The sequence below is a fragment of the Cuculus canorus genome, chromosome 5 (assembly GCF_017976375.1).
Source record: "Cuculus canorus isolate bCucCan1 chromosome 5, bCucCan1.pri, whole genome shotgun sequence".
In the NCBI taxonomy this organism is placed as follows: domain Eukaryota; kingdom Metazoa; phylum Chordata; class Aves; order Cuculiformes; family Cuculidae; genus Cuculus; species Cuculus canorus.
Genome location: NC_071405.1, coordinates 6504764 through 6565711, shown reverse-complemented (window position 1 = coordinate 6565711; position 60948 = coordinate 6504764). Strand labels below are relative to the sequence as shown.

At 44.9% G+C, this 60948-nt stretch overlaps 1 long non-coding RNA gene across 2 annotated transcripts; it reads right to left on the bottom strand.

Moving 5' to 3' along the window:
- Positions 1–18577: 18577 nt before the first annotated feature.
- Positions 18578–52891, bottom strand: LOC128852418 (uncharacterized). Of its 2 annotated transcripts, XR_008450249.1 has the most exons (4): positions 51039–52891; positions 29406–29471; positions 21636–21926; positions 18578–21554 (listed from the first exon to the last, which is right to left on the bottom strand). It is a non-coding gene; the product is annotated as an uncharacterized LOC128852418 (long non-coding RNA). The 2 variants fall into 2 exon arrangements; XR_008450248.1 differs by having other exon boundaries at positions 18578–21926.
- Between the last annotated feature and the right edge of the window lie 8057 nt (positions 52892–60948).

Here is a 60948-nt window from a genome sequence, read left to right as displayed (position 1 = left end):
TGCCGCATGCCTCATCCCGTGCTCCCACGGCCGCTATGCCGTGCTTCAGCCATCCTCCCCCTCAAAGGGGCCAGGTGCAAATGCTGTGCATGGTAATGCCCTAGAGAAGACGCTGTCTTCCTCCCAGTGAGTTTTCCTGGCTGTTGGCACACCGCAGCAGTGCTGTATTGATTTGCTTAAAGGCAACGGCCACGTCCCTCATAATTTATTGAAAACCAGCCGGGTAGTTTTTGCTGACTCCCACGCCTTATGCAGCTTGCGTTAATAGTGAGTGGGTGCCAGCAACGAGTCATTTTTGAGAATACAATCCCTCTTACAGAGCATCTTCCAAGAAAAAAATAATACTCAGGAAGAATGTACCTCAAGACAACAAGCATTTTAGTGTTGGTTTGTTTGCTTTTTCCCAACAGCCTGCCTTTAAGGCACATAATTTCTGGCATCAGGTTTCCTCACGTAGAGACCATTTAAGTACTTAAGGTGCTCTCTATGTACTCAGCCAAATGTTTTGCCAAGAAACCTAGAATTTCTTTGCTTTAAAGGCATAAAGTCTTCCATCTGAGTCTTAATTATAGGGTTGAATACACAATGAAACTGCAGCTAAGCCCCTACATGTATGGAATGTAACACCACTTCACTGCGCCTTACCTGAAAGACAGCTTGTAAAAAAGCCACAGATGAGTAATAAACTGAAATGACACTAAGAAAAGGGAAAAGATTTTTTTTTTAAACCCTCCAGTATAATAATTAGCCTTTTTCAGATTACGCTCCTCCTGATAAAACACAAAGAGCTCTGTCAGGAAGTGACTCCATCTGAGAACCGACTTCCAGAAAATGTGGTTTTAGTGGTCTAGACCATCTGCTCATGGCCAGAAGAGTGGATGTGAGCCTACCTGCAGTCGGACCACTCCAACCTGGCTCTCCTAAATTGTGCTCCTGGGCTGGATGTCCTAGGGGAGGCAGCAGAAGTCCCAAACGTGTCCTGGGAGAAGGAAGCTCCAAAGCCATTGCTGCTGGGACGTGTCCTTGGTGCTATTAAAGATCTGTGATGTTGGAGTCAAAGGGGAATTTGCCCAGGTTTCTGCAGGCTTGAGGTCAAGCCCATCTGCAAGGCACAGTTTGCACTTGGGCAGGGGCCAAGGTGGCTCTAGGGTTGTGGCAAACCTGGTTGCTCCTTAGTGGATGCCCTGGGGCTCTCCAGAGCACAGCAAAGCCATGAACAGTGGTTTTATGGCTATGCTTGGGCTAACTCAGACCTCATCCACATTGTACCCATCCAACTGGCTCCTCACTGCAGCATTTTCATTGCTGGGGTTGAGCCACAGGGTTTTGGTGTCATAAAACAGTGAGGATAAAAGGATCTTCCTGCCTCCGGGGAAGAGGGAGGGGTGTATGGACTGTCCTTCTCAGGAAGGAATGGGGACAGGATGAGCTGGGACAGTACATGGGGGGAAAGCCCTGAGAAGGCAGCAGGCTTTGGCTTTCCCCTTGTCATGGGTGACGTGCTACACGGAGCAAAGAGCTGAACAGCAGAGTGAAACTCCCCAGATCAAACCCTAGCATGGCCAGGTCCGCTGCTCGGGGACAGAGGCAGGAGAATAACAAACAAACAATGAGACCAAGTTAGTGTTGCCATTACTTTGAAAGCAACATGCACTGCATTTCTTCACAGGGAAGAAGCCTCATCAAAGCATACCTGAGAGGAGGGAGCATGCTTCACCCAGAGCACATAATCTTCATTTTTAACCTGTACTTTTTTTTTTCCATTGAAAGATCAAATTAGCTGTTTTCGGTCCATACTTAAGTGGTTTTTTTTTTTTTCCTTTTTTTCCAAATGGCAAATTCCTGCAAATTCAAACAAGTTCTATCACCTGGCAGAATTAATTTTTAGTCAGGACATGCCTGTCATTCCAAACAAATTAGATATCTGAAGGAGTGGGTTTAGCTGCATTTCTGTGCACTAACCAAACCAAGCAGTTACGATCCACACGGGGCCAAAATCGACGTTCTTCAGGCGACAGCAACCCCTATGCATACCAGCACCTCGCTGAATCGAAGAGTAAACACCCATTGTACCCAGGCATACGCCGCTTTCGATCTCTGAACCGATGTTTAATGACCTTGTCAGGGAATGTGTGTACTGTACTCTTACATTTTTAAGAAAGCATAATAGTACTTTTGTCTTCTGTTTTTTCCTGTGTGGCAAGTTGCAGCTAGTCTTCAAACTTAGCTTAAAAACTTCACTTATAACTTCTGGACAGTTCTCTTGCCAGTTCTGTGCTTTTATTATTATTTTTTTTGCTTTTCAGCTGAGTATACCAGCAGATATCACACTTTTTTTTTTCTTTTTAGTGCAGTAATTGTAGTTTGCAAACCAGTGTATGCCTGTGTATGTGTGTATCACGCTCTCCCGTTGAACAACCTCACAGCAAGAGCATAACTTCTGCCTGAAGACCCAAAATAAGCAGCAACACTCTGATCAAATGACCCTGGTGTTTAAAGTCTCCTTATTCAGCTGGGAAGTTCACTGGGTAGCTGCCTTTTGGCATGTGCCAAAGTCCTGCTAAGTGAAAGACTCTAGGAGCATTTGCGTTAAGCTTTTATAAACACTGAGAACTGAGAAAAAGCAGGATTCACCACCAAGGTGAGACTTTCTCTGCCCACAACCCAAGGTTTTCAGGAGAACTGAGGGCTCTTTTTGCCCATGTTTGTCTTGGTGTGGGCATGGGCGTGCAAAGCGCATCTACAGTTCATCAAATTAGCAGCTACAGAACTGGTAAGCTGCCGTTTCCAGCATCTAAACCTGCATTTCAACCACAGAAAGGGACCCTTCATTACAGATAAGATAATAAACAGTGTGCATACACCCAGAAAGCTGATACAGGATCTTCATATAAACTTCTTGGGGCCTGTCATTGTTGTTTGGAGGTTCAAGAGGATGCTTGGAATTAGAATGTAATAGGAACTATTCATCTGGAGCAATTAGAAAAAACTTGGGACTTCTAATGACTCTTTCAGTGCGGCTGTGGATTTTTCATAATTCACTGTGTTCTTTTTAACCAATTTTAATTACTGCAGAACAATATTTGCAGCACAAGAGTAGGATTCATCTCACCATGTTTTAGACATTTATAAGACTGCTATCTTACCACAGGTCCCTTCACAGATGTAATGTGTTTTAGGAAAAGATGCATCTAATTGATTATGGGCCTCTGTTTTAGCATGAGATGAATCCCACCTGAAGCTACTGGATCTAAAGAGTCAATGGCAGGCTAGACGATAACCAGCTGAATGGAGTTACCTGGAACTGGAGAGATGAATTTCACCCTATATATAGTTTAAGTGCTGAACAGGTCTACCATCCAACTGCTTTTGCTGCAAAATTTGTAGGAAAATTAGTCCAAGAGCTGGAGGAATCTAGCTTTAGGCAAGGAACAGTATCATCTCTTGGCAGGAAGGAAAGGCACTGGGAAGTGAATAATTAGGAAAGTGTATGAATATTATAACCCTAATAGGTCCTGAGGTGCCTGTTAACTCTGCTAATAGCTGGATGGAATAGAAGACACACAATGGGCCTTCCTGAAGAAGATGAGTATGAGGAGGCAGGGAGTCTTTGATAAGCTCATTTTACTTCATGACCTCAAATGCCTCTTGGGAGTGAGCACCGGCAGTAAGATGAAGGGAGGAGACCCAAAGCTTTTGATCTCAGTCATGGAAGGGTGTTCTTCCAAAACCACCTGAGAGCATATTCAAGCATGCTGATGTGAGGGGGAACCCTGGAAAACCTCCTAAAGGTTATGAGATTTGGTGCAATGAAGTTGCAAAGAATCAAGCTGAGATGTTTTACCAGGCAGCAGACTTGCTTGCTTTTGCTCCTGTTGCCTGAAAGAAAGCCATGCAGGAGGCAGTGAGGAAGCAGAAAGGTGGAATGAAGGACCCCTTGCTCTCCGTGTTGCTCCACTATATCATAGAATCATAGAATCACAAGGTTGGAAAGGACCCACGGGACCATCAAGTCCAACCATTCACAGTATCACAGAATCACAGAATCACAAGGTTGGAAAGGACCCATTGGATCATCGAGTCCAACCATTCCTAACACTCCCTAAACCATGTCCCTAAGCACTTCATCCACCCGTTCCTTAAACACCTCCAGGGAAGGCGACTCGACCCCCTCCCTGGGCAGTCTATTCCAGTGCCCAATGACTCTTACTGTGAAGAATTTTTTTCTGATATCCAACCTGAACCTCCCCTGACGGAGCTTCAGGCCATTCCCTCTAGTCCTGTCCCCTGTCACTTGGGAGAAGAGGCCAGCTCCCTCCTCTCCACAACCTCCTTTCAGGTAGTTGTAGAGAGTAATAAGGTCTCCCCTCAGCCTCCTCTTCTCCAGGCTAAACAACCCCAGCTCTCTCAGCCGCTCCTCGTAAGACTTGTTCTCCAGCCCCCTCACCAGCTTTGTTGCTCTTCTCTGGACACACTCCAGAGCCTCAACATCCTTCTTGTGGTGAGGGGTCCAGAACTGAACACAGTACTCAAGGTGCGGTCTCACCAGTGCCGAGTACAGAGGGAGAATCACCTCCCTGGACCTGCTGGTCACACCGTTTCTGATCCAAGCCAAGACGCCATTGGCCTTCTTGGCCACCTGGGCACACTGCTGGCTCACGTTCAGTCGCTGTCAACCATTACCCCCAGGTCCTTCTCCTCCGTGCATCTCTCCAGCCACTCTTCCCCCAGTCTGTAGCACTGCACAGGGTTGTTGTGCCCCAAGTGCAGTTCCCGGCATTTGGCCTTGTTGAACCTCATGCCATTGGCCTCAGCCCAGCGGTCCAGCCTGTTCAGATCCCTTTGCAGAGCCTCCCTACCCTCCAGCAGATCCACACTTCCACCCGGCTTAGTGTCATCTGCAAACTATGCCACAATCATGGGTGTTAAGGACAATAGGGCACACGCTGGTAAGTGACGAGATGAAGGATGGAAAAACACAAATGAGCGGGTGGAAATGAGGCCCTGAGGGGGCTATTTACCATACAGCATGCTGGGAAGGAGACTGAATTTCATCACACATGTAACAGCTGAGAGCTTCATTACCAAAAACCCTACTCTTCGCTCAGGATCAGGAGTTGCTGGCACTACATACCCATGCTGTCACATACTGCAAGCATCCTGAGAACCAGCACTCTGGCATACCCTCCCAAGGCCATCATACCATGCTCCAGGGATGGACACACAGCTGGTTTGCAAGATAACCAGGAGATGTTACTGTGGGCAGAGTGTGTCCCTTTCCCCAGGTGGGATACAGGCGGTTCAGCAGTCTCTGCATCCAGCTCTGTGCATCTGGCACCCACCACAGAACTTCCCACATGTTCATGTACCATCCTCCAGCGACCATGAAATGCCACACCACGCAATCTGCACTTGTGTGTGGGCAAACACTTTAAGACCTGCCTACAGACGGAGCTTTAGAATTTTATGAATACAGTGGGCTCCTAAGTCTTTCCATAGTGCTGTAGGAGACTATTACATACAATGTCAGGCCAGCAGCTTTGGTCCTGCACAGATGCCCCACATGAAGATAATGCTTTCTTATCCCAAAGCCCTTACAATTGAAACATAAGAGCAGGGGTAACAGGTGGACACAGACAGCCAGGCTGGAGGGAAGCATGCGGCAAAAAAAGAAACCAAGAAATGCACGCAGTGCTGATGAAGCCTCACATCCCTTTCACTGAGATTGCCTTTGCCCATTTCTTTCAAAGTATTGCAGAAAAAAAATTCAGATGCTTCATTCTGAGTTGTGCAAATAATGCTGAAGATAAAAATGGATCAGCCATAACCGTATGCTCTAGCATGGGCAAACGCTGGCAACTCATAAGGGCTTCAGTCCTGAACAGGAGATCCCATATTAGATATTTTTGTTTAAATGACACCTCTGCCCTTACAGCTTTTCTTCCCAGCTGTCCAGTGGAGGACTCTGTTCTATATCCGTTTGTTTACCTACTCTGCTGTAGGAACCGTTCCTATGACAGCTCCTATTAGAGGGAGCACCTGCAAGTCCAAAACCTCACGCTCCTTGGTTCAGAAATTAATTGTTGATCTCAGTGGGCTGAAGCCTGAAATGTTTTTAAAAGGGGTTAAAAAAGCAAGAGTTTCCAAAAATCGGTAACGGCTGCCTGTGGGGAGTTGCATCTAGTAGATGGCAGCTTCAGATAACAATTTCCAAAATTTCCCTCTGCCAGCATGCTACGCTATGGATTTGAAATAAGGGTCTGTAGTTGCCTTCCTTTGTTGATTACGTATCTGATGATAAGTTTCCAGGACCCCTGGGCTTGCTGTAGCAGGCACTATGCAAACATATAGAAAGGACAGGATGGGCTTTCTATTCTATTTTGTTCATTATTCTTTTTTTTCTTATTCTGCTTACAAATAACAGTTGAGAAAAAGTTTCTTGTAGTTTCACACAACTCAGAATCAGAGGGCAAGGTCAAACCTAGAGAAACTAATCTCCTACTCAGCCGCTCCTTCTGCGTTGCTGAAATTAAGCTGAGGTCCCATATGAAGTTCAAATTCTGGCAGTGTTACGTACTAAACATCCAACAGCAAACACTGTAAAAGCGATCAAAGTGTATGTTGACTGTATCAAGGAGGCCAACTTGGAGTACAGCATCTAGACTGGAAACACTCTGTTTAGTCCTGTTTTTTTTCTGGCAGAGGACTGTTCTTGGGCTATGCTTGCTAGAAGAATGGCCTTGGTGTCCGAAAAGGTTATTCCTGTCTATCCCTCAAGCGACATTCTTGTAATTTTCTAGACTACAAAATCAGAAAACAGACCTTTCTAATGGGTTATGTTATTTTGCTTGATCTGTGGCAAGATACCACATCTCCACAGCAGGATGATAGAATCATCTCCACAGCAGGATGACCAGTGACTGCTGCACACATTAGCACACTGCTAGTACGTTTCTAGCAAGGACATCACAAGATAAGCTATATCTAGAACAAGAACAAACCCACTACAGACCTTACAGTCAGGTAAAAGCAGGGTAAGAGTGCTATCATTGTCTCATTCCTCCTGCTAGTTAGATGAATACAGACTATTAGTGACTGCCTTGCCCTGCTGCCTCCCCCAGACTTTCCTCTCTGGGCTAATAAAATCTCCTTAACGGGAGCTCTCTGTGCTCCCTGATTTGAAGGCTCTCTCCCACCACCTTGCTCATCACTCTCCGTGACTTACTGGCCCATGGAGGTAGTAAAAGACAAATAAAAATAGCACTTGTTTAAAATTCCGGTTTCTGCCTTTTGGCTCTATCCCAGCAGGATTCGTGACACAACTCCTGAGATCAGTGTCTGCAGTTGAGCAGCCGTGCCCAGGGCTGACCTTCTGCACTTCATGCTGGTGGGTGATGGCAGGCTGAAGAGCAAATGAAACCTCTGCAAACAAACTCTCCTGTCTTCAAAGCACAAATCTAGGCATGTTATTTAATATTTGGCTCTTCAAGCGATACAGCTGATTCTCAGAAGCATGAAACACCTCGATAGGGGCTTGTCCCAGAGGCCAGAACCTGAGTTCCCCTCATCCCTACTCCCCCCTAAAAAAGCCAACTTGGGAAAAAGAGGCTCGGCTCACTTATCAGCGACAGAACCACATATCTGGATGCATATGGTGGCCCAGCAGGCTGCTAAAGCAAACACTGGCAGCAGTACCCCTTGACTCTCCTTGTAACACAATACAGAGCAGCTCCCAGGGCTGATGCATTGCAGTGCCGTCACCTGAGGAACCAGTGGATTCTGATGGTAAACTAATCCTTGAGGGGACGCTGGGGGCCAAGGGGGAGAGGGCTGTGCTAGGAAGGGTAATCCCCATCTCTTTTAAAACTTAAAAGATGTATTCCACTCCTCTGACACCGAATTGCGCTTTACTTTCTGAAGAATGCTTGGAAGCTAGGAAATTTTAGATATGCAAGCTGCCTAGGTCTTTGCTACGTGCCACCTGAAAGACTTGTCTGAATCCTTCTGCAGAGGCAGAGAGTGAGCATGTGGATGAACATGCACACCGTGGTCCCAAGTACCTGGCCTCAAAAGGGCAAACCACCTCCCAGAGGGCCCTGGAGATGGCAAGGCACCTAAAATCACATCTTCTGCCCATGGACTGCTTTGCTCAGATAGATCTGTATTTTCATTTTCCAACATTCTATTGGCAACTGCTCCTTGAGGTGCTTTCCCATCAGGTCTGGGACTTGAAAGCCTATGCAGTAAGCAGCTCTGGAGATCTTGCAGTCCACGGATGACAGCCAGGGCTCAGATGGGACCAGAATTGTTCATACATCCTGGGTAGATGCCCTTCTTCAGCCTTTCACAGGCTGCTACCTCACTGGGGTTATATTTAGCGAGGCATCTGCGGTGACAGTCATTTTTTCAGTATTTAGGAAATGCTAGTGCAGTCTTCTGGTTGGCTGCCAGGTGCTACTGGGAAACATGTGTTGGAATTATTTTTGGCACTCCCACCACCAGAGTGCCCATCAATCACGCCTGTGGGGCTGCTTCAAGTCTGTCTGGACCATGGCAGCCTCGCAAAGCCCTCCTGCCTCCCTGGGGTGGGGGGCACAAAAGGAGGCTCAAGGGAGGCATGCAGATCATTCTTTTAAGGAATTCCTATCATGCCAGGCTTGGCTGAGCCCACCCGACCCCTCTGCAGGGACTGGGGAAAGGGGTAATGCTTAAAAGGAATGGGTCCAGGGTGGGGGAACACTCTGGCTTTGTGATGAAAGCTTCTTCTGATATGGTTTCCAGGAGAAGAAACCAAGCAAAACAGTCTCTGTCCCCATCAGACTGGCTCGTGGCAGGGGTTTCAGCAATCGGGGTGCTGCTATACTTCATTTTGGTTTCTCCCAAAATGCAGCTCTGTATTTGCTTTTTCTGCAGGGGACTCTTACTATTTAGAAAGCAAACTACACTAAGTAACTCTGGTAACTAAGCAAGGCATTGGAGGCCAGCAGAGAGCAGAGGGTTTTATAAGTGTTGTTATTACCAAATGACACACACTGTTAAAGCCTTTACATTCTTTTAAATGGGATTTTTTTGTTTCTAATGTACTTTCGCCACAGCAGCACTGGAGAAGCGTGGCTCAAACAAACACTTCTGCCAGGTCTTGACACCCTTTCTTCTGGATTGCGACAGCCTTTCCCCAGTGGTGTTTGCTGGATCCAGACCTGCCTCTGCACCTCAGTTCCTACCAATTCTCACTGGGGCTTTTTCTTTGGGCTCTTGGTTCTCCCCAATTTTCATTCACAGGCTCTCCCCTTCCTCACAGCTACGCTTCCCTTCCCTTTCTCCTCTTCCATGCACATCTCCTTAGAGCAGGCTGACCATGTGCCAAGGTCAGCCTGGGAATGTATCTCCAGGAGGGCTTTTGCTGTGCTCAACTCTGAGCAAGGTAGAGCTTGCCCATGGGCTCAGTGTTGCTGATGAACCCCTGCAGGCTGGGGTGAGGGGTGAGTGCTCGGTCCCAGACATGGGCAGCCCATCTTCTGGGGAAGGGCTGCAGTGGTGATGACAGCCCCACCAGCATCGCTCCCAGCTCTCTGATGCAAACCCCTGAGGGAACGGATTGCATTCAAGAAAACTTATTTCAGGAAAACCCACACCCAGGAAAAAGGAGAGGGTTTCCCAGTTGGCTGAAAACAACAAAGCCTGTTCCCCAGCCTGGCAACCCCAGCAGTGACCACAGCCATGGTCCCAAGCCTTTGCTCCGGTGTGGCCACTGAGGTTTCTTTCTTTCTCTAACCAAGATTTTCTTCCTCTGTTGTGCCTCAATAGTCTTCCAATGGCATTTTAATCTACACATGTTGATCTGCTGCTGGTTTTCTTTTTTTTTTCATTGGAATACATACATATATCAAGCTGCTGGTAACTGTAAAAATGTCTTGTAAATAACATTATTAACAGATACAAAGTGATAGCTGTGAATTACAAATTATTAACAGAGGAAATCTGGACACTGCTCAGAACAACTGATAAGAGATGGAGTTTTGCAGTAAGTGTGTGAGGTAGAAAAAGACATGAAATTTCCCAAATATGTTGCTGGTGATGGATGGATTCATGACTGTGTTGTGTCTCCTCTTTCAGTTTCTGCTGTATGTGGGCTTAGAGAAGAATCTTTTTATTAAATCGCTTGCAGAAGTGTTTAGGTTTCCCTGACAGTGGTGATTTGTAGATCTGCCTTATATATTATGGCAAAAGGAGATAGGGAGTGGTTGATTTGGTTGCTGAGAGTAGGGAGGTCCAATGTGTGCCAAGAAAGACATTAGATGCAAATCCCCTGCAGCTGATGTTTTTGCAGCTCAAGTGGGTTTGCAGAGGTCTCTTTAGCTATGTATTGTGTATGCGATTGTCACAAGCCAAACACAATGTGCTACTCTTGGCAGAAATCACTGAACCGCCAAGTTGCTTTCTCTAAAGCATCCATGCCAATGTTGGAGTACTGTCCTCATTGCCTTTCCACACCTAACACTGATACCCTCATCTCCTTTTTACTTTGATCTTGAGGACAAATGCCACCTGACACCTGCTCTCCACGAAACGCTCCTTCTCCAGGCAGACAGAGGTGCCTTGCACAGTCAGGGACAGTAAGACCTCTTCACCACACCGGGACAGCATGATGGTCCATCCCTCTGCTTGCAGGTTAAAGCAGTGGTTCAAAGTAGAAGTTACCACCCAATGCAGTGTGGGAAGGCATTTGGAGCCATCCAGCCCACTCTCCATAACCATGTGAGCATCACCCAGCTCTCAAGCACTGCCTCTCCATGCCGCAGCCATGCAGCGCAGCCAAGGCTGTGGTCATCCTCAACAAGTAAAACACATTTGCAACGGAAGGTCAGAAACCCCGATGTGTCAGAGTAGGGAAGAAAGAGGAAACAAGTTGTCACCTCTGTCTAGGACCCATACAATAAGAAGACTTTTATGTGTGGAAATGTTTTTTCTGAGACATATCCCATTACCAAACCTCAGATTGCCCAAGTCCCTCCCTAGTTATCATTCCTCATGGGCTTTTCACTATACTAGCAAGAAAATAGTTTCTTATCAGTCTCTTGCTGCCCCTCCCCAAATGCAGACTCTTGGTGATAGCCAGGTTTCTTCCCAGGATTTCCAGAAATAGGTGGCAAGGGCTCTGTAGTTCATGTGTGTTCTCACAGAGGGATCTGCAGCATGCTGACAGCATCCCCAGACCCCACAGGATGGCCTTGGTCACCTTCAAGCTGTACATTCAGCACGTAGTGCACTCTGGACACAGAATCACAGAATCACAAGGTTGGAAAGGACCCATTGGATCATTGAGTCCAACCATTCCTAACACTCCCTAAACCATGTCCCTCAGCACTTCATCCACCCGTTCCTTAAACACCTCCAGGGAAGGCGACTCGACCACCTCCCACACCTTGGATGAGCTGTGCACAAATAGTGAAGGAGATTTGTATCTGGTCAGGAAGTTCTACACACGCTGAAGGCATCAGCTTGCCTGAGCAGTGCTTGCTCCTGGAGGCTGACAAATTTGGTATGGCTGCTCTACCCTCCCTGCACTGTGCAGTTTCTCTGCCCGTGTCTTACCCAGCCAGACTCCTGCGTGTCCCCAGTTACAGCAAGCCTACTGCCTTGCCTGAGCTGCAGATCACCAGCAGACCCCGCTGCAGGACCTTTGAAGTGAATTTTTAAACATCTAAGAGGCTTATCCTATTCTTGCAAAAGGTGCATTTGCTAACCTAGGAGGGATGCTGAGGAAATAATGCCTTCAATGTATGGAAAGAACAGAGATGTTCAAAAGCCTGTTAACTTTATCAGCCTTGTCCTTTGAGGACAGCAATAGTGAAGGACCATTGCAGCTGCTAACTACCCACCAAGGACTCTGGAGACCAGGCTTCTCCTGGATTCCCACAGAGCTCAAGCTGGTGGCTGAGACCCATCAGAGCTTGGGCACTTCATGATGCTCCTAGATGGGAATTTTGCCCCAGGAAACCTGGGAGCTCTACAGCAAGAAGTCCTGCTCAGTTGAGTTTTCCCTTGTCTAGAACATATGAGATGGCTCTGGGCAGCCCGTGTGGGCCTGGGCGCTGTCTCCCTGCTCCCACCCAGCACTATGCCATGGCAGCCACCGCTCTTACATCTGCCCCCAGAACCTGTTGCAGGATGCATCCAGAGAAAATCAGCTTCAAGCAAAGGAAACTGTATCTTGAGCATTACTAAAGGGCCTTTTCTCCTGAAGCAGGAGCTCCCAAGGTTCCATAGCTAACCCAGAGAGGGCTGGCTGCAATTACGATGTATTGCTGGTGCGTAGCTCATTCACCAGCGAATTCAGTTCCTGGGAACGCTCGTGGTGGGTTGAATTAAGAATGGCGTTGCTCCTTCCCAGAATGAGAAGTATTTTTTTTAAATTTTATTTTTAGGTTTTAGACATTTCCCACACAAAAGTCTGAGGTTGAAATGTCATTTGGGAAGTGAGCATGACTGACTTTTTATTGGAGTAATAGAAATTGAAATATGGAAATTAAACAAAATATTATGTCTAACGGTGTCTTTAGTTTTGTGTTTAAAGCAAAGTGTTCGGAAGGTCCTTTCTCATCCAGGCGCCCAGCTTAATCGTACAGTCCTGAGGAGGAAGGAGGGACACAAGGATATGGCAGCCTCCAAACACCCTTCTCTCAGCCCCAGGGGGAGCATTGCCCTTTGCATCATCCGTGTGCAACGCATACATGAGGCTTATCAAAGCTCATCTTGCAGCTAAGAAACTGTATCACAAATTTTCCCCTAAGAGGATTTTCACGTGGCTGACAAATCCCTCAACGCGAAGTCTATTATCAAAAATATTCAGCAAAAATATCAGGGAGGAATTTCTCTGCCTTCTTGTACATGATCTCTTTCGAAACATGACTACACAGTAAAGGTAAAACTTGTGTAATTGCACAAGTTTCCCCACTGAGGGAACCTTCCCATAGACTTCAGTGGGATTTTTCACATGGGTAAAAATCCAATATTCATCCACAATGGTGAAAGAGGCAATTCTTGTGGTTAGTTGCCCTGGTTCTATAAGGAAAACTATTTTTTTTTTTAACATTAAATGGTTTTAATGTGAGATCTACTGAGCTGATTTCAGGAAAAATTCTCCTTGTGTCTATGTTTGTATGTTGTGTGTAACCCTGGTGACTGACTTCTCTGGAGCCTATACATATGAAGACTTCAATCAAGATTAGTTAAAATGTAATAAATCTAAGCAGGCAGACACGGTCTGCCCTGACTATTAATAGTAGGAGTGGGGAACTCAACAACTGCTGGTTGCTCAAAGGGCTTAAATGGATAAAATGAAACAGAAGGTGTATGTTTTATTATAGGGTGTCACAGTGTTATCAGATGCGTGGAAATCATCCTTGCAATGCTACTTCACCACTAAACCTTGCATGCGGGCTGAATGAAGAGGATTATTTCCAATATCCTTTTGCTCATGCTGCTGTCACAGCTTTTCCATATTTGACTTCGGGGGAAAAAAAGAGTTTGCAAAATGAAGAGTCATGGCAACACTGAGTAACAGCACCAAATCAAATCAGTTATGCTCTGCTCTTGTTGGTACATCAGGTTTCCAACATAGTAGGAAAACTCAAGATCCTTTGCAGGGGTCCATTGGTATTTGGGTTTATATACATTTCAAAGGCAGGAAGGTGTGGATAAAGCACTTTACGGCAGACTAGCGTGTAGCACTTAGGAATCTAAGAGTGTAGGCCACTTGGTCCAGTATGCCAGAGGAAAAGTTCATTTAGACCTGTATTTTATTTTCACCTCTTTATGCTATCAGACTCCAGTTTGGATACTGCTTCTTAATTCTTGTCCACCTTCAGACTCTTTTGGGCATTGGAATTGCCATTTGTGTGGTACAAGCACTATTTCTCAACATACACTTGTTTAACAGCTACCCCCCTGTGCCTAATTTTGGTGTCAATTGGAGGTATCATAACGTTAATATAATCTTGAAATATAATATAATTAATATAATATAATATAATATAATATAATATAATACAATATAATCTTGAGATATTTTTAAATATACTTCTAATATGGCTCCCTGTGCAGGTATATAGCTGGGTTTAGTAGGTTTTCTCCAGATATTACCAGAATTACTAGAAATTAAACATAGAAAATAAAACCTAATTGTCATTACTTTCTCTTGCCTCTTCCAGCAAAATGACAAAATATATTAGAACATTGGAAGTGGGACACGTTCGTTTAACTACAGCTATACCACTTCGAGTAATAGCTGTTAGTGACTTCCAAAAGTCTATTTTTCTTCCAGCTTCCAAATTCATTGCACAAGGATGTATTGCAAGTCGTAAGATTGATGGCGGATATTGTTTTCTGTTGGCACAACATGAAATCATGTCCATCTTGCTCACGTTTTCCGTATGGGCCTAGGAGCCCACTTTCTCCTTAGTCTTCCAGGCTTCAATATAGATTGACAAATTGAACCTTTGGTCCAGTTGGCCTTTCAGATGGTGCAACTCCTTGATTTTCTACAGGGAGGTTCATCTTCAAAGGCTATTTGTTCACCCTGTAGGCTCCATTATAAATGCTCACTGCCACAACAGAGCACTCCTGGTCTGTGCTAAAGGACTACTTAGCAATAAGGAGATGTAGCAACTGAGGCCTAGATGAACCACGAGGTACCAGTGGTACAGGTATTTCTCTGAGTTACTAATGTCTGTGTGGTGTGTTGCAGAGCAACCCTTACTAGGGCTGTTACATTCCCGTTTATCACGGTCCTTTACTTCTGGATCAGAATGAGTTCTCACATAAAGCATTTGAGACTCCATCCACCTACGACCACTGCCCAGACCTGTCCACTATGCAAGGTGATGCAAGGATTAGCAGCTCCCCCTTGAGTCTTCCATCACCCAAGGATCTTAAAAAAGAGTATATTGGGCTATAGATGCACGGGCAGAGACGGCCACAAGGTGCATCTTCCCAAGAAGGAGAAGCCTGGAGCTGGCCCAAATGCACTGATACCCAAAACAAGACAGGGACCTTTCTGGGACACCACATTCATAAACTGTGTCCATGCTACGTCATATTTAGGACTAGATCTCATTTGGGCCTCGTGTGGTGACCCCTAGACACTTCTGTTTTTTTCCAGCTCAACCAACCTGCTGTCACCAGTCAGAGTGGTTGAAATGGAGGTTGTACATTGCGTATTGAAGGTGTCCCTGCCAACGGCAGGGGGTTGGAACTGGATGATCTTTATGGTCCCTTCCAACTCAAACCATTCTATCATTCTATGATTCTATAATTCTATGTCCTGTCAAGAAGCTGTGGGAGAACGCAAACCTGTGATGCCATAGTCCAAGCTACAAAAATAGAGGATATCAGGAATAAGCAGTTCACAGAATCACAGAATCACAAGGTTGGAAAGGACCCATTGGATCATCGAGTCCAACCATTCCTAACACTCCCTAAACCATGTCCCTCAGCACTTCATCCACCCGTTCCTTAAACACCTCCAGGGAAGGTGACTCCACCCCCTCCCTGGGCAGCTGTTCCAGTACCCAATGACTCTTACTGTGAAGAACTTTTTTCTGATATCCAACCTGAACCTCCCCTGACGGAGCTTCAGGCCATTCCCTCTTGTCCTGTCCCCTGTCACTTGGGAGAAGAGCCCAGCTCCCTCCTCTCCACAACCTCCTTTCAGGTAGTTGGAGAGAGTAATAAGGTCTCCCCTCAGCCTCCTCTTCTCCAGGCTAAACAACCCCAGCTCTCTCAGCCGCTCCTCGTAAGACTTGTTCTCCATATTCCTCATTGCGGAAAGGTCAGTACCAGCTGCACCATGCCACTGTGTCCTGCGCAGTCAGGAAACACATAACAGGATGACCCTAGAAAGGGAAAAATGGATTGTCTCTTCCACAGACAGACAGGGATGTCCTATAGCGCCTGCACTGTGTTGGCTGACTGTCTTCTCTCCGGCCATCTGGAAGCAGGAAAAGCAGCACATAACGTGTGTGAAGGCAGATGATAACAGCTGAAGCTGGAAAACAGAAGCAGAGAAAGACAGAAGAAGCTGTTTGTGCTGCCAGAATCTGTTCTACTAGATACAAGGATTTCATTTATTTAGCAATAAGGGTCAGAGACTGAAAAAACTACAAATGAGCCCCAAAATAATGAAAATAGACCTCTCAGAATTTTTGAGTTTTGTCTTGAAAAAAAGCAGTCATTTAAAATAGCAATACAGATCTATTAAAATCCTTGAAAATACAATTTTTCCTTTATTTTTTGCTTTTTACTCTTTATTCCAAGCCCCCTTGTTCCTCAGTTGTCACTCAATGTCACATAGATTTTATGACATCTCAGACTGCATTTTCTTTTCAGCTTTTTTACAATCATCTGTTTGCCCGTGTCTCATTTCTCTTTCAGTCATGCTGGGTGCAAATCATCTGACACAATTTTAGCCATTTGAGAGTTAGCTACTTATTTGAGCTGGATTCTGGGCTCATTTTACAGTGGGCAGAGAGACACCCAGCTGGCAGTTTATCCCACGCTCTCTAGGAAGGGGCAAAAGGCTTAGCTTAGCTTTCACTAAACATCTGAATCTAAGACAGTGAAGAAAGAAAGTGACAAGTTCTGTCATCTGTGACTTTGCAGGAACTGTCTAGCACTGGACTTAAAAGGACAAAAGCAAGAATAAAAGAAAGACAAGGTGCAATTTAATAATAATTAAAAATAGGTAAACCCAAAATTCTCCACTTTTCAGAAAAGGAAATTTTTTTTTTGAGGAATTTTATATTTAGAAAAATCTGAAACCTTTCAGAGAATTTCTAAATTTAGGGTAGAAAAGGCATTTTAAGCAAAAAAAAAAAAAAGCAATTCAGACTTAATGAAATTGTAGACATTATTTCTCTAAATTTCTCCAGGATGTACTTGGATACTTTATGAAAGGTGAGAGAATGTTTTATGCAAGAACGGCCTCTAAGCAGTTATGAGAGAATTTGTCATAGATCACAGAGCAGATGTGTTCTGTAATGTGGCAGATGTACCCTCACAGGCTGCTTTGCTGCAATGACAAGACACGAGGATCAGAAATGCACGTAATCTGCAAGCCTGGTGCATTGGGTACAAAAAAAGCGATTAAGCCAAACTAGATATTAAATTTATCAGAAAATTATCTACAACTTGAAGAAAATTCTGTATTATCTTTTTTTCAAGGAAAAGCAAATCTGTATAACTACATGTGATACTTAAGTGCCTTTATCTTCCCTTCCCTCTCAGCCCCACACCATCGCTTGACATCTCTTAATTTCTTCCTGTTTGTCTCGATTTAATGTGATTTTCTGGCTGATTTTCTTTCTTGAATTTTTTTATTCTCTTTTTTTTTTAACATGGTATTAATTGTCTATACCTCCACATAGGCATAAATTACTTATCAAAACTGGTAAAAACTCAGTTGTGCTCAGGGCATCCTGCTGCAAGGGTCTGCTGTGACCATGAGATGTGGTCATTTGATCTGGGTGTTCAAGCTGGGGCTTCAGGCATCTTTCTGCTTTCTCCTGATCAGATCTGACCTGCAATATCCTCAAAATCTGGAGGAGGGTCCCTTTGAGGGGTGCTCTGTATAATGCCACCTCGCAGAGATTGGCTTCCCAGCTGAGCCCCAGCGTTACCGTGCAATAGCACTGGATGAGAGTAGCCTTCTTTCTTCTCATTTTAGTAGTAATTTATTCAATTGGAAATTACCCCGGCTGGAAAATCAGTATGTCCTTGGCTTATAAGGGCAAATGAATGATCAGCCCCTTCTGCAAACAAGAGGTTTAATTTACTCCCTGATTGCCGTGAACTACGGTGATATTAACTGCACCAGTGTTCTGTAAAACCACGGCTGAGGTCAGGCTTTAACGTTTGCGAGCTCCCATCCAACAAGCAGGTCTTTTGTCAGTGAATTTGTTGGTAATTCTGTCAAAAGGAAGTATTTTTTATTTCTGAAAGCATTATTCTTATGATGTACCTGGATCATCATTATTCCAGGTTCATTGCCCCTGTGAAAAGAGGAATTCTGCAAATGGGGAAACAGGCATAGAGAGGCTGTGTGGCCCAAGCCAAAGCCAACAGGGAATTTTCCCCTGGTTGTTTTGCTCTGACATAAGGGTTTGCCAGACCTGATAGTCCAACAGCAATTATAATTCCCAGGCTGTGCTTTGACGACCGTTTCTCCTGCACAGGATTTCCCTTGTTGCTGATGCTGGAGTTCAAGATCCCATGTTGGTGACCAAATGATGCAGGCAGCACTTTGGCAAAGCATGTTGGATCCTCCATGACTTCCTTGGTATTCCCAGTTGCCTCCAGCCACCTTTTCCCTGCCCACTAAGTAACCCCAGGTCTATTTCCTCACCCTTAAGCTGGTAAATCAATGTGCTTCTGTCTCCAAGTGCCTTTGTGCTAAATTCACTGGTGTTCATAAACATATGAAGGCAACTATAAAAGTGCAAAAAAAATGAATATATGTTAATGTATTCTGTGACCATAAAACCAGAAAAGGGACAAAGAAAACCAGTGATTTTATTTCTGTAGAAAGGATGATGTAAGAAACACTACCAAATATAGTTACAGGACATGGCCAATGACTCTGTTTCTGGTCTTTACCTCCATATTGACCTGTTCATAAAAAATTATTTTTAAAACCTTATTCACTTCCCAAGCTGCAAATAATCTGCAGCATCAGTGATTCCAGTCTTATTTATTTGCATCGATGTGACTCTATTTTTCAAATAAAAAGCACAGTGCCACACATTTTGTCTACAGCTGAAATTACGTGCAAGTTGTTAGCTGTTAAATTCACCCAAAAGGAGTGGTTCAAGGTACAGCAGCATCAGCCTGGAGCACGCGTCACAGCGCGACAGAACCCTGTGAAAATGAAAATAACAAATGCAAATCTACCCTCTGTGTCGTTTGTGCCACCGTATCACCAGTTGAGCGAGTCTCTAGGATTTAAACATTAAGAGCACAGCCCTGCTTGATTTGCTCCCAGGTTGGTTCTTCAGCTCAACGCACAGAAATTACTCTGTCAAATAACTCCTGTGTAATTTGAACTCCTCTACAAGATTAATCCCTTATTTTTTTTTTAGAGGACAACCTGATGGAAAGAGCTGCAGTCAGCAGGTGGGCTTGTGGCAAAGAAAAGAGAGCAAGGATCAATTATAGCCTTGAACATGGCTGTTCAACTATGTATCAGATAACCACCAATTCTCTTAAAATCTGTCACAACCCAGCAGTTGCTACGCGAGGGTGAGTGTGAGGCTGCTTGGTTCATGTTCGTAATCAGGCCAGGTGGATGATGCCTTTTAAGGAGAAGCAGCAGGAGGAATGCACTGGGACCCGGGACAATCAGACCTTGCCATTTTTGCCAGAACAAAGTGTATCTGATGGTTTGGGACGTCTAGTTTTGTCTGCGAGGGATTTTCACAGAGGGATCGCAGAGAAGCAGAGCCCCGTCAATCAAATTGTGATTACGCTGAGTAACACGGCAATGGCCTTTTAAATTTGCCCTTATGGACTGGCCTGGGTTAAAGCTTTCATGGCATGAATATCTGGAGGGCGAATAATAGGTCTGATCCAGAAAGATTTGCTTTCTCCTGGACTCTGCCTCCCTCTGAATATTCCCAGATTTTCCACTGTATCATTTTTATATGTGTATTTCTGAGAAGCAGGAGTGACTTTCCTCCTCCTGCTGGCACAGTTGCAGGGACGTCCTCATTTCAACGCAGCCCCTAGGGGAGGGCACTGAAGGTGGTGGTTGATTTAATTGGTCCAACAAGATTGTTGCTGGTAAATGCTTAAAATTACTCCCTTGTGTGAAGGGATACACGCGAAGCTGTTTGATGAGAGAAACAACATGCTGGTTCCTCTCTTCTTCTCCTGCTCCATTGAACCTGGTCAAACATCTGGCTGATCCAGCTGCAACTCTTATCTCATCAAGTCTACATGTTCACCAAGGCAAGCCAAACTTACTGCTTTACAACATCTCCTGCGGTCTCACCTGAGAGCAGTTTTACTTGTGCTGCTAAAACAGCCAATGGAAAAGAAGCCTGAGACCATGAGCTAGAGACCCACCAACATTATCAGGTACAGTAATGGGTCATGGGCATATCAAGCTCATTGATCAGCTCATGTATATCCACAGTCTTTGCAACACACTCAGACCTCATCCAGCTTGTTGTGATGTGCAGTTACCAGGACTGTCCAAGATTTTTCACTGGGCTATCAAGAAATCTTGGTCAGCACTCAAGGAGTGCAAGGGCGGATTTGATTGGAGGTCAGGAGACACATCCTCAGCAATATAAGGTCTCCTCTGGATGGGTCGGGAGCACCACACCTGGCGTAGGTGTACCAGTTGGACCTCCTCTATGGTATTGCAAACCCAGATGATCCTGTAGAAAAATAAAGAGAAAGCTGCAGGTAGTTGAGTGAATGAAGAAAGTTGAAAAAGAGGTGAAGAAAAGACAGGGCAAAGGGCCACATCCTTATAAGGTGCTCACAGACAAAGCTGTTCCCACAGTAGTGTGTTTTTCAAGTGCACTGCAGACCAGAGGTGATTCATCGCTGTACTTCAGCAAACCTTTTTAAATCATGGAACAAGACTGTAAAGAAGATGAAATTCTGCTCAGAGGTCAGTAAAGAACTAAGGCAAAACAAACGCAACAAAAGGAAAACATATTTTAATGCCAAGAGACCAGTAAATCCTTAAGTGTCCAGAAAGGAAGCTGTGTTTTCAGAAGTGGCTCAAAAGCTTGAGATAATGCGAGCTCGGGAACTTGTGTTTAACACTATATAAGGGGACAGCTGAAGTCAGGGACTGCTCTCAGCTGTTCTCTTCATTTTCCCCATCCAAGAGCAGTGCCTCTGCTGCAAAGACTGAGCAGGACATCTGTCTGCCTCAGCCATTGTGTTTTTAACTCCACATGAGCCAAGATCCTTAGGTTCCTCCTTTTGAAGATGAGGTGTATGTTCTTACATCTCTTAATTGTGTATAGAAATACTTACCAAGAACCAGACATGGAGTTACAGGGCAGTGACTCACAGTTGTCTATTATTTACTAAATATTTTTATGGTGTACTAAGCACTTCTTATGTTCTTCAGTGCCCTCCGAGAGGAATCGTTGCAAACACATTTTGAGAGATGGCGTCTGTCCCAAAGCATTTGTAGTCCGGACCAACAAGACAGGCAAATTATGGAAGGATAAACAGTGGGGCAGATAAGTTTTTTGCCCGAAGTCATAGCATTAAAACTGGACCTGCTGTCCTGATGCCCTCTTACCTGCTACTTTGTCCACTCAGTTCTGATGCTCTGTTATTCCTGGCTATGGAAAAAGTTAACTGAAAAATATCGCAGAAGAGAATATTGCTGATGAATGACAGGGGCTCTTACTTGGTGCTTATTTATAGGAGTAGTCATTACAGAGGAACTCTGCTCCATGAAAACAGGTTGGTTGTCTTTGATACCATTTTTATTCTCTCTCTTCCGCCACTGAGAAATGGTAGTTTACCTGCAGGGGATGGGAGATTAATTGCAACCGTGCTTGATGCGTATCCTATCGCTGTCCCATAGGTGTGAGTGATATACCTACAGTATTTCATCTTATCTGCAGCAGAGTAGAGAATGGTGTCAAAGGGATGTCCTCTGAGCAGGGGATGATGAACAAATCCCCTGGCTGCTTTTCACAGTTGCCAGCTTTACAATCATATCCTTAGTTCTACCGGTGGTTGATTTTGGGGTGACCACCCATGACGTCCTGTGAACTTGGGGTTCTTCACACCCCTATCATGTTTCCATCTCCTCTCTCATCTTGCAGAGGTGTCATTCAGATGTTTCCCATTACCAGAGGTGACGGCAATGTATTCTCACAGCACCATGAGACCTGCAGACAGAAAGGAAAGAGGAAAGGATTATATCTGCCACCTAGAAACTTCGAAAGAGGCACTGGAAAAAACTGGAGCCATACGCTAAGTCTTAACACCTGCTCTCTGCTTTATTTATAATTGGAATATTTGTCCTTGAAGCAGCTCAGTTATACCCCTGAGCTGGAAAAGCAGTGAGAATCTCTGAGGGCACTGTAAGAGCCAGAGAGATTTAGGAAACAAAAATGTGTGCGTCTTAGGCTTTTGTGGTTCCCATGACACCTTGCTGGGTGTTGGAAAGATATTCAACTTTTAAGAACAACAGAGGATCCAGATAAAAAATGAGTAAGAATTCAAGCCTTTTGCAAATATCCTGCATTTTAATAACATTTATTCCTGTAGACAAGCACCAAAGAGAGGAGGCACTGAAGACTCATGGAGGTATTCTAGCTGCACAAACACGTTTCCTATGGCATTTAGTCCTGATTTCCTAAAGCCACAAATGAGCGCGGATGGGGAGAAGGGAGTGGAGTTCTTGCGGAAAAGGTGGAAGAGGAGCACCTTCACCTGGTGATGATCTGTGGAATGTTTCTCATTCTTGGGACTAGTTTGAGGGTATTTTTTGTGGACACAAGTATTTGTGCCTGCAGCAGGCTGTCAGTTTAGTCCAGACTCTATGAGAGCCATCAAACTTCAGAGGAGCTGCTCCTGACTGTGGAAGAGTCTCTCCTGAGGGACTGGAGAAACAGTATGTAAAGGTAGGACCTCTGCATGACTAACAAGTGGGTTTGGTAGAAGAGATGTGGACCTTGAGGCTTTTCTAAACTAAGGGAAGATGAACTGAATCCCTCCAGTGAGTGCTGTGGTGGGGACCGGATCAGCAAAAAGGCAAATCCCTGGAATTCTTTGCCCTCCACAACAATAGCCTGAACCTGCAACATCAAAAGTTGGCCATCCCTAAGGTGAAGAGAAAAATGGCAATGGTGTCCCTTCGTGCAGACCACAGTTGATCTCCCAAATAAGTGTGCAAGCCAAGTGTCTGAGCAAAAGACACATTTACAGAAACAGGGCTATAACCATCACTCAGCCAAGCTCCAGGAAAGGTTGGGGCCTGAATACCAGTGAACCCCTCTGGAAAAGGTCTCCTTCCTGAGACAGCAGAGGCAGGAGCAACCTGAGCAGTAGAGGAGTGGGCATGAGCAGACCTACCCCGACTCTCAACCAGCCAATCGATCACCCAGACACCGCTGCTAGACGTGTGCCAGTGAGCCTGCCTGGCCTTGTAGCTGTTTTATCATTTTAATTAAGCTCTGCAAACCCAGAGCTGTTAGAACAGGATTCATGCCTTTGGTATTCGCTTTTGGCTCCGGTAGAGACATGCTCTCTGCTGCTTTGGGGTGCCTGGGAGGGACCCTGTGCACCACAGTGGTGCCGGCGGGACACTGGCGCGTGCCTGGCAGCTTTGCCAGCACCCCTGATTCCTGTAGGGTTACTCAGCTAGCTGGAGCGCACGGGGCAGGAAGAATGGGCTCCCTCAGGGCATAGATTTGGGTGCTCTGAGTGAGGTCCAAGCAATGCTGCTAACAATCCTACACCCTGACATGATGGCCGAGGACAGCCACAGTGTCCCTTGGCCGGATGGGGATGTGGGCTGTCTGTCCAGCTCACGGCAGTGGCTGCGACACCTGGGTTCCGCCCTGGGTGCACGACGAACTAGGCGAAAAGTCGTGCTTTTATAAATGATAACAGCACCACACAATGCTGTTAAACGTCCCCCTCAAAGGAAATGTCGAATGTGAAGCTGCTTTGGTCCAGCCTGGTGTGATGTTGCAGCACTTCCCAGACCCTGTGGCTCCTCCATGACCCCCAGCCCTGTTGGCAGGCAGCATGCCCAGCCCCGGCATGCCAGGGCACCTCTCCAGCCTCTTTCACAGGGGCCATACCTTCTCTCCCATGTCAGCCCATGCTGCCTGCCCACGCTGTCTCAAGCACTTCCTGCAAACACCAGCAATGGTGTCAAACAGAGGGTGCAGTCCCCTGGAGGCTCCAGAAACCTGTGTGCTGCATCCCCAGGGAGGCGCATGGAGGTATACACCCTAGAACTGCCTTCTTGGTGGGGCATCTTGGCAGCCTGCAGGTCCAAGTTGGTTCACCTTCATCCCAGGATGACATGGAGTCATCTCATTAGTGCCAGAGCAGCCACTTCAAGATTGTCTCTGGATTCAAAAGGGAAGGGATCCTGCTCTGTGTTACACTCTCCAGCAGCTCCTCAAGAGCCTATTTCTTCCTATAGGGGAAACAATAACGATTTTTGTTTGTTTCTGTTTTAAAAAGCAAAAGATTCAGTGAAAACATTTTAGATCTAAGAGCCTGACGAAAATCTGAATTCACGTGGACACAGAAAGTGCTGCTTTATGAACATCCATAAAGACTTCAGGCATTAATCGCATGTGCAGTTTATAGAATGGTAGAATAGAATTTTTGAGGTTGGAAAACACTTCTAGGATCACCAAATCCAACCAACCCAACATGGCAGTGCCTAATAAACCATGTCCCAAAGTGCCACATCTACATTTCTTTTTAACCTCTCCAGGGATGGTGACTCCAGCACTTCCCTGAGCAGCCTCTTCCAATGCTTCATCACTCTTTCAGAAAAGAAATTTTTCCTAACGTCCAAGCTAAACTTCCAATGGCACAACTTGAGGCCATTTCCTCTTGTCCTATTCATCCCTTGCTTCTTTAGAGGCAGCAGGTGATGTGTTACAGCGACACAGTGTATATGTACTCGTGCAAGGAAAGGGAAAGGCATGCCTGCATGGTGGGCTCCAGGACTAAAGGGCCAAGCTCTCACCATCTACATGCGTGGGAATATTTGGAGTGGCATTTCTAGCTGAAGTCAGTGGAGCTGCTCCAGCTCTGTGTCCCTGTAACTGAGATCACACACTTTAACCTAACACATTTCCAGGCAGCCTTGATAGACACGCTGCGGTGTGCCTTGGCGCTGGAATTGGATCGCTCGTGGCAAGTGTCTTCTTCCCTCTGGTGTCATCTTCATCCCTATGCAACTGAGGATCTGTTTAACTTCCCACGGTTTTCAAGATATTTTCTGTGATTTTTGTTACTGATGAAAGATTTATATTGTACTTAACGTGGTAATTGTTTTCTCCTCTAGGAAATGACTTCAAAATTTTATTGTTGTTGTTTTAAAAGTTGAAACAGTTGCTTTCTCATTGTGTTTCCTCCCTTCCTCAAAAGAAATGTAATTTATAGGACACTGGTGTCTGTTTTAACTGCTTGTGGAAACTTGTCTGTTTATGTGTGTGTCAACTGCTCTATACCAAAACCAGAAGTGTGCTTAAAGGAAAAAAAAAAAAGATAAAAGAAAATGAACTGTCATAAAAAGTATAGCTGAAGGGTCTTGAGCGATATCTCCATATCAAGAAAAGTTACATCACCTGTGAAAACATCAGATATACTCTCACAGCTCTGCAGTCATTATCCTTATTAGCAGTGTTGTTATTACTGGTGGAATAAGCATGAGCTCAGGGCAGTGGAAGCAAGGAGGGCTTCGGGCCATATCCTGAGGGGGCCTGAACTAGACCAGCAACAGTAAACAAGCTCGTACCAAAGAGATGAAGGAGCATTTTTTGGTAGCTGCATTGTTGGAAGAAGACGGGGTTTGGAAAGAAGCATTTTTGAAGAATCTCTTTGTTGTTTCTCTTGCACACTATTCCTGGCTTCTCGCTGCTGCTGGTGCCTTGGCGCCAAGGCTTGGTCTGGCATTTCTCTGCTCTGCCTGTTGGGACGTGTGTCAGGAGGGCAAATCCTGTTCCTTTACCTCAGAAATTATACCAAACACAGCACAGCAGCTGCCATAAAAAATGGTTCCTAGAAAAAGGGGATTTTATTTGTAAAGTCTCCCCTAGACAGAAACTGCCTGTAGCTGGCAGAGGTCTGCTGACCCGTCCGTGGGAGAGGCACACGTTGAGCTTTGCCTTTGGCCACCCTCAATTCCCCAGAAGTGCCACACAGTCTCCTCACTCTCCCAGGGACTGCAAAAAAACCTAAATTCTTAGTTTAAAAGAGTTGCTTAGGTCCCATCTGTAGCAAAGAGGAGAGAGGTGGACGACTCTGTGAGGTTTTCTTACCTTAAGGGGGATATTGAGAGGAAAGGGCTGCTTCTCTTTGGAGGCTCACAGCTTGCCCCACCAGAGATAGACAAAGACCCGTCTGACTTCATGTGTTCTCTTTAAAACTGCTGACTCCAGGCAGGTTGACAGAATTAAATCTGACCAAAGGTGGGTATTTTTGTAAACCAATTACATTATAAAAAAAAACCACCACCCCCTTCCTAAGAAGCCACCCACTTTTTGCAAGCCAGCTGCTCTGCTGCCTGGAAGCTTCCCAGGCAAAGTGCAAAAAAAATTTCTGGATGGGTTGCAAATTAATTCAGCAGCAGCTCATTTGTTTCCCTTAGCTGCATGTACCTGTTGCAAATAAGGTTAACAGATTATTTTTGCTACTTAAAATAGTTTATAAAACACTACAAGCATTATTTATAGCCTACCTTGTCTGCATGCAAGGAGATTTGATTTGAGGTTCAAGAAAGCAAGGTCTCCAGCACAAGTTAAACTCCCTCTTGTGAAAGTTTCATAAGCTACCATCACGGTAGAAGTCTGGGCAGATTTATGCCACTCCAGCTGAAATCCTGGAAGATGGATTTGCCACTTCATCTTAGAGAAGAATAATACCAGAGCTCACAAGGAAGCAAGAAAACAGATTAATTGATGTTCATATCTTTCTGTATGGGATGCGTCCTCTGCTGACCAGTGCTGCTGGACCTCTGTTGCAGTCAGCAGTCTCACTACAATCTGCCCCCAGCTGGGGATCCAGATTACAAAAAATAAGAAGTGCATTTAATTTAAACTTCAGCATTTTACAGAAAAGCCTCCAGGTAAAATATCTCCTCAGTCTGCACGTCTCATTTTTAGATAGTACCAACATCGTATTTACAGACCAATTAGGAGATTAATATACATACTTAAGTGTAAATGTGTGCATGGATGTGGATACAATTTTATGACTATCATGTTGACAGAAGAAGAGTATCATAGGCCCAGACTGCGCTACTAGCCCCATCAATTTGTCATCAGAAATGTCTGTTCTCCAGATCAACACCTCCTCTCAAAGTACGTTTAACCCATCAGACTTCATGGTTATGGGATAGTCTTGGATTGGATCACTGCTATTTAGCAGGTGATTATATATGAACTTGGAAAAGTCCCTCTGCGTGTGCAGTTACCTATTTTGCATTTCAAAATGAGATGTGCCACTTACGTGTAAAAATGGTCCTGATATATACATACAGCACCGTAAGAGATTAAAAACTCAACCTTTCTTCAGCCTCAGAAAGAGGGCAGTTGATGCCTTCAAAGACTGCTGAACAAGCTCTGTGCTGAAGAACTCCTTTGGAGTTTCTCCCTTTGGAAAGAAAACAAAACAGAAATGCCTGTGCTAGCAAGACTGTGATTTTTCCCATGGGATCTACCAGCACTTGTGACGGTGCTGCCAATTTACCTCTAACTCTACAAGGAGAGTTTGCAAAGGTGTGGAGCTATTGAATGTAAACCTGGTTCGCCTTTCTCCTCCATCATGCCAGTGAACAATAGAGACCCATCTCTCCGGGAGCAACTTGCAGATGACAGGTGAGGTGACCATGAGGCTTTCAGATATAGGCTGGAGATGGCTGCAGGCATGTACAAAAGCATAAGCCTCATCAAGCAGTGAGGTCTGCACAGTGAGCAGCAAGGACAAATATATGCAAGTCCCAGGAAGTGCCTGGCATCTGGAGAGTTTATGTACTCATCGTTCACATCGTTCACATCAACATTGAGTCCCATGGAGCCTGGACATCCAGAAACAAGACAGGCAATCTTAGCATTTGGGGAACAGCCATATCCCCAGAGTCAAATAACATTTGGTTTGAACTGAGGGTCTCTTCAGCCTGCATGTAGAATCATGGCTTCTCATTTACCTGAGTCCTGTATAGATTTGAACCAGGTTGAGTAACTGAGGGGATTGATTGGGAGTTAGATACACGGCTCTTGACTTCTTTCAAAGTCAGATGAAACAGAGCTTACCTCCTTTCATTCTTTCAGGGAGCTCCTGTCCCACAGGAGAGATCTAATGACCATACGGAACCCTGGAGATACAGTCCTTGCCTCAAAGATTGAATGCATATTTTGTGCCTATACCTTGTGTGGTTGAAGAGTTCACTCTGGGGGAAGAGTGGCTGGAGAGCTGCACAGAGGAGAAGGACCTGGCGGTAATGGTTGACAGCGACTGAACATGAGCCAGCAGTGTGCCCAGGTGGCCAAGAAGGCCAATGGCATCTTGGCTTGGATCAGAAACGGTGTGACCAGCAGGTCCAGGGACGTGATTCTCCCTCTGTACTCGGCACTGGTGAGACCGCACCTTGAGTACTGTGTTCAGTTCTGGGCCTCTCACCACAAGAAGGATGTTGAGGCTCTGGAGTGTGTCCAGAGAAGAGCAACAAAGCTGGTGAAGGGGCTGGAGAACAAGTCTTACAAGGAGCGGCTGAGAGAGCTGGGGTTGTTTAGCCTGGAGAAGAGGAGGCTGAGGGGAGACCTTATTGCTCTCTACAACTACCTGAAAGGAGGTTGTGGAAAGGAGGGAGCTGGGCTCTTCTCCCAAGTGACAGAGGACAGGACAAGGGGGAATGGCCTGAAGCTCCACCAGGGGAGGTTCAGGCTGGATATCAGAAAAAAATTCTTCACAGAAAGAGTCATCTGGCACTGGCAGAGGCTGCCCAGGGAGGGGGTCGAGTCGCCTTCCCTGGAGGTGTTTAAGGAACGGGTGGATGAAGTGCTGGGGACATGGTTTAAGGGAGTGTTAGGAATGATTGGACTCGATGTTGCAGTGGGTCCTTTCCAACCTGGTGTATCTATGATTCTATGTTCCATGAGTACAGAGGAGGGAGGTACAGAGGACACCACTGTCTGTCTTTCTGTTATATTGCTATCCACCCCAAATTCAAAGACTCTTAACTCCTTCCAAGGTATCTTCTCACACTCTAAACCCTTTGTCTCTCTCAATACTCTGCCATTCAACCACCACCTCCTTGGGTGCCATCCTGACTCCTGGAATACATAAGGAGGCGGCTGTGCCTCCTGCCCATCCAGGTTGCTCCATTACACCACTAAACACTGATGCGGAGTCATGGTGACCAAGAAGTACCTGAAAGGGCAAGGAAACTCCATGGACTTTATCTTTTCAATTTGAAGTAATATCTCCCCACTTCCCTCTCTCTGCCAAAGGCCACTGCCTCCGGAGTTTGTCTTGGCCTCATTGTTGGCAGAGATGAAGTGAACCAGGTCACCCAGTTTGTCTCCGCTTCGCCTCATCAGGGTGTTTTCCTTTGGCAGTTTCTCCCATTTGTTGAGGTGCAGACACCTCTCTTTCTCCCCCATCCGACTCACCGTTGGTCTGAAATCACCGCATCTCTTGCAGGTTGTAGGGTTGAGCCCAGGCCACGATGTTCAGCCCTGAAAAAAGAATCAAATCAAATCAGGACTCTGACCAAATGCAGTGTTAACTGGCAGTAGGCAGCAGCACGTTTCTGAAAGAAACCTTGCTTGGTGGCAATAAGTGTTAACACATCCCCCTGAAAAGCTTCCTCTTGGTCAGAGCTTGCAGAAGTCATCCAGACTGGATGTGATTTCCAGACAAAGACTGCACAACACCCAGATATTGAAGACCGTTGATAGCTCCTAGAAGGGGTTGAAAACATCATCAGCACAGCATAATTAATTGTAAGACGGGCCAATTTCAACGCTCAGTACAATACAGTTTTAAACAATACTTGATGGAAATCAATTGCCAAGTCTGTTGAGAGGCTGATAACATCCGTGGTTACATTGCTTGTCTCGCTGCCATGCTCATTCTCAAGTAATCTTATTAGAGGCAGATGTAGCACAAGAATGTCACTCTGCTAACTGTTAAGAGACACTGAGCTCCTTTGTTTTCTGAAACAAGTTTCCACGGGATTATACTGGGTAGAATAATTTAAGATTCAAAAAAAAAAATAACAATCCTGAAATCATTTAATGGGATATTTCTTTAATCTTCCATAAAAGGAAGAATTCAAACTAGGCAGGGGTAAGGGGAAATCTGTCCTCAGTGGTAAATGGCCATGATATGCTGGCTCACATTCAGTTTCTGTGGGACCAGGACACTTAGTGGTTGATGATATCTTTGCAAATCTCCCTCCTAGGTGGAACTGCACTCTCCCATTCTCCTGCCAAAAAGCAGTAGTTATTTCTGGTTTTCAGGGAGCTTTCTTTTCCTAGATGAGAATATACAGATATTCTCAACACTTTGGAGAGGCTTTCAAAAACCCAGGTGCAGAGCTTTGGCCTCAGCAACCTCCCCAGACCATTTTCTAGCACATAAATCTTGCTCCTAGTTAATCAGACAGTGCTGGAGTAAGCCAAGGAACCATGAGAACGTAAACCACTCTTCCCCTTCTCCTCCCATTTATCAGAGGTTGCTGCTGCTTCTTCAGAGGCAGAGTGAGGGAGGGGTGGGTTGCTTTAAATGTGACTTTAACGTTGGTAAGGATAAGGATGCTGACTTTGTTGGATGTTGTTTTGCATTTACTGTGCAAAGAAATTTTTATGTTTTTGTTTTCTCCAGAACTGCCCTTGGTGGACCAGCTGCTCTTCTGCCCTCACCCTACTCTGGAACATGCCCTTCGACTCTTGCCTTTGCAACGATTTACACCGGCTTTAACCCCAGTTTGAGTTCTCAGCGAAGCTGGAACTCCTTTGCAGTTGTGGTCAGCGACAATCATACCGTTTTCCCCAAAGCCTTAGCTGGGCGCATGGCTGCCTTCCTAACACTGAAGCAGAACAAAAAGTGTTGTAAATAGGACAACATGACGACTCTTCTGCTGTGGGTGTTACGTTCCTCTGTACTCCTAGGGTTATGTTCTATAGGAGCACTCAGGGTGCATTGCCTTTTGTCGCTGAAGAGCTTTCTGAGAGTGGGAGAAGTGGTAACACGACTGAGACTATTCTCCCACCAGAGGCATCTCGGAGAAAAACCTTCTTTTCCCCCAAAGTTAACACTGCGGGTGCCAGACTGGTTTAAAACCGGTGATGCACAGACCCAAGCTGAGCTATGAAGAGCCAGAGGAAAAGACTGTGCCTCCAACCTGCTAGGAAATCAGGATTAACACCTGAAGCAGGGTCTGCATTCAGAAATTTATTTAACCTCCCGCTTAGCTGAAGTCTTTAATCTATAAAGGCATCTTGTTTTGTCTTAATGAAGTTACGCAAAAAGTTCTTCACTGTCAAGGCCAACCCAGGGTTTTCTTTCTTGTCTGCAAGTTGAGATGAAAAGGAATGCCTGCAGCCTGAAAATTGTTTCCTTAAGGAAACAGGAAGCAAGGAACTTATTTATATGAATGCTTTGAATCAAGAACCTTCAAATATCAAGAGGTAAAAATTAGCCTCGATCCTGCTGCTGTCTCTAGGTTTTCATAACCTTTTTCCCTCCAAGGTCAATCTGTTGCCGTTGTGTTTCAGTCTGTTTTAATTGTCATTTTAGTGCTGATTTCTGTGTGCAAGACATGGAAGCCACACCCCAGTGTATGCTACTCCCAGGCATTAACAGCCTTGTGCTAAATAAACACACAAAGATACTTCTGCATCTGGTTTTATTGGCAGCAGAAAGAGACATTATACGTCTCTGGAAATCTGATAAAGCACTGACATATAAATCCTGGACTGCAAACATTGCCGGTTTAACTCCGCTGGACGGAACTTTCTGAAATGCTTAAGGCTGAGAATAACATTGTTGTGCACTTGGGGCAAAACAACCCTATGCAGTGCTACAGACTGGGGGAAGAATGGCTGGAGAGCTGTACAGAGGAGAAGGACCTGGGGGTAATGGTTGACAGCAACTGAACATGAGCCAGCAGTGTGCCCAGGTGGCCAAGAAGGCCAACGGCATCTTGGCTTGTATCAGAAATGGTGTGACCAGCAGGGCCAGGGAGGTGATTCTCCCTCTGTACTCGGCACTGGTGAGGCCCCACCTTGAGTACTGTGTTCATTTCTGGGCTCCTCACCACAAGAAGGATGTTGAGGCTCAGGAGTGTGTCCAGAGAAGAGCAACGAAGCTGGTGAGGGGCTGGAGAACAAGTCTTACGAGGAGCGGCTGAGAGAGCTGGGGTTGTTTAGCCTGGAGAAGAGGAGGCTGAGGGGAGACCTTATTGCTCTCTACAACTACCTGAAAGGAGGTTGTGGAGAGGAGGGAGCTGGGCTCTTCTCCCAAGTGACTGAGGACAGGACAAGGGGGAATGGCCTGAAGCTCCGTCAGGGGAGGTTCAGGCTGGATATCAGAAAAAAATTCTTCACAGAAAGAGTCATTGGGCACTGGAACAGACTGCTCAGGGAGGTGGTCGAGTCGCCTTCCCTGGAGGTGTTTAAGGAACGGGTGGATGAAGTGGTGAGGAACATGGTTTAAGGGAGTGTTAGGAATGGTTGGACTCGATGTTGCAGTGGGTCATCGAAAATCACCTGGTGATTCTATGATTCTATGATTTGTTTAGCCCATGTTTGCAAGAGCTGTTCTACTATCATCAAATATGGAAGAAACAGCCAGTTATTGGAAATACTGCTTGGATACAGGGAGGACAAGCAGCGGAGGTGAGGGAAGAAGAGCAACACCCTCCAGCCCATTGCAGGTTTTAATGCTTGGAACAGGAGAGTCTTGCTACAGAAGAGGAGTGTCCAGACCTCATCTCTGCTACTAGCCGTGTGCCCTTTCCTAGCAGTGGGCTGAAATATCTCCAGTGCTGTATTCAGGAGCCCTAAAAGATGCGGATCCCTCCAGGCTCCAGCAGCAGTGTGAGCAGCCCCTCACAGCTCAGTACACCCCGTGCCACTGCCCTCGAATCCTGCAAGCAATGTTCCCATCCTCTCTTCCCAAGCCACTGGCTATCACCCTTTGAAAGGAAGAGGCCAGAAGGGCATTAGGGAGGAGGTGGTTCTGGCAGCATTTTTCGCTGTAGATGAGGAAAGAGTGCATAGTTTGGGAAAACCTGGAGCAGGGATGGACTTGAAGGATATGTTTACAGAGGAGCAAGAGGGCAGAGTTGGGATTGTATAGGAAAAGTGAAAGGAAATATGGTTAGCAGAGCACTAAGAACAGGGCAGATGTTTAACAAGAGTGATGGAGGAAGATGCCCTTGTTAAGAATTAACAGATGTGGAAAGAAACTTCCTTCATTCTTCCAAAACAGAGTCATCATCTTTCTTAGCAGTTAGAGCAGTATAGTGAGGCAGTAAAGGAGAGAATCATTGCTGAAGTACTCAATTTAGCAAGTTAAAAGAGGCTTTATCAAATGAAATCAGAAAGAACAATCCTACAAGTCCCGATCTTCTTATTTAAGCAACAAAAATTGTATTATTAGTGGTATAGCCATTCACAGTGCATGTATGTGGAATACTACTTAAGGAATTTAGTATCTACACATTAAGTCACTCAGGGTGTTATGGAAAAAGAATATCTACAGATAACATTGACACAAGCAAAGCTGTGAGTACTTAACTGCTTATCTTTGCTTAAGTGTCCTCTTAGAAACACACATCTTCATATGCAACCTGATTTACAGAGCTTAGATACGAATGAGATTTGCTCTGCAGCTCTTTCATTTGATTTTCTCAGATGCTGGACTAGATTCTTTTCTTAGTTCCTTGATTGAAGTGGACATGTCTGTCTGTCAAATTTGGAGAACTTCTGTAGAAATGTTGGTAATGCTTTTGCCCATGTTTTGCTATAAATAAGTATTTTTTACATTTTGCCTTGATGAAAGTGTGGGATTTATCCTTTTGGGGTCTGTGGCGCATTTATGTTAAATCATAGAGATGTAATTCATTGTGGAGCAACAATAGACAGTTATATTTTGTTAAGTAAGAAAATACCTACTATACGTGTGTATGACAAGAACTTGAGGGCAAAATTCTTCTGTCTGAACTGCACTATGGGAGCAGAAGATGTGCTGGTGATGTATTGTGCCCAGCTGCTTGCATGCAATTAAATGATATGTTCGCTTTGATGGTAAAGTGAACTTTTGAAGTTCTAGTGAAGTAGAAACATTCCAAACAAAGTGTTTAATACATTTTCTACTAAAATATGTGTCCTCCAAAAATGCATTCTCGGTCGATCAATTTAATCAAATACAGATATTACAACAAGATATAATATAGATCTTCCAAGCTCTCTGTTGCTCAGAGGAGAGTTTTGCCAAGCTGGATCAGCAGAGGTGCAGGATGTGTTCTCAAGAGAAAGATGAAAATAGCTGCAGTGTGTAATTGTCATAGTGGAGTCTGGTGGATTTGACACTTTACACCAGCACCACTTGAGAATCAGGGAGGGTTACTGGAGCTGAGTGTTAAGTACATGAACCTGAGCAGCGTAAATGTCACAGGAATAAGGCCTGCTTGAGAATCGGTGTTTTTTCATAAACAAGCCTCCTGCCTTTGTTTTTAGATGCAATTAACGTCCCTGCACCCATGCGCTCAAGGACTATCTTTTCTCCTCTCCCTTTCACTTTTCTTCACAGAAGAGCATAGCACGGATTTATGGAAGCTTACAGGAAATTACAATGGTATTAATCACTGATTAATCAGGATTTCTAACAAAGACCCTGTTGTTTTGAATATTCATATTGCCATGGCATTAGGAATGTCAGAATTGCCATTGTTCTGCTGATAGCGACACATTCCCCCCTCTTCCCGCTCAGCATCTCCAGGATGCAGCTCCGACAAGAGTGAGCAATGCCGCTTCTTCTGGAGTGCTGCCCCTGCTCTCCAGATGGGAGACAGAGGCACAGAGACGTGAAATGACTTGGCCAGATCACATGGGATGCCAAGGAGAGCCAGGAAATGAACGTAGGTCTTCTTAATCCTGATAGAGGGAGGGAACTTTGTTACTTATAAACAAAATAACTCACATACCTGACACGAAAGGATGTATGAAGGTGATGAATGTATGTGTGTATACATGTGCACGTAGCTAATGCATATATAATGTGTGCGAGATACATAATAATAGATGTGTAACTTCTTCAGACTTGGCCAGAAAGAGATATTGTAGTTCTGGGTGAATAAATTAATGCAGATCAGTCACTGATGAAATTAATAAGCTTTAAAATATTCTTCTGGCAAACCATATGCTTGTGGAACTGTTACTCCTGGAGCCCCCACCTAGAAAATAGATGATGATGGAAAAAATGAGTCTTAATAGAGGGTGAAGGAGTATTAAGAGCTGTGAGCATCTGTTATCCATTTCCCTGCCACCAAACCAAGGCCATCACTGGCTTAGACCCCCAGGCCTTTAAGCCAGGACCTTTCTTGCACAGCTGGAAGTCCGCTTGGGGAGTTTGTTGCTTCAGGAGTCTGTGGAGGCAAGGAACGCCAGAGGGGCCAAAGGGGATTAGACAAATTTAGAAACAAAAGGAGCAAGCAGGGATGAGCTCTCTAGTGTCAAGAGTTAGAACAGAGAAAATTCCAGTTAGATATATGACCAAAAATATTTTTACTGTGACGGTGGTCAAATATAGCACAAGTCACACAGAGAATCTGTGGGAATTTCCATCCGCAGAGGTGATCAAGGCTGGACTGGACATGTCCCTGAGCAAGCTGACCTGGTTAGTCCTACTTTGAGTTAAAGTGAGTGGTCTCTGGAGGTGCTGCCCAGCCTGAATTACTCCTTCATTCTCTCACTGTGGATGCAGGGGAGCATGAGGGGAGCAGGTGCTGAAAGCAATCAGGTTGTGTTCTCTCCCCAGGCAACATCTTCTTCTACTACGGTCAAAGACAGAGTCCAGGACCAGACAGACACCAGACCTTACTCAGCACAGAAGGGCATTAACAGCCAGCCTTTCTTCCACCAAATCCACTCCCGAAGCAGCCTAAATGTGCTCTGCTGAAACAAAAACATCAGGCAGCAGGAACACCAATAATACCAGGCTATGCAAAGCGTCTTTATCTCAGCCTGAGAATCAGAGAGCACTGGGCTGGCCAGGAATACCCACAGCATCCCCACTCATTTGCCTTAGCACTGGGCAGGGGAGGCTCTGTTTTCCTGCACATCACTTGGCCTGCAGAGTCCCCACCCTAAAGAACTAAAACCACTGACTCAAACACAGACCCCTTAACCTTATGCCTGGTCTGCGCCCGCATCTCCAGGACTTCCAATACATATTTTCCCAGAACTTTAGTTTTCACATGAGGATCTGCAATAGCGAAAGCCAACCAAGCTCTCCAAACTTTCCCAGGCATTTAAAACAGCTGGTACTTGCAGTAGTGTACAAAATTCACTGCTTCACATGTAACGCCCAGCACTCCTAGTATATATCCCTCCCGCTGTTTGTCCTCCGTTCTGGGGGAATCCTGGTTCTGACAGACCCCTGAAGCCAAAATTCTTGTGCAGTTTCCACTCTCAGTTACCAGCTCTTCCTTTTACTTTTCCATCCTTTGTCTCCTTCCCATCTGACTTTCTGTCTTCCCCCATAGCTGGTCTTGCTCTCCCCTCTTACCCAGCCACCTTCAGGCTATGTCCTTCAGGACTCAGATGGTACTTTCAGATATCATATTTTTTAAGGCTAATTTCTTGAAGACCTCTCAGTCCCAACTCCTTGAAACAGAAACACTGGTTTCCTCGGGCAGCAGGTCCACAGCACTCCTACGCTGGCAGAAACCCCTGGGATTTAACTGACCTGGAAAAGAGCTGGTCCAGCCCTGCCACCAAACGGTGGTTTCCATAGTTGTGGTGCATCGATTTCCTAACATTCATCACGCTCTTGCATTTTACCTGGCCTGTGTCCCTGTAGTGCCATCGCTAGTATGGGAACCTTGAAAAGATCTGCAAAGACTTTGGAAGAGCAAAAAGTAAGGATTCACTCAAAGAAACAACGAGCAAACTTGACCCATCTGGCTCATTTTCTAACACTAAAAAAAAGGAATATGCACCCAGCTTAACTTGTTTTTGGTCTCTGCACAGCACATTTCTTGCTCTAGCTGACTTGTCAACACTCAATTATGTTGATATGAAGAGGCAATGACAACAGGAGATGTATTAACGGGAATGAAGATACTGAATTTTAAGTGTCCATGCTGGAACGGTGAGACTGTTCTAACGTTTTGTGCGTCTTCCTGCCCTGAAGTATTTCAAACACTCATGTCTTGTTTGCTGAACACTCTGAACAATATGTGTGCAGTTACAGATTGGTCTCATAAATCACCTAAAGAACAAGACGATCTTTCAGAACAGAGAGGACAATTTTGAGGAAGTTTATTTTTTAAATGGCAATATTTATCCGCTTAGTACTTTCAAAAGAAAAAAAAAAATCTCAGCTGTTGGGTCTGAAAACCACCTGGAAAGCATTAGAAAAGACCTATATTCAGTCTTTGCCATTCTGTGTTTCTGCGTATGTGTGAATGCACATGTATATTTGTGCGTGTATATAAAAAATAAAACAAAATAAAAGTGGATAGGACTAAATTTCACAAGCCAAGTAAACTCCAAAGCTCTAATTTTATTTTAGATAAACGCATATTATTGAGCCAGTGTAGAGATATGAACCTAAACAGGAACAGACTGGATAAGCAATGACGGAGGACGAGTGTCTCCTTCAGAGGCTGTGCTGGAACGGCCACATTGGCAGAGACCCAAGATGTAAATGTGTATATGCAAAGGACAGGAGTACCGTATGTGATACGGTCACACTGTGTCTCCTGGTAATAGAAGTTGGATCAGCAAAAGAAACCTTAAAAGGTCCTACCAAATGTTGATATTCTGCCTCAGGAAGAGGTTTGAGTGGGGTCAAAAACCTTAAACTGAAAAATTACTGTAACGGAAAACTTGAGGAAAAAAAACAAATAAACATGAGTTATGGTGTCTTGATTTTAATTGTATCTATTATCTGATTAATTTTGTTTTTTTAAATATTTTCATTCTGCAGTATATTATATGAACATTTTCTTTCAGTCCAACCCTTGCTGTAAGAAAATATCAAAATGAGAAGCGGTTGTATGATTAAAAAAGGAAATTACTTCATTCTCAGAAAGGTGGAATACTTTGTTTCAACATTGTCTGTAACTTCTCTGCTTGATTTTATGGATCTTCCAGATTTTAATAGAACCAGTTAATTTTATTTCCATTGACATTTCTCAGCCTAGCTCAATTTTTAAATATTAAATAATTTTAAATATTAAATAAGTAATTATAAATTAAATAATAAAAATTAAAAAATTAATGTGAAAGATATACATGAGGGCCAGAAACTCCATGTCAACAAATATTACTAGTAACTTACGCACAGTTTTCTTCTTAATCAGAGAAGGCAATGTACCATTGTAGGAGACTGCCAAGTGATGCAACAGACTCCCTAACATTTGACTTCTATAAATTAAGATCAGATAATTATTGAAAGACATACCTTGCATCAACTAGAAATTATAAGGGCAGCAGCAGGAACTGTGAAGTAAAATTGTACAACTTGCATAAATGACCAGAAAGATCTTCCGAGACCTATATCAACCCATGTTTTTCTGGTTCAGTTCAAAGCTCGTTAAAGGGGGATATGTGCAGTGATATGCCATTCCTACTACCTTACCTGACGGCTTTCTGTTTCAGAGGGAGAGTCTGTAGCAGATACAGCACAGTACTGCTGTACTTTTCGTTTACTCAGGTGCTTTAGTCATATGCATTTCTATGGGATTGATTAAATTACCCAAAGTGTGATTAGCTCCAGGTTTTGCAGCTGGGACCACTAAACGCAGCAAGGGTTCAACAGCTGGAATATGAAGTGGTTTCAACTTAAAAAGGTGTGTGACAGCTCATGCTGTTCCCTTAGGGTGTCCTGGGAAAGGTGACATCCTCTCATTTCACACCAGCATCTGTTTCTGTGCAAGTGATAAATTGGTGCTGTACCTTTGCTCTCTCTTATGAAGCGAACAGAGAAAGGTGATTGTCATTGCAGCTCTCTTCCCAGTAATAATGAAAGCATCCCTTTCATTTTCATGGATGCTTCTATATTTGATCACCTGCCCCTCTTGAATGAAGTGTCCTCTTCTCAGGGGCACATCACAGGATCTACCGGCCATGCTGAGGGTTTGGTTCAGATACAGTTCTTCTGTGCACACAGACAAGTACCTTCTTTTTACAAAGAGGTCCTAACTTGTGATGTCTCTTCTCTGAAAAGGTTTGTTGCAAAGCATTTGTTTGGCAGTCCCTCAGACACAGATGAGAAATGATGTTGTTCAGAATCCCCAATGCTCTATCATGGATCACCGCAAGTCAGATCAGAAGGAAGGAAAGCAAAATGAAAGAAATAAAACTAATTAAGGCTGCTGTCTTTCCTAACAAAGAGAATGAGAGAGAAGTCAAATTTGTCTAATTTTAGCCAGTCACATCCATCTTTTTCTCTTTCCAGCTATTGTTAACAGTCAGTAATGTTCTGAGCTTTTAAACTGGATCCAGCTGTGGCCCTCCTTGAGGCTGCAGGAGTTTAGTACACAAACCATGCATGGTTTGGACAGGATTTCTGTGCTGGTACTTTATAGGGGGTCCACTACTGCAGTTGTTCTTTTCCTTAACTCTTTCTATACATCTCTGCATGGCCACTGATTGCAGCAGGAAAAAAAAAAGTCAGAAGCTGAGGATGGGGACCACAGGGATGGCTTTACACTCATTCCTCCAAAATAACAGGCCTCTGAAAATCAGTGTCCTTTCCATTTTTGTTACAGAGGATGTACAGGACTGCACATTGGAGCTCATGTTCGTGAAGAGTTAAAGCAGTTCTCTTACTTGTCTTCACTACTATTCTGCCTTTTGGACCCTTTCCAGGCATAATAAAGTCATGACCCAGGTGCAGCAATACCCTTCTGCAATGTGCACTTCAGATGAAGGGAGTTCAGGACAGTTTGGGAGGAGATGTTCTCCAGCACAAGACCTGTACCGCTGCTTTGACCTCCACGGCAAGGAGATCCTGGGTTCCTTGGTTCTCTCTGTGCCAGCAGACCTCCCAGGGCTACAACCTGCCTTTGAATCACTGCCTGCTGCTGGTTCGCACCAAGGGACTGTATCTCCAGAAATCTCCCCACTAGCCTCCTTGCTCCTGTCATCATTTACTAGGGACCAATGCCAGGAGCAAATTGTTATCTGTCACCAGCTTAGCCGCGCTGCCAAGTGGGCTCTGGATGGGAGAGCAGTGCAGCCCCACCACCCACTCCCTGCTTCCCTGTGTGGGAAGGGTGCTCCCTGCCCTCTCCAAAAGGCTGTTTCCAGCTCCTGAGGGTTTCTCTAGCCTTTCGGAGAAGAAAGGGGCTCCCTTTGCAATCCAGGCCCAGGAAAAAAAAAAAAAAAAGAGAGGAGGTAAAGAACAACTGGGAAAGAGGAGGAATGAGAATAGGGCTCAGAGCCAGACGTGCTGCACTTCAACCCTGTGGCCAAATAGCCGTGGCTCTCCCAATCCTTGGCTGTGGTGGGGTCAGGGAGAGAGGGAGGAGGCCAAGGTAATATTTTCACAAGGACATACTGTTCTTGAGCAATTTCTGTGCAGGTAGAAACATGATTTCCTGCAACACTGATTGATACATAATTCTGCTCGCTCAAACAGGGTTGAATGCATTTGTTTACTGTGTCTGATGCAAAGAAATCTTCTGACTTTTTTTTGTTTGTGATGTAGCCTAACGTAGTGATACTCTTTGTGTGCATGAGGTAGGAAGGGAATTGATTGCCTCTCCATGGCTCCTAATTGGAATGGCTGAGGACTGGGTTTGCAGACGTGTGGAGGGGTGGCTTAAAATCTATACAGACCTTGGCTGTGTAAGATGATCGGTGCAAGTAAAGTGCCTACTACTGGGTATGTTCACAACTCTATATTTTTCTCCAGGGATTAACTGCTTCTTCAGAGTTGCCTAAAAGACAAACCTGGTCCTAAAACCAGGAGGAGTGAGTCCAAAAGGTCTCAGTCTTTCTGAGCTGCTGCTACAGGAATTTGCAGCAGATGTAAAGATCAGAAGGAGGAAAAATGCCAGCAAACTCCAAAACCAGGAGAGCACAAGGACAGGAACAGCAACGTGGACTGGACAAGCCCTGTGCTTGCACTGGTGTTTGGAACATCAAAGCAAGACTACAAATTAGAGATGTAGGCAAGCTGGTGCCCAGATCAATGGTAGACCAAACCTTTCAAAGTTGAACTTGCTCAGCCTGTCCCCTCCCTTATCAGCAGGACCTGGGTTTCATGAAGAAGGTGGCCAACTGACTTGAGTGCTGGGGGTTGAGAACTTGCTTTGGAAGGAAAGATGAGGAGAAGTTCATCCAAACCTAAGAATTGTTGGACCAATTCAGTCATCAGATCCATCTTGCCCAGAAACCTCTCTCTCAGCCTTGACTAACTGGTCACAGTGCCTGTAAAAGCATAAAAATGTGGCAGATGTTTATGTTGCTGTAATATTGTTAACTGCTGGGGCTATACGGCACTCACTTGCCCAGCTAGGACTTGCACCCATGTAGCCCTCAATAAATAATTCCGTTGAGATCTGGCATTGACTTCATGAAAATGTCTGACCTCTCCAATACCCTGTGGCAAAGATTTCCAGGAACTGTGTGAGAAGAGGATTAATGTTGCACTGGCAGAGAGACTATTAGCCCTTGGCAGAGAATTTGGAAGACCTCTTTCATTTCATTTCATTCAGGAAGAATTTGTCCTGTCCTGGCCAGGCCTGGTCTCTTTCTAGAGGTTGAGGAGATGGCAGCTACTTGGTCAAGGAGGCTTGAACAGGCAGCAAAACGGCAGCAGGAGGTGAAGAGGCAATGCAGGTCGGAGCAAGAGCCCTGGTATGAGGTAGAAACCAGCAAGGCTGACTGTGACCACAAGGTAAGAGAAATACAGAGCCTGGATTAAGACTCCAAGAAGAATGAAATGAGGATTCATTGCGGACTGGGTCAGAAAACAATGGAAAAGACGAAGAACAAAGAAACTTTTCGGATGGGTAGCTGGGAGAAGAGCAGCTGGGACTGTTTGGCCCAGAGTGCAGGAAAGAACTGGAGACAATGGCATGAGCTTCGAAAAATAGTGTGCACTGAGCTACATGCTGTTCAAAAGTGAGTCATTTAAAGGCAGTTTGGGTACATCTGCCCTGCAGTTACTTCTGTGAACAGAGTGAATCTAATAAAGATTTGCTGGCATGGGCCATTCTGCACAGGGCAGGTTACTATAGCAGTGTTTACTTTTATGGCAAACAAACTTATCCAACGTGAGTTACCTTGGGGACAAGGCTCCCTGCTGAGCAACAGTGATGTTACAACTCAGCCCATATTTGAGCCTTTCCTTAGGCTTTACTCCCAGGAGGATTTAATGGAAAAGGCTTTAATAATCACTTTAGGAAAGAAAAATAGACTGTAGCTTCCTGCTGACTTATGTATTAGAGCTGAATTCTGTGCAAATCTGTCCATTCAACAAACCCAGAAATAGAGCTTTGGAGAAATGGATGTCATTTATGAAAACAGGTGGAATTTGCCAAAAGTTTGGCCCAGGTAAATAGACACATGTGCTGTGTAGGAGGGTGGTGTAGGGGAAGGATGCAAGAGTTGAAGAAGATGATTATAAGGACAAACAAGATCTCAAACTTTAGAATTTTGTTTTAGCATTTAGTTTTTAAATACCATCTTTTCATTCCATTCTCATCCTCTCTTCATGGTTCCCTCCTTCCAAGGTTTTCTTAAAGTCCTAGATAACTTGTAAAGAAATTAAAGGCTTCCTTTTCAGAAGGTCTAAGTGGTCTCAGGTTCCCAATTTTTTTTCTCTTCCATGTCACAAAAAAATAATAACAAGGAATAGTTTGTACAATGAAAGTGTAATGAAATTAAGACTGGTGCATTGTAGTCAGCCTGGAGCTGACCTGCTGGGGAGTGCTTCCTGGAGTTGGAAATGGTCGTGCTCTTTAGGAAGAGGAAGAAGCAGTCTATATGCACGCCAGTACTGGGCAGGGTGGGGAAGGAAGCATACGAGGATCTGGTCCCTCCCTCGATCACACACAGGTCCATTGTATTACAACTCTTGCGTGTCTGTGTGTAATATCCACCCTGACCCGGCCATGAGTATGAACTATGAGGCACTGGCTGGTCTATATATACTTGCCTGCAGGAAACATCAGAGTCACTTCCCCTTCACCAACTTAACTACAGAAATGTCTGCAGTGACGTGATGAGGAGAAGATGTGTCTGGCTACCGCTGCAGCCAAGTGCAGACTACCCAGGCTCCCTAACAACAAGGGCTGATTGCATCAGCTTCCTTATTGCAAAGGTCTTCCTTCTCTCAGCAAGCACATAGCTCACTTTCTTTTCCCCCTGAAATATCGCAGTCTCTGAGTCATCCTATCCACAGAATTCAGGGCAAAATTCAGCCTGCTGTATCCTGCTTTTTATTTGAGGAGAATCATGAGTGTCGGGTCTACCAACAGGGTCCTAACACGCTGGGGGCTACTGTGGGCACCAAATGAAGTCCAAGGGGATGTTGTCGACATCTATCCATGAATCAGTATGGCTTCTTTGGTCCACTTACCTGGATGTATCAGAGAAAATAGACATGTACTTTAGTTTCCAGACAGGACTCTTCCTTGTAACAGGTCCGTTGGTGGCAGGTGGAGTTTGCATGTCCATTGCAACCAACTACGGGAGACAATTATTCCTCTGGACTTCAGCAGGATGAACTGCAGCTTGCTTTTGGCATCCACCTTGCTCCTTTTGGCTTCCAAATCACTTTAGATTGCTGGGTTTAATTTATTTGGAAGATGCTCTTTGTCCCTCGCTTTTCCTCTGCAGATTTTAGATAGCTTATTAATTGAGACAAAATCTCCATTCCTTTCAATTTTTTGTTAGGCTAGCACTGATAGGAAGAATGTGGCAGGTGATAGGAACTGTGAAGGTGACAGGAAAAAAAATTGTAGTGCAAAAATCTCCTGTCCCTGAATTCACTTAGAAGTTTGGAGGCATTTAACATTAAGGTACAAATATGTTGCACCTGGTTTGTGTTGGACACAGCACAGTTTAACCACTTTGTTCCAGTCAGGGGAGTAAAAAAGAAATTTGTTTTACATCATTATCAAAGTGTTCTGCAAAGTCTATCAACAAACAAAGTATCAACAACCTATGTCTTTCAAAAATAGCAAATGTCTCTTCTTCATAACAAGCCACAAGAAAATGCACTTTGGAGTTACAATACAAAGCAATTCTCGTTTGACATGCTGACATGCTGAAAGCCTGAGGTAAGGCTGGGTTTTGGTAGGTTTGTTTTTTTCCCCAAAAGCCAGTTTGACTCTCTAGAGGGTGTACGAGCTGCAGATAAAATGGAGCTCCAGTAGCTGCTCAGGGATTTTGCAGCTGTTCTCCAGCAGAGATGTGCAATTACTGTGCACAGAAACATGCACGTATTTTCTTTCATAGTGGATGCTAATTTATGAGCTCACTAAGAACTTTAGCACTTGGTTGGTTTACACTGCACGTTTTTTTGTTACACATAGCATTTCCTTAACCAGGATAGCAACTGGATACAGGGCTGCCTCAAATCCTCAGTGAAGTCTGCTGCTCAAAAATTCCACCCTAAACCAAGCCAGGTCTTTTGTCACAGAATATTATTAGTTCCCTCTAAAAGGCCCCGAGAGTTACCAAGCATTTATTGTAAAAATCCCAACCTTATCTCAAACGAACAGAGAAAAGAGAAAATTTGATGGGAAGATGATTTCTGGTGAGAAGATGCAAGCTGAGCACAGGAAATATTTCTCTGGTGCTCCCGTAGTGTGTGACATATCTGCAGGTTTGAAAAGAAACCCTCCTCTTATAACTGGCTCAAGATTACTAACATAAGAAAACACTTCTTTGCTTCAGGGTGGACATCACATCACACAGATTTCCGAAAGCCCCCCTGCAAGATACAGCTTTCTAAGAGGGACCCCAAAAACAGGTTTCATGCAATCAACACTCAGCAGATGGGTTCGTGGGTACACACCTGGAACAAAGGAAGGGAGAAGTAAGCTTTACACGGCTCTCCCAGTGCAGCAAAGGGGGATTCCCACGCAGTAGGAGGGGACTGGATTCACTGAGCTGCAGCATACAGGTAGCATCCTGACCCTCCTTCCCTATCCTATTCACACTTTCAAAGACCCCTGTGACACTGGCCCTTTTTCCTCAAAAATTATCTTTTTGCTATCCTGTAAAAGTCATCTTCAAGTATTCCAAAGTGAAACATATTGTTACGGTTGAAAGAAATGTTCTATTTGATCGGCTTTTTAAAGCTTTATTGGTTTTCCGAAGCTCCCAGCACACCAAAAAATCAGGTTATTTTAATCATGGTTCAAGCATGTCATTAATTTCTCTTTGTTGCTAAAGGGACTTTCTACAATACTTGGAGGTAAATGCATGCCCAAATGCTTCATCGAATGAATCCTCCCTGTTCTTTGAACACAGGGATCAGACAACCATGACAGCACAGCATAACAGATGCATGGAAAAGGACCTCTTCTTGGTCTTCAGTTTAGAGCAGCCTGCCAGAGCTTCATTTCTAATCCCAGACAAACCTCTGGAAGTTGTTCTGACATGTATTATAACAATAAATAAATAAATAATCACATGGCATTTTACTACACCATCAGAACTCTCTTTGCATGGGATACCAGTAGATCTGGATGAAGCCAATTCTAATTACAGATAAAAGGTTTGATGCATGAAAAGAAGCTGGTATTTACACCCAATTATCTGAGGGAGGATAGATAGGGATGCACTTCCTTTTATTATTTTCATTTATTTTCTTTTGTAATTAAAAGACTTCTTGAGTTTCTGAAGATGCAACAGCTTTTTCAATTTGCCGTCAGCAAGGTACAGGTTGTTTTCCATGATTTCTTGCCTAAGTTCAGACACTGGGATCTCTCACTCCCTCAGCTTTGGTAGAGCATTGTATGCTACTTATTCTCCCTCTTGTTTCTTTAACAGCATAACTTTACTGAAGTTTAATCTCCTGGATTTGTATTTCATGTATTTTGGGGCCGAGGCTAGGAATCCTATATTTGCCTCTGCCTTCGCATCACCTGAAGTAAATCACTGTGAATGAATGAAACCTCTGCGCCTTTGGAGGCAGTTCATCAGCCTGGGGATTGTTAGGGAGGGGTAACACTGGCTCATTGCATGCTATCAGAGGGTGACTGGACCTACAAATGCCATTTTACCCAAAAGAACACCCTGTGGGAACTGGGAGCAGCCAGGCGTTATCCCAAAGGAATCAGGGATGAGGGAGAGTAGGACCTCATCAGCTCCATGTGCTGCTCACAGTCCAGAAGAACTGCTCTTGGCTACTCTTCTCCTCTCTCCATCCCGGGTGCTCTGAGATCAGCCTCTTTTCTTGATCTCAGAATAGGTCACTTACTTCTTCTCCTCTACTTTTCTTCATCTGCAAACTGGGGATGTGTGTAAAGCTCCCTGAAATCCTTTGCAGGGAGGTGCCACAGAAGTGGAAAGTATTAGGTATCAGTATCCTTGTTAATATTCTGCTCGACTCCGAGTGAAGTCACATAATCCTGTGTTTGGGTCATCATTGTTTGTTGCTATGGAATCGTGTGTTATCAGATATTACCAATTCAGTGTCTGAGGACATCTGAGGAGGGAGAAAATCCTTTGTTTGAAGAGAGACTTGTGACGGTAGCAGAAAACTTTGCTAGAAAGAAGATAATTCACTTATTTTTCTTTCGTTCTCTGAAATTTGCTGGAATGAGTCAATAAGAGCTCCCCCTGGTCACCCCCTAAAAGCCAGTATTTCTTACTCGATGCTCTATTCCAAAATGACCGTGCATGCTGCGTGAATTTCCTGCAGTACTATATGAATGCGTCTGGTAGGATCATTAACACTAGAGCAGAAGACAAATGCAAAATATGTGCTTGACCATATGGGTGAACGTGAGCTGCTTAAGAGTGTGCACCGTAATGGAGATGGAAAGTCTTGCAAGACACGATCATTATCCCCCCATCTCTTTAGTAAGGGATTAAGGCAGTTGGTCTTGCAGGAGTATTCATAGAGCATAAGGCCAAAGGGGACTGTTGGGTCACCTAGACTGACCTCCTGCACGTTACAGGTCATAGTATTTCATCCAGAGACCCCTGAGCTGAGCCCTGTATTGAGGCTACAGCAAACCTTCCAGCCAGACCAAAGAGGCAGATGCTAACAACTCCTGGCCCAGTTTGTTCCAGTGACTAAGCATTCTCACTGGTAAAGCACCACTGGTAAGGGTGGATGCTGATCAAACCAAACTTGCTGCAGTGGGTTCAAACCCACAAACGGATGTGCTAGCCCAGTGCAGCTTCCAGATCTGAGCTGTTTGGGTTCCACCACCCTGAGCCTTGGTTCCTCCTGGCTCCAAACCTCTGCATGAATACGACTTTTGCCTGGGAATGTGCTTACTCACCAAATGACCACATATTCTTCCTTGAGTGAAACAGAACAGGCTGATTGGGCAGCTTGCTGCTTATTTCTATGGTTCCCTATTGCATCATTACAAAATCTGCTGATATTTTTTAAATTTATAGATGCCCAGCACATCTAGGTTCTCACTGTTGGTCCTGTTCATTGACTCCACAGATATAAAAATCCCCTTCTGGTATATACTCAACATCACTTTGATTTCTAGGCGTTACTGTCAGGTTGCCTGAACAAAAGCTTCTGTAAGAAGAAACCTGGTTCAGGTTTTGATAATGTCTCTATTTGAGGTATTTCATGGCCATGCTCTTATCTCATGCTTAAAGATGAAACACAAGCCACACCTCTATTTCCTTTTCTCATTGAAATGCATTTCTCATCCTTTACTAGTTTATCATCAACATTTTCTTCCTTGCTTCAAAGAAAGCTGATTTCAGACTCAAAGCTAGGAGAGAGGTGTCTAAGACCAAGGTGGTCAACTTTGATTCTTCTTCATTAAGGACTTTGTTTTCAGCTATTCGGGCAGGTTGTAAAACCTCTGTAATACTTGGGAGGAATCAGCCACAGGCAGGCAAGGCTGGTGAGAACTGTTGCCTGAATATCATGCATATACTATTTTTAGCAGGCAGACATCTGCACCCAGCACTAACAGAAGGTTCTTCCAGTGAGAAATGGCCACCTCATGAAAATACATATGTGTGGTTTTCTCTATGTATATACGTGTGCGTGTATATGTGTATATATACACACACGTGTGTGCATATATATACATATATGCACATAAATTTGTCAAGATATTTACTGTGACAAATATTTAATCCATATAAACTAAATTTTCCATGTTTAATGGAAAGCTCTAGTGGCATACTTTACTCTTCCTAAAGGAAGGAATATATGTTGTACGGTTACTGTATATTGTGCTCTATAAATTCCCCGTCTGCTGAGAAAGATGATACAGCTTTTATTTTGTACAAGCTTCAGGTTTACAACTCAGACAGTAAAGATCAGGCTGGGAATCTGAACAGCAGCTTACTATTCCTGCATCTCTACTACCATGGTGATTTTTGCCATCAGAACTGAAACCACCAATTACAAGGCTGAATCATGAAACAAGGCAGGATATACTTTGCTTTTCCATGCAAATCAGCAGAACCTGCAAAGCTCTTGGTGCTTGTAATTAGTATTAACACTCTCCGAGTCACATTAAAATATGAAGAAGACATCCAGAACTGCCTAAGTTGTTGCTCATTGGGAGAAGAAATTATGAATTTAGACTTTGCTTGTAGAAAATCATTTTTGGACATTTACTGGTGTAAGCTCCACGCTATTACAAATTATTAAACTGCCTGGGACATTGTCACCTCCTCTTGCAGCTTGCCAGTATTCAGAACAGGAATTGCAGGCACTGCTAGGAAAATTGCTGGCATGAAAAAAGGTATCTGTTCTCGCATGTATGATGGGAGAATGCAGATACTATATGTTTTCCAGCTTGGCAAGCTGATCTTCACGGACCTCAGCTCTTCTCTTTGCTAAAGCACATTCTGACCTTGCAGGGTGGTTTAGCAAGAATTATACAGATTTAACTGTAATTAAAAACCCGAAATAGACATATAACAACACACAACAAAGTGCCATATAATTTTAGAAATATTTAATATATCCAAATTCTGTATGTGATAGCCACAATACACACCGCTCCTTATTAAAACCCTATTTAATTAAAAAAAAAAAAAAGTTACAATTCTGTAGCTTTGTTTCATGCAGTTTCTCTAGTCAGGATCTGCAAGCGTCTTTCTTTCTTTTTATTCCCCTCCAGATCAACTTTTGATCATTTTGGCCAACAAACACCTGGCAGAGGGGAGGGCTCTCAGATGTGCTACTCGCCTAATATTTTTGTACATGCTTCTCTCTGCTTTAAGGAAAGAGAAACTTCATCAGCTGTAGGGAAAAGCTACAAAATGACCTCAACCCTTGCAAGCACAAAGGATGTCTACAGAAGATGTGGTAACGGCCCAGCCAACTACCGCATCTCATGTTTCATTAGGCACCAGAATCTCCAGTCCTGGGCAGCTCGACTCTGCCTCTTTGCCTGTTCTTAGAGCTACCTGTTTTAAGACCTTGCTGGGTATAGATGGTTTTATGAACTCAGATGCCAAAGTGAGGAACTCAGCCCACAGCCCACCATTTATGAACCACATAGGCAAGACACACATCTTCGCTTACACGTCTCTCTGCTAAACTCCAGCTGGTTGGAACCCAACACAGTGTTTCTGCAGATCTGTCCTGACGCTGCTGAGCTTTAGCATCAGCCGTCTCTCATCTCGATTTCCACAAACCCCTTGATGTCAGTGAGTGCCACAGAATATGAGCAGAATAAAGCAAAGGATTGCCATACACTGGAGAGCAAAGACCTTGGGTGCTGCCAGCTGCGCTGTAGGCTGTTGCTAAATGCTCCTGCCACCCTTGAGCAAGGAGTTTACTCAATCAGTAGTTGATTAAGACATCTTTAGGGTACATTTGAAGAGATGTAGGTGTTAGGATGCAAAACCAGACGCAGCAGTTAGTCTTGGGCTGGGTTGGGCAGGAAGCGCTTGTGTCTGGTTTAGCAGAACTGACTAGTAAAACCCACACCCAGAAAGCACCATTCTCTGATCCCTTTTTTGAGAGCTGTCCTTTGCAGCTGTAACTTAGCAGACCTCCTGCCCTGGCTCCCTAGAAAACCTGCCCTGTTATTGCCCCTTAGCTAGTTGCCCTTACCCTGCAGGATATGTACCCCAATATTTGCTGATATTTGCTGGGTTCTCTGAACAGTGGAGGAGATGCCTATGGCACATGATGGTGATCCTCTCCACATACTGCTGGATGTTTCTAGCCTGCTCTTCACTGTGTGACTTTGGTCTGCTCTCTGCCTGTGTATAGGCCTGTAGGGATTTTCCAGCAAAAAACATATGCCCCTTCTCTGCTCCAGCGCTCCCTTTCTTTGGATTTAAATGGTGCCAACTAAAGCTTAAGGGTTTTAACTGAGCGAAACAAAAACCATGATGAAATGTAGCCATGGGTATACAAGGTAAGACTGATTGCATGTTTTATACCGATACCTGAGGGCAAAGTTTTGGGTTTTATTCAGTTTGGCTGCTCCAGGATACCTTTCAGCTCACACACATTTCAGCCTAGCACTTTATGGCAGCCCTGAAATGATGACCCTCAGTCATCATTTTGCCTCTCTCCTAGACCACTTGAGCTTCACCTTTCAGCCCCAGCCAGTTTCCTGGCTTATTTTCCACTTAAAAGGAGTTCTCTACCACAAGCAGTTGTGTCTGGATTACATCTCTCTGTGCCTTCCACTCCCACCAGCTCAAAACCTCAGCCCTTTCTCCCACATCTCCCAAAAACTGTGTCCTTCACTCTTTAGGGACAAGCTGTAGGGACAAGCTCTTTTACCAGCCCTCTTGTCGTTGTCCGCATCAGGAGTAAACTCTCCGAGCCTCTTCCTTCCGTGCTCTTTTCTTAGGCTGAGCTCTCTTGTCTGGCTTACCCTCCTCCACCTCCCCTCCTCTCCAGGAAAAACCAGCACTCACCCTGCCTCCAGCCTTGGAACACTGACTTCCTCCTCCATGAGCAGCCGCGGCAGCTTCCTCTTGACCGCAGCTGTCCCAGACACTCTGGCTCCACAGCACACCCTCCACATGCACAAAACGCTACACCAGGGCTTTGCTTTCTTCTTCAAAACTTCAGCTCAGCTGGGGCAGCTGCGCAGTTGAGGAAACACCTGCAGTGAGTGTTGCCCACCATGCCACTGCCAGCACGGACACCCCAGCTGACTTCATCGGGCATTGTGGCACCTCCACGGGTGCCATCGTGGAGTGTGGCATTCAGTCATGCCCTTATGCATTCATGCGTCCTGTAGAATCATCCTGGTAATCCAAAGGTGTGAGTGCTTTTGTGCAAACAGTATCTGTTGGTTTGCTGCGACGCGGATGCCCTGTGGTTTGCAGAGGGCACCAACATTCTAAGTGTATCGGCAGAAAAACACCCTGCTTAGGTTGAAGTTTGCACAAAAAATGGGGAATATTCAGTTGGAGTGGGTGCCCACGGACAAGATTGGCCCAAGGGGGTGCAGGGAGCAGGTAGGGAGAGACGGAGATGCATCTCTCCCAAGAGAAAACTGTTTGCTCAGCTGCCCTCCCAGGTGCTGTCACTCACCCCCCTGCACCATCCGCTTGTGTAACGGAGGGTGAAACCCTCCCTGTAAGCTGCTCCTGTTGCAGCTTGCTTGAAGATCGGCTTTTCCACGTATGCAGCCACCCCAGGAAAAGCTGTCAGAGATGGAAATGGGACCTGGCCGCCCCATGCAACATTGCCACAAAGCAGTGGGGTTGCTTACGCAAGTAAAGCTGGACCATACCTGGCAGCCCGTGCTTGGTCTGTGTAGATACCCTTGTAACCGCTTGCAGATGGATAACCCAGCTCTTAGCACGATTCTTTTCTTTGATGCTGCCAGCTCTTAGCCAGCTGTCTGTTTTCAGGTCTCACGAACACAGCAGGCTTGGAACAAGCTGCAACTTGGCAGAGGCATCCAAGGAAAATCCAGATGTTGCAGGAAGTGCCGTCAGGCTGGGTCAACCTAGGACTAATTCAGTGCTGGTAGAAGCCACAGTACTGCTGACCTCCAGCCTCCCAGATAGAAACCTACTTCTAATTTCCTGGTGGCTTGTGGCCACTAGAACTACCATGATCTCCCATTCCTGGATGCTGGAGTCTGAGTGTCATTGGCTAAGCCTAGTTTTAACTCACTTAGTTTTCTGCTGTGATTTAAACCAGAGAAGTTTTGTTGATTTCCTCCTTTCTAGACAATGGTTGTGTAACACTCCTGGCTTGGGATAGCTGCTGTGTTCCAGTCCAAAGCAGCTGTGTTGCAGTGGTGGATTTTGGTGATCTGTATGATTTAGACAGAGTGTTTCTCATCTGATCGGACATCATTCTGTCTAGAGGGAAATCTATGATGATAATGAGTTAAATGCCTTGACCTCATTTGGGAATTTTACTGGGGAACATGTGCAGAACTTGGCTAGTGAGGGTTAAGGATAGTCTGCCTGTTCTTTACATTTCTGTTTGCTTCAGCTACATATGATCTGACAAATATTACCTGGAAAGCTTTGGCACAGTTGCAAGCTCTCATCTCAAGCAAATGTCAGGTGTGCCTGGTGCCAATGACATCAAGAGGTGCTCTTCAAGCAGTGGAGTGACAAGAAAAGTCTAGTTCTTTCAAAGAGAGATGGATGGTGGAGTGATGTGCAATCAGGAAAGCAATTTTGAACCTGTTACAAAATACTGGAGGGTGTAGAGGAGCATCAGTGAACTGAGCCTGCAGCTAGAAAATGAGCTTTGTGGAGTGAGGACCAGGATGGTTTTTGTTTGTCAGTCAGCAGGTTGAGAAGTGACTTAATCACTTTGGGTGGTGATTCCACCTGGAAGAAATCCGACAAAGGAAATTGGAGGGGCTTTTCAGTCTTACTAGTGAAGGTGCAACATGATCAAACAACATGAAGGCTGGCAAACCCAGACTTGCAGTAAGAAGTGCACTGCTGGGACATCCCACCTTCTTGTTGTGCTGTAGCAAGGAAGAATGGCTTTCTGCATATGTTTTCATCCAGCTACAGGGAATACTCCTCAGTGAACTGCATATGTACAATAGGGCAAGAATGCACGGTGTAGGGGTGTTCCTCCCTCTATATCCAACTCCTGTTTTCCCTCTCCTTGGACATTATGGAGAAGGAGGTCAGCTGCAATTGTCCTCGGTGTGGTTACCACTCACAGGGCTCTGTCTTCAGAATATGAGAGTGGTACAAGCTTGTGACTCCTACAGGAGTTCATACGTTCTAAGAGTATAATTTTGTGCATTCTCTACCTTCCTCTGAAGGCTCAGAATGCTTCCAGTTCACAGTATGACAGCAAAAGGGACAGACCTGCAGATTGAAGTGGTCTTGAATATACTGTTCTACTCGTCTAGCCGATATCTGCCTGACTGGTCTTGCTCAAGTACTCTAAGGGGGAGCACACAGAGTGTTTCCTCCAACAAGAGAAACAGTAGGAAATGCACATACATCTGCAGAGGTTTGGGTGATTCAGCTAGGAATTCCCAGAAGCAGACAGTGAAAAGATGTGGTACTTACTGGAAATGCTCAGGTGTCATTTCCCCAGGACAGAGTGTTAGTGTAGGCGTCAAGCTGGCGAGTTGCACACAGTTGCACTCATCAAACCAGGGTACAGAGAGAGAGGAATGTGTTTTAGCAGTTCTGTCTTCTGGACTTGGTTTGAGCAACCTGTCCCCCAGGGAAGGTGGCCTTCATGGCATGTGTGGAAGGCAAGCAGTGGCCTTTGCCAGTGGCTGAGGGCTAAGGGGAAGGGTCTCTGGCAAAGGAAATGAATGGAATGGAATGGAATGGAATGGAATGGAATGGAATGGAATGGAATGGAATGGATTGGAATGGGCCTACAATGATCACTAAGTCCAAGTGCCTGACCACTTCAGGGCTGACCAAAAGTTAAAGCATGGTATTAAGTTCATTGTCCTTCTAAACGCTGACAGGCATGGGATGCTAACCACCTCTCCAGAAAGCCAGTTCCAGTGTTTAAACACACTCTTGTTAAAAAACGTGCTTCCTAATGTCCAGTCTAAACTTCCCTTGGTGCAGCTTTCAAGGATTCCCATATGTCCTATCACTGGACACCAGAGGGAAGAGATCGGCACCTCTGTCTCCACATCCCCTCCTCAGGAAGCTGTAGAGAGCAATGAGGCCATGCCTCAGCCTTACTAATGAGGATGTTGTACTTTTATTCCATGTAAAATTGGCAAATCCTGGCTAGAAGGATCTTGGACCATGCTTAAGCAATAAGCTAAGTGGAAGTGCAACAAGAAAAGTGGTGCAACAGCTATGCACGGCAGTGCTGCCACATCCTCTCTTGACTTTAACTTGCTGAGTGTTGAAGTGACTATTGTATTTGAGACTCAAAACTGTTTTTTTCATCAAACCAGAGTGCAAGGACCTGGATTCTTTCTGCTTTCCTCTACAGTAGTGAATTGCCAGTTGCCTGGCACAGCTCACCCAAGCCCCTTTCTGCCACAGATGAAACATCAGACAACATCAGGATCAGTCTATCTCCTTTTCAGTCTTTTGACCAAGATACTATCATCTTGAAAGGATCAAGATATTTTGCCTAATGAAGTTGTCAGACCCAGTACTTGGGTGAAATCTCGGTCTGTGATTGCCAAGCCAGGTAAGACAAACTAATGGCCCTTTCTGACCTCCAGCTGCATCCTGAATTGGGTCCGTGTTGCTGTGTGTCTGCAGCACCCCGTGGTATCTGGAGCACGGTCACTTTTGGGGCGTGTGGAGGAGCACTTGGGGCTGGGTCACTCAGAACTGGCACAGGCAAGGGGATGAGTCCCTCCTGGGGAAGCTGTGGGAAGGCTCGTCGCGAGGTGCTAGGCACAGCTGGTACAAGTTCCCTGGCATACCTCCAGGAGGGTTCCTGAGAGCCTGAGGATGCTGTGCTTTGTGATCTCTACCTGAGGTTTCCCCTGGGTGAGCGTGACTGGGTTTCAGAGCTGTTCTCAAACTACTCAAGTGCTTACATATCTGCAGGGTGTGCAATGTACTCTCTCCATGCCTAACTCCTACCAATGTCTGCAACAGGTTTTATGCACTTTCTTTTCCCATGCTGCCTCTCCCTTCAGTCTCCTCTCTCAACTGCAACCCATCCCATCACCCATCTCCTGTAACGAGCTCGAACTGAGCTGCTCTGGGAGGAAAAGCACCCTCCAGGTCAGCTCTAGAAGTTCAGTAGCTCTCTCCTCAGACATTAGCGTGACTGCTGTGTATCGCTCGCAGAACATACTCACAAGGGAAACTTCTCACGTGTTCTCTTTGGCTCCTCTATTTCCAGTCACAGCAATTACCCAGCTGCTTTTTGGCGTTCATTTGTCCTAAGCTGTTGTGCCTCAAGTGAGCTCTTATTAGCACTTCCTTCTCTGAAAAGGAGTGACTGCAAAATAAGCCAAGGGTCATTTCCCTTCCCTTGAGACCAGGAGACATCCTGGCTTTTAGATCAGGGTCCATAAATTTTAAGCCTCAACATCTCATGTATTTTGCTTAGAGAGGGAGTGGAGGTTGTTCCAGAGAGAGTGAGGAAAACAAACTCCTCAAATGACAGTGCATTGCTTGGGAAAGTGTTTTTAAGGTATCTGAGATAAGTGGCAGCAGAGAACAGTGGAAAAAAAAGCAGTCCTTAATATACACTAACTCTGTGAAATCAGTCAGAAGAAGAAGTGGAAAAAGGAAGTGACCACCCTCTATTTCTTGCATCATCTTTACTTGCATATCATTCCAGAGGGTCATGCATTGGCAGGTGGAGTTGCTAAACGTCAGATGGTAAAAAACATTGCCAGTGAGTAAAATGCTGTTATTGAAAATCAGCAAGAATAGGCCATGGTATGTGTGATGAATACAGTTTTTTAAACCACAGTACTGCTGGCATCTGCACTGCTCTCTGTAGACTTGGAAACAAGGATGGGATCTCACGTCAAAAGCTTGAAACTTCTACGAGTCCATAGAAATCCCAAACTTTCCAGCACACAAATGTCCTTCTCAGCGCTACCCATGGGTTCTGCTGGTTCTCTGCAATGGATTCCAGTGGCTACAGTTGTGAGGGAGCAAGGTGGCCACTCTTAAGTGGTATCAGGAGTATGTATTAGTGGGATAATTCAAGGCTGCAATGGCTGGCTGCTTTCAGTGGTAAGCATGATATTTGAACCTCAGCATGTTCTGGTCCTTTGAAGGAGTATTCCTCTAATCACAGAATCATAGAATCACCAGGTTGGAAAGGACCCACGGGATCATCGAGTCCAACCATTCCTAACACTCCCTAAACCATGCCCCTAAGCACTTCATCAACCCTATCCTTAAACACCTCCAGAGAAGGCGACTCCACCCCCTCCCTGGGCAGCCTCTGCCAGTGCCCAATGACTCTTTCCATGAAAAATGTTTTTCTGATATCCAGCCTCAACCTCCCCTGGCGGAGCTTCAGGCCATTCCCCCTTGTCCTGTCCTCTATCGCTTGGGAGAAGAGCCCAGCTCCCTCCTCTCCACAACCTCCTTTCAGGTAGTTGTAGAGAGCAATAAGGTCTCCCCTCAGCCTCCTCTTCTCCAGGCTAAACAACCCCAGCTCTCTCAGCCACTCCTTGTAAGACTTGTTCTCCAGCCCCTCACCAGCTTTGTTGCTTTTCTCTCCCAAGAACAGAAAAAAAGGGCTATATTAAGGAGTTCCTCTCTGCCTCTTCCCTTTCAGGATGAGGGTCGGTACTACAGCTAGAGTACACCCTACGACAAACACTATCACCAAGGCAGCACATCTGGACCAGAAACAACCAGAGGTCCAGTCGCAGGCTTGGCACTGTTTCTTGATTAAATTTGACAGGTCCCCCATTGCCCCCTCACTAACAAGTCCCATGGATACTAGTATAAGCTTTGCTTTTCCCCATCAAGCCTGTGCCTGTTTGCAGGTCTGTATTTTGATTTCTTTTATATAGACACAAGAGTGATGTTGTTGTAAGTTGCATAGTCTGTTGTTTGTAAGCTGCAAAAGCTGGAGAAGTCCAGCTTTTCTAAAACCATGAGGTGTTTAGTAAGATTTCCACATAGGCCAGAGCTGCAATACAAAGTACCTCCTACAGTGAAGCAGCTCGAGGGCAGGAGAGGAGTGTGTATCAAGGGTTCATTCACTCTGCTGCAGGAGCGCATGTCCATCATGACCGTGGCAGGACAGTAGCCCAGCAGTTCCATCCTCAGGTAGGGATTAGACCATCAACACCCTACCCACCAGTGCAGCCCACAGGGTGTGTTTGTGGGATGGTCCTAGCATAGGAGCCACACCTGAATACAAACTGTGTGTGGCATATAAGCCCACTTCTGCCTGAAAAGATAAGCACTACTCAGGGTACAGAGCAACCTATGAATGGAGTAAACCTGTTGTCATCTTCTCTGGCAACTGACAGGTCTATGGTTTAGGGTGTGCCACAGAGAGAGGGAGAAGGCAAGGAATCAGAAGACTATTATTGCTTGATTTCTATGCAGCAATTAAGAAAGAATTGTATTTTTCGTTTTCACGTGCCTCAACTCCCACCAGCTGCATGCACCCACACACAGCATGTGTGCCGTGTTTTCATTATGGCTGTAGCCTCAGGTAGTGTGGAATCAGGGCCAAGCATATATTAGTAAAATTAGAAGAAATATCATCTGACGGGTCTGGACGGTGCTGTGGGCACAGCATATTTGGCAAGACTGCTTCCTTCAAAATACAGCCCTGAGACATTCTCTGATCCTATCTGAACAGGGACTGAACTTGCAAAACGAGTCCCTGCTTGCGAGCTGTGAGTCAGGGATGTCTTAAACACTGCCTCAGCATCCAACACCAACGAGCTCTTTTTGTCTTGTTCATCCTGCTGAAATAAATGCAGCAAGCCCTCACGTTAACAGAACAGCCTTGTGGGCTGCAAGGCTTAGATCTGTTTTTTTCACACCCTCCAGCATCTGCCCCTTTGTATTTGGTCATTTTCGACCCATTAATCTCCTCTTCTCTGGCTCAGATAACGGGACTCTCAACTGCACTGCTCACACAGACAGTGGTTTGAAACCTGCATCTGATCCTCATGTCCAGGTTCGTGTTCCTCGCTGCTGAGGCGTAAGAGTATGCGCACTTCAAGAGGTTTCTCTGTGTAGCAGAAGGATGTGTGTCTGTGCTTAAAATCAAGTATATTTTCCAACTTCTTTTGAGTACCATCCTGTTAAAGAGAGTCTCCTTCACGACTAATAGATTTCACAAATTATCTGCCAAGGTGGGGAGGACTCTGTGGAATACCCTGCGGCACCCTGCATCATATCTGAGAAAGATTTAGTGACAAATGTTCCATTTGGGAACCATTTGATGAAAATTAGTGATGAAAAACATCAAATCAGAGTAAGACAGGACTTACATTTCCAGAAAACTCCACCTAGTAGTCATATTGCAATGGTTAAAGCTGTCTTTGCCCAAGTTTCAGTGAAAAAGTGCAGATGTAAAGGGACTAAGGATTAATGACAGCAAAGGTCCATTTACCTTGTTACCAGAATAGAGAAAGAGAAAGCATTACTTTCCTGTGAAGCAAAGGAATTTAAGGCAGAATTTTGTCATGATGTAGAGTACACGGCATAGTGTTTTGTTCAAATACAGAGCAATAGCGACAAAAGACAATGGAACTACATGGGGCGTCTCATGCTTTCATAGCCTTAATTTGTCGTAGTTGTGACTCCGGACAAGATACAGAGAATAAATGAGTCCTGAATGGTAACAAATAAATTGCAGTACTATGTGGGAGAGAGAAGGTCGTGCTCCCACATAACATGGATGTACCAAGATTTACCATACTCTTGCATACCAAGAAAGAAATATTCAAATCTAAATTTGTAAGAAGGGAAGAGAAGGATGCAACTGGAAGAGAAAATAAGGGCAGCTGGAAACTGGTGTTTATCTTAATTATATTTTACTCTTCTTTCACGATACAGTGCGATGCAATCTTCATGCCCCTTTTCTCACTGTCCTTTCATTTTGCAGTATTACCGATTGCTCTTTACATGTCAGTACTGCCCACTACCAGCACAACGCACCTTCCTTTAACAAACACCACCATTGCCCTCTCATGGGGAATGGGCTTAGGATGAAATATTTCAGACATATCATTCAAGGATCTTAAATTTATAGGCTTTAGAGCTATTTTTACTTGCAAGTGCTTGAGTCAGATCTTTGATGTTTCATTTGGGTTCAGGGCAAAATAGAGAACTCATTAAAATAAGCAAGAGCTGGTGGGTTTGTTCAGTCACCAGAAGCCAGAGCGAGACCCAGAAGAGGAAGGGAAAGGGATTGCCAGATTTCCACTGGATACTTACTCTCTCCAACTTTGTAAATCTGTCTTGTAAGACTTTTAATCCCTTCTCCTGCAGGGGAGTATAGTATCACTGAAACCATCACAATCTCCTGCAAACACAGGTTTTAATGCCGCCCATTGTTTATTGTCTCTGCAATTCTTTCATTTTTCAGGAGAAAAAAAAAAAGGGTCATTTCTTCTCTGGAGCCTGAAGGCTCAGGGAAGTTATCCAATTTCCTATCCTGCTCTGCTCCCATCCGGGATTTTGACAGCTGTGGACTAATTCATATGCATACACCATCTCCCTGGTCCTGCCAAAGGACTGGTGCACTGGAGACCATGGCACGACAATTTTCCAAAGTCGGGGTGAAGAGAAGGCAACCACAACTACCGAGCTTGAACCTGATGTCTGTATGGCACTGAAAGCCACCTCTGGAGAGGCCTGAAGTCTGTCTAAGCTGTCTGCTGTCCTGGGCTCTCCTTGCTGGTGTTATGCACAGGGCCTGGGAGCTCCTCACATCTTTGCCAGGACCTTGAGCGTTGAGGCTGGAGACACATGCAGGGTTTGTGTGCCCTTCCATGCTGTGCTCAGGGCATGTGCTATGCAGGAGGGAGGCAAGCCTGGTCCTAAGAGCAGCCTTGGGAATAATGTGAGCTAACAGTATCAATATCATCAAAGTTAGCAAGGTTCAGGGGGCTGAGGTGATCTGCTCCTGTCTCCTCACCCATTTAGGAGCTGAGGAAAGTCAGAAGTGCAGGTCAGCTCCAGTGTGGTCCTTTAGGTGAGTCTGACCTGAGATAAGACAGGAGTTTTCTCATCTAGCACCACTTAAGTGCAAGAAGCAGGGAGCCTGTCCCCTTCCCTCCTCAATGGATTGTACAGAGAATGCTTCACATCCAAACTGAAACCATCCTGGGAGCATACCTTGGTGGATGTGCTTCTTGTTTGCTGTTTAATCCAACAAATTTTACTTACCTTCTACTACATCTTCTGGTATGTGCGTAGACATCACTGTAGCTATTTGGAGGACACTACGTGCTAGAGGTAGCCCAGTATAAACCTGTTGTGGTGTCTAACATACATATGTAGAAAGAGAATAAATTCATTAAAAAAAAAAAAAAAGAAAAGGAAATCCTAGGTAAGTCATTTTAAAGCAAAAATTTTCTGGGAAGAATATAGGAGAAGAGGAAGAAAAGATCAGTGAAAAATAAAAGCAAGTCACATATAAGTAAGCAGGGGAAATGCACAGTACAGAGAAATGGTGTTGATGCTAAAATGGGAGGAGTTTTGAATGTTGCTAAACAGAGAAATTACCCTGTAACCCTTACAGGGATCAGAAATGTGGCCAGGAAATAATGTAATGAAATTGCAATAATACAGGCTACCACCACTCGGGGCAAAAAGTATTCCTGGACACTCAGAAGCAGCCACATAAGAAAAGGCTGGGAGATGATATAGAAGGAAAGTGTTGATGTAACTTTTGTCAGCCAGCTTGCATTGCAGAAGACCCCTACCATTCTCAGTGGGC